The sequence below is a fragment of the Varanus komodoensis genome, unplaced genomic scaffold (assembly GCF_004798865.1).
Source record: "Varanus komodoensis strain SLA01 unplaced genomic scaffold, ASM479886v1 scaffold2, whole genome shotgun sequence".
In the NCBI taxonomy this organism is placed as follows: domain Eukaryota; kingdom Metazoa; phylum Chordata; class Lepidosauria; order Squamata; family Varanidae; genus Varanus; species Varanus komodoensis.
Window position 1 is genome coordinate 6,603,720 of NW_025335568.1, and position 72,089 is coordinate 6,675,808.

A 72,089-nucleotide genomic window follows, 5' to 3' on the forward strand; every position below is an offset into this window, starting at 1 on the left:
AATAGACCCCTCCCAAGGTTCTCCTGGAAGAAGTTCACTACATGAGAAGAGCTCTGCTCATGAGGAGTCCTTATTCCGGATGGGCACTCCTCCTCACAGGAGTTCTCCTCCCCTACTTCTTAAGATGATGACACCCCCATGGGCTAGGTGGGAGCTTTTTCTGAGTCAGAGTCTCCTTCTCTTGTGGGAATGGATTGCCAACCGTGTATCTTCAGGGTCCAAGCTCCTCCTGTTCTTCTTGGCATGCTGTTCCTCTCCAAAGACGATTCCTCCAGTGAGAGCATGGTGCCCTGCCCCAATCCCCATCCTTCCTTCCAGATTAGATATTTTAGGGGAAACTATTCCTGAAGCCCTGCTTTCTTGTGTTGTGGTTAAGAATGTCAGACTAGGAATCCAGGGGACTCACTCCACTATGAAGTTCACTGGTGACTTTGGGCCAGTCACAGACTCTCAGCCCAACTGACCTCACAGGGTTGTTGTTGTGAGGATAAGACGGAGATAAGGAGGGGGTGATGTAAGGCCTTCAGAATTCCTTTAAAAAGGTGGAATATAAAATAAATTAACAAATAAAATAATGTTTCCTAGGTGAAAATTCCTGCCTCATTGCTTCAACTTAAGTAGACACGCTTCCATACAATCTGCATGTCTCCACTTACATTTTATATCTTCATCTTCTTGCAAAAAGTCATTATCTGCCCCGGGCTGGGATGTACATTGAAATAAATAAGGAGATGGAAAGCAGTGAGAACACTAAATCCACCCAGCACATTTTAAAGCAGGAAGAGATAGTAATGATGCTATTAGTTCAATGAAAACTGATAGCCAAAAGGGCACCTACTGAATTGTAATTGAGTCGATAGATCTATATCGCCTTGCCCAGCTGATAATGAAAAAGCAGATAAGCTATTATTTCTTTAACAGCATTTGCAGTCAATATATTTAACAGTGATGCTACTTGGAGGAGATGTCTGGAGTTGGAGGGATTTCAAAGCAGCTCCCAATTCATTTTTCATCTACTTATATAATGTCAATTAGTACAGATTACAGCAGAAGGAGGATATATTGATTACCAAATGCTTCTTCCCTCCCTTGTTGGAGAGGTTACTAAAATTGCAACATATTGCTTTGTATATGTTTTGCCACAAATTAATGCTGCTGCCAACCAAGTTGGTTCGCAGAGCAAGATTTTAAATACTTACTGACTATAATAATTCGGGTTTTTACTTTCCCAGAGAAAGCAGCAGCAACCTCATTGCAGGCACTCTGAAATCAGTTAGGAGCTGGAAGATGTAACAGTAAATTGGTTGCTTTTTATTTGTGTCTAGTTCTCAGTGATAAAATAAGCCCATGTCTCCACAGAATAACTTCAGGTTGGAGATCTGTGTGAATCAGCAAAGGGGAGCTCTTCAAAGTTCTTCATATTCCATCCTGAGTCCATATTAGATTGTGAGCTTTCCTCTCCTCTCCTCTCCTCTCCTCTCCTCTCCTCTCCTCTCGTCTTCGCATGAAAATCCATGTAGCATTCTGCCTGTATTTTTCCAAAAGTACAGATCAGCTGTGTGCATTTTTGAAAGGCTGACACTTTTGAAGTGTCCCCTTTCCGAAATGTATGCATACTACTGAATGCTTTGGTCAACAAGTCACATCACAAACCTAAAAAGTGCACAGAAATTGACTGCAGACTGCAGTGCAACCAGGCCCTTGTGCATCAAGAAGAACCCTGATAAAAACTGAATTGAAAACAGTATCTTATGCACCCTTACCTAAGACAGGTGATGGGGACTCAAATGGCAGTTCTCATGCACAGAAAACAGGGAATCTTAGGCTAGAACCCTTCCTCTGTATTTATGTACAGAGAAAAATGGACTTGTGTGCAGGGACATTTGGAAATAACAGATCCAGAGCTGATATTCAAGGTGACACAACACAGATGCAGTGTTATCATCTCATTGGTGAGAATGAGGCCAGAAATTCCTGTATCATGTTTTGTATTGTGCCCATCAAAGGTGTCAAAGATGGATTTTATGCCCCTGTTTCTTCAACCTGGACACAGGACATATCATAAGGAAAGCTGGATGAGAATCAGAGGAAGAAATGAAAATTGGTGGAAGAGACATCACTAAGTTTAGATATGCTGATGACGCCGTATTGCTGGCAGAAGGCAACAATGATTTGAAATGGTTCCTGATAAAAATGAAAAAAGAAAGCACCAAAGCAGGACTGCAGCTGAATATTAAGAAAACAAAAATCATGTCCACAGAAAAATTATGAACTTTATGGTTAACAATGAAGAAACTGAAATTATGAAAGATTTTACATACCTTAGCTCAGTCATCAATTCACTGCAGCCAAGAAATCTGAAGAGGACTGAGACTTGTAAGGGCAACAATGAAGGAACTAGGAAAGATCATCAAGTGTAAGGATATTTAAGTGGAGACGAGGGTCAAGATCATCCAAATGATTGTATTCCCAGTTACAGCCCATGAGTGTGAAAGATGGACAGTGAAGAAAGCTGATGGGGGGGGGGGGAAATACATTCAAAACATGGCGCTGGGGAAGAACTTTGCAAATACCTTGGCCCAAAAGAAACCCAAACTAGTGGGTCCTAGATCAAATCAAGCCAGAGCTTTCCCTAGCAGCAAAGATGTCAAAATTAAGGTTGACATACTTTGGGGACATCAAGAGAAGGCAACACTCCCTGGACATCATGCAACATAGAAATAGAGTAAGCCAGAAGGGGCCTCCCAGGCCATCTAATCTGACTCCTGGCTCCAGCCAGCTCAGCTCAGGACATGCCTACAATCATGAGAAGACAATCATGCTAGGGAAAGTCAAGGGCAGAAGAGGGGCAAGAGCACATGAGAGATGGATTGACTCCATAACGGAGGCCACCATGTTAAGCTTCCAAGACCTGAGCAGGTATGTCAAGGGCAGGACATTGTGGAGGGCCCTCATTCCTATGGTCCCCATAAGTCAGAGATGACTTGATAACAACAAACAGCATTACTCCCATTTTCTGTGTATGCTTTGGCTGCTACAGGATAGATCAGAATTTGTTCTGTGATGGGCCTGCAATGGATATGCTGGGAAAGCAGAGTTCTGAGACTACAGATGCAAAGCAGCCTTGTTCTAGGCAGGTTTTGATGGGCCCATCCACACCAAAAAAAGATACAAGATGGGAGGATGATACTCAGATGTAAAATCCCAGGCGTTTGTCTCTTTCCTTTTGCATGTCACTTTTACTGTATAATTTAGCTTTTAAATTCATTTTAATGTTTTATTTTTATGAGCTTTGTATTTTATTGTTTTATTTTTATGCATTGCTGTAAACTGTCCAGAACACTTCAGCTATAGGGTGGTTTAGAAATGAATGAATGAATGAATTAGTGAGACTTTGTTCCTTTTTTTTTTTTCTAAAATGCTTTTTACAAAGCACTGTCTCCCAAGGCATTGCTCCAGTCCTATTATAACTAGGGATTAGGGATAGCAGAGGAAGGGATTCCAGGTTAGCTATGGTTCTCTGAACTTCATCTGTAGCTCAGTTCATCTTGCTCCTACCTCAGCTTGAAACTTGTTTTTCTGTTCATTCCACTAGGAAATGTGCATAACTCAGAATTTGCAGGGAACCTCCATTGACTTGGAAGTTTATGGGCATCCCATGAAGAGCAGAGAAAGGGGGAAGATGATTTCCATCTCCCCACACTGCTCTGCAAATCATCTAGGCAGGGTATGTCAGTCATCTAGTTCTGGTGCTTTACAGGGAGAAGGAAGGAGGCTGGAATGATGCTGGCAAAGCTAGTACCCTGCTGGCCCTAATCTCCCCCTCCTTTGTCTCCCCTTGAACTGCCCCATCTTCTCTGAGGTCTTTTTTCCAACCCCAACAAAGCAGTGGGCATGGATTTCCCTGCCCCAGCTGTGAGAGGAATCCAAGTTCAGGTCCCCAGCTCTGAAGTTGGACGTCTGTTTCCAGCCTTGGACCTTTTGATCCAGAAGGTCCTGTGCCTGCACAGCTGCTGCCTAGAGTGTGAAAATGTGTGATTGTAATGCATTTTATTAAAAGGAAGGCCTCAGCAATTATAGGCGGCCCATAAATATATGTAAATAAATAAAATTGTGATGGGGTAGGAGAGGGCAGACAACTTCCAAACAAATATGAGTGTTTCCTTCTTTCTCTTTCCCTTCCTTTTTCTTCCACTTTTTATCTTTAAGACTGGAGTGATTGCGATATTTCTCATTGCTTGGCCAGCTTCAGACCCTGAATTCTGTATAATTGACTGAGGATAATGTTGCAGGTACATATGTATGCAGGGCTGGAAACAGAACCCTGGACTACCTGTAATTTCCTTGCCCTAGAAAACTCCTCCTGGCAGAGTTCATAGCCTCGTAACACAAGACACAATGAGCGCTTATGTACCACTAGACACAATGACGGTTAATTCCGCGTAGCATGTGAATCGTGCCTTTTTGCCCTAGGAAATGTGTCCTTTCCCACCCTTCATGCACAATGGCTGAATGCTTCTAAGATTGCATTATCTGAATAATATTAAGGGGAAAATGTTCTGCATTGTCCATGGCCACATCTTTTTCTAGCAATGAGTTGCTTGGGATTGGGTGAACCATACATCCAAAAATACTCAACATTGATGCAGGAATTAGGCAAATACAGCTCAGCTCAATACCAAACTGAATTTCAGACTCATCCAAACATCCCAGAATGTCACAGGATGGAGAAACCTAATCCTCAATACAGCGAGATGGATTGTAGATGCGCAGGGAAGACAGGAGTGAGCTATGACTCTCTGCCTCTGTTTGCTGCTTTCCTGCCAATCCTCACTCCCTAGTGCTTAGCTGTGAAAAAGAGAATGACACTTTTTATTATTATTTTTATTATTATTTGCCAGCAAACATTATGATCAGCTTAAAATGCAGACGCAAGCACACTTAATTAAATGTTTGCTTGCTTTTAATCCTTTACACTCCCTCTGGGCTCGAAGCATCTCACATGAAAACTTGGTACTTGGTGCAGTAAACAAGGATGTAATCATAAAAATGAGCATCCAAACCGTTTATCCGGGAGACAACAGCACAACAAAGTGCTGGCTATGCGAAGGGATGCTCATGACGTCCCCCAAACCTCCCCCATCGCTATCCCCACCCTCACCCCACCTCATGGCCGTGTGAAACGGAGCAAAAACAGAAAAATAAAGCCATGTTTTGGCAGAAAAAGCAAAACAAAAAGCAAAAGCATCCAAAATATGTCTGTCTCTAAGCAGGGTGGGGGTGCGTGATCTCTTGCTCTCTCCCCCACACTCTAAAAATGTTAATGAAATAAATAAATAGCACCAACCAAAGTTATGCATTCAGCTAAAATGGGAAAGATATACTTCCCAGAGAGGTATGCCTGACACCAAGTTTATCTTCTTTTTGGCACCAGGCTAAAACCTTTTTATTTAAATAATATTTTAAAATTTAACAACTTTTAACCTTCAGTCACTCTGTTTGCTTAGCAATTTATTGTTTGTTCTATTTTATTATTTATTAGAAATTGTTGTTTTAATCATTCTTTTAAATATTGTAAGCCGTCCTGAGATTTCTTATAATAGGATGGCATACAAAAGCTTTTCAGGAAGGAAGGAAGGAAGGAAGGAAGGAAGGAAGGAAGGAAGGAAGGAAGGAAGAAGGGGGATTTGCATATTTTTTTGCATCAAGGTGAAAATTGTGCCAATGCAACCAAACACAAGGTTGGGAAAGGGGAAAAGAGGCTGATTTTCCCTACCTGAGTGGAGGGTGGAATGAAAGGCAGCTAGCAATATGCCGGCGGGGTAGTTTTGCTCAAAGATGTCCATCCTGCAGGGTTGTATTTACCAGGTTCAGCCCTAGGAGAAGCTCTCCTGAGCCACTTTTCCCGGGCGAGATAATGGCAGCATTGCCCCCCACACTGCCTTCCTGACTCCTGCCCCACTGCCTGAGCTTCCCCTGGACCCTGCCGATAGGCGAACCGTGCCCCTGCCAGCTTCTGCGATGAGTTGCTGCTGCACTGTGGCATTAGAGGTGCTCACAGCCCAGAGCCCCGCCATCTGCCTCTCCAAGCCACCCTCCATGCTGTGCCTCCCAAGAAGAGCAGCAGCAGCAGCCTTCTGCCTAGGCACGCCCTGGCCAGCACCCAACTTTGCTGGCGAGGTCGTGGAGCATCAGAGCTGGCCGGGCCGCTGGGCCAGAGACCATAGATTGTCCTCCAAGGAGGCCTTGCAAAATGCCTCTCAGCCTCATGCCAATGTCACGTGAAGCCTCACATGGGGTTTGGGAAGCCTCCTACAACTCTTCTTCTAGCCAGTGTCCACCACCCTTTTTGGCTCCAAAGTCCACATAGGGGTTCTTTTTTTTTTTTGCGGGGGGGTAATTGCTTGCATATCCACAAGGACACGCACATACATTTACACACTGTTCTGTCAACACACATGTGCTCACCTGTTCATAGTGTTGAGGACTCGAGTCAAGCCACTTGCTCCTAAGTCTGACTGAAGTCATGTCAGCATTTCCACTTGAACTCAACTCGGGAGCTACGATGTTTGCACTGCAACACCCAGGAGTCCCAGTCAGTGGCCCTGCTGGATGGGAATTCTGGGAGTTGCAGTCCAAATGCTTCTGAAGGCCACCCGGTTGGGGAAGGCTGACTGAGCCCATTCAGCTGAGGATAATGGTGTATGTTCTTGCTGCATATATAATCCTAACCATTCGGGGATCATGGTAATAGGGAAGTAAATTCAAGGCTTCCAAAATCACTCAAAGGGAGCCCCCTGACGTGTTGATGAACCCTGCTGCCCTTCATCTCAGATCAGCAGTAGCACTTTCTTTTCGCTGTTCTCCCCAGCTTTGACACCCATGTCAAAGAAACTCAGCAGAAGCATGCTAGGTCTGGGTTCCATTTTCTTTTTCACCCTGAAGCTCCCAGGGAGACCTCAAACCAACCAGTGTCTCTTAGACAATCCTAGCACTTTATTCATAAGGCAAGGAGCAAGCCTTAGCAGCCTGACCTACCATCTTTGGAGGAAGAGTATAAAAACAAATAACGACCTGTGCTCGATTTCAGCCACCAGGCAAAATCATTTGTCCTCCAGCATCATGGTTAACAACCATGCTCTTTCCAGCTCTCCTTTCCTGAAATCTGTATGCGTGGGCCAAGGTCATGCATTGTAACCTGGGCTGGGCAGAAAAATCCCTTTCAAGGTATCTTTTCCAAATCTTTTATTCATTGCACTGGGCAAATAATGAGACACTGCTTTTTAGAAGGACCAGCGGTATATTTCACACACCACCACCATCACCACCACCACCCATCCAGGATAAAGATTATAAAATATTGAAATGAAGCAGTGAAATGAAGCACTTCCTTTAATAGGCTGACCACTGCTTTGTTGCTTTAGGAGTCTGTTCCTGAGCTCCTTGTTGAGCTGGCGGAAGTATCCATTATTTTCAGTATCCTTGGATGCTTGCCCAGAATGTCCCATTAAATTGCTCCAGAATGCCATGATTAAGAATCAATGTTTCCCCAGGAAAAAGGATAGAAGAAAGTCACAGAAGCTGTGTCAAGGGGGGGAAGAGGGGGCATCAGACAAAAACTGGGCTACTGCTGAAATGCAATTATACTATACTGCACTGGAATTACTCATGATACTGGGATGGGCTTTATCAAGTAGTTTAGCAGGGAAAAGGAGAACAGCTCTCCAATTATGTGAGCAATCAGAGTGTGCTAGGAGTGGGTGGAGGGAATCAATTTTTGTTGTGGCTGCTCTTGCCATGTGTCATCATGTCAATTCCAACTTATGGCGTTCCTATGGATGAAAGCCCACCAAACTGTTCTACCCAGGACCGCCCTGCTCAGCTCGCATACAATCAAGGCTGGAACTTCCCATATGGTTTCAATCCAGTTCAAATTCAGAATCAGTTCTGGAGAATGTTGGAGACCTGACCCCCTGGACAGTTCCTTTTCCAGATCTGAGTTGCATGTTCAGTAAAGGTTCTTTCCACACGTGTTTCCTTCAGCTTCATTCAGAGACATTTGTAGTGACAGGCACAAGACCAGCCACCTGAAAACAACATAGGCCAAGAATAAAAATAGAACACCTCATTGCACTTTAAATAATATGTACACTTATTGGACTAATAGCATTCCATTTTATCTAAAATGGCCTCCTTTTTAGATATATTTACTCATTTATTTAAAGTTTTTATAAACCATTCTTTAGCAGATAATGTTGGGAAAAGAGGAGAACCAGAGGGGGTCTGTTGGTGACATACAGGTATGTGAGGGGGTGTCACAAGGAGATGGGTAGAGACCTGTTCCCCCCTGCAGAGGAAGGCAGGATGCGCTCCAATGGAGCAAAGCTCAGGGAGCCAAGGTTCCAGTTGGATGCCAGGAAGCACTTCCTGACAGTCAGGACCCCGAGGGTGTGGAGTGGGCTTCCACGAGAGGTGGTTGAGGCCCCATCGGTGTGGGTGTTCAAGGACAGGCTGGACGTGCACATGGTGGGCATGTCATGAGTGGAGCCGGCTGGTGGCCTGGGAGACCCCTTCTGACTCACTCTGTTTCTATGTTTCTGTTATGAAACCAAATCTAATTGGATCTCTGGCATGTTAATATCATCCTATCCATTGTCATTCCTGAGACTGCCCATCTTTTCCTCTCAGCTTCATCTGCCTCCTGGTAGTTCGTGGCGTTGTTGAATCTGAAACACAACATAGCATTGAACCATCTTCTAACTCATTCTAGCTGGGATTGTTCTTATAATGCCAAATACAAACGAAGTGTAAAAACATTCAACTGCCCTTGGAAGGAGCCTCCATGACCCAAGATATGCCACCATGTCATCGGAAGAGCTTTGCCTTGAAAAGCTCTGTACCTTTTGGATTAGCACCAACATCAAAAGGTTAAATGAGACTTTTGCTGTTATTTGACCTCCATTTTTTCCCACAGGCCTCCTAAGTACATCGCTGGCATTTTCTCATATAATGCATTGAACTTGATTCTTCGACCAACCCATTCTGCACAAAGTTCTTTCCTTCACAGACATTGTTAATCCTGAGAAAAGCTTCCTTTCAGCTTCTTTTCTCCTAACTTATTTTAGCTGATAAATTATCTTGACCCCAAAGCCCCCATTTGCTGGGTGTACATCTCCCATCGTGCATCCCCAGTTCAGTTTAGAGGTCATGGACCGCAGAAGTCATGACAGATTCTGTGGCAATGGCAAACATGTCAAGTCTCTGCCTGCCTGTCTCTTTCCATTTTAATTTAAAAGTTTTTGGGAGATTAATAGGTAAGGATGAGGTTAGTTCTTTGCAAAAGGTTTATATCCTCCTTACTTTGGGAGGCAAAATGTCACACTGGGTACACAGCTGCAAGGGGGGCAGAGCCTCTTCCCTCCCTTGTATTGACTGGCAAGACTCCGAGAAAAGGGAACCCCCAGGGGGCAACGGAACTATCTCCCCAGGAATTCTGGGTTCAACTTTCTTTATAGGTGGTGTGGTGTGATGGTAATGGACTGAGTTGTGACTCCAGGAGCCTGTGGTTCGCCTCTCACAAGCACATCCACAAGCGTGGAAGATTTGTGTTCCTCTCAGGGTTGATTGGTTGCATGTGTACCTCTTTAAGGATATCCCCAAGACTGCTTCATCTAGGGACCCCAAAGGACTAGTGTTGAGACTTCTCATGCACCCAAGGGAATTTTTTCCCTACAATTCAGAAAAGTCAGTGATACTGTATATTCCCAACCCACCCAGAAATCTTTGAGAAACAAACAAACCCAGCTTTGCAAACATCTCTGCAGTCGATACAAGCCCTGTTCTGCTTCCTCGGTGCTAAGGCTGGCACTGAAAGTTTGCAGAGAGTGACCTGCCCTGCATGGATTTGCTCCTGCCTTCCCTCCCCTGCCAATTCCTTTCTTCTGTGTATTAAAGAGGAAAGCAAGAATATGGCATCGTTGTATTGGCAGTGCAAATGTAATCTTTCCTAAGTGGCAGGATAATGAGTAATAAAGAAAATGCAGTGGCTATTATAAACTCTAGTTCAAGTACGCACTAGAGGTTTCTGGCGCCCTCTCCGTTGCAACTAAGGTTGCTGTCACAAATGGCTGAAATACCCCATATAGTCTGGGGATCTGGGAGCTTTTCCCAAGACGCAGGGTCTCTGTCTTGCTTGCTCAGATACCCTTTTTTTGCTCTGGGCAAGTCGTTAGACTTTGGAGCGACTGAACTCCAGATGCCTTGGTAGTTCACACTGCAACCACAGTTTAGCCTTACAACCAGAAGGACCAGTGATCAGAAAGTGTGTTTTTGTGGAACAAAAGGACATATTTGATTTCCTGACTGCATCCACCCAGCCAAGTTCAAACTCTGCAGGTATCTATTCCATCCTTGGGACATATTTAGAGAGTTCACTGGTGCCAAAGGAAAGGTTTTCATTTAAATGAGTTTTTTGACAGGGCTAAGCAAGTTTTATTTGGCAGGATTGATGCAGATGTCCATGCCCCTGTCAACAAATCCCTGGGTTGCCCTGTCAAAAACCCCCTTTTAAAAGCCTGAATTTTGATAGCTAGCTGCAAAGCGCCCTGCTTCCATAAGCGGGATGGCTTGTACTTTTCCAGCTTCCTAAATATGTTTAGGCTCAGGAAAGGATGGGAAAGGTGCAGAACACTGAGAAATGTCCAGTCTACTTATGAAACAACATCACTGCAATATCTGCACTTCCCCCTATCATGAACAAAGTTTCATTCAGGGCATTGCTTTCACTTGATGATTCACCTTTCATCAGTTCCTGAGGAAAGCAAAGCTACAAATGAACCCATCTGTAGCCTTGTACAGTGGTACCTTGGCTCACGGACTTCATCCGTTCCAGGACTCTGGTCGTGACCCAACTTGGTCATGAGCCAAGCTAAATTTCCCCATAAGGTTCAATGTAAATAAGGTTAACCCATTCTGGAACTATTTTTTTTTTTTTTAATCAGAAAAATGTGAAGCAAAGTGACAAAGAACAACAAAGATCACAGCCATCTCCCCCTGCACCCCGAGCAGGAACGTGGCCCTCTCCCTGCTTCCCCCAGCATGACCGCAATTGCACCCATCATCCCCGCATTTTATTTATTTATTTATTTATTTATTTATTTATAAAATTTGTATGCCTTCCATTTACTAATGTCTCTGGACGACTAACAGCATAAATAAATTGGCGACCCACTCTGGCTGCAAGTTAATAAAATACAATAATAAAATTCAATATTAAAACATATTAAAATATTGATGGGCATGTGCTCATCATCCCCGTGGGCTGCAGGGGGAGAGATGGGCATGAACACGGGCACGCTCGGGCTCGGGGAGACGGGCATGATCGTGGTTGCATCGTGCAGGAAAGCCGGGCTTGATCTTGGCCATCTCCCCACCGCCCCTGACATGATCGTGCCATCTCCCCACCTGGGGGCAGCGGGGGGGATAGCCACAATCTTGGTCACCACCCAATGCGGAGTTCGCGGCCCGAGTCAAAATTTGTATGAAATTTTTGTTTGCGACCCAATTTGGTCATGAACTGAGGCGTTCGTGAGCCGAGGTACGAGTACCACTGCATTGGGAATGATCCTGGACCATGTATCCTGCAGTTTAATTTAATGATTATAATTATTTTAATTAATTGTTGTAAGCCGCCCTGAGGCTTCGGCGAATGGGGCGGCATAAAAGTATTTTAATAAATAAATAAATAAATAAATAAATAAATAAATAAATAAATAAGGGAGTCACTTCCCAGGACATTGACAAGGGAAGACGTTTCATTTCATTTTATTGTAAGTAAGGAGATTCAGAAGACTTCTTTCAGTCCATGTTTCCAAAAGACTGGAAAGAGTCACCAATTCAGTTTGCACAAATCCCCAGTTTGGATTTTAAAATAAAGTATAGACGTGACCAGCATTTAAAAAAATGAAAACCCACCCACTTATTCAACTCAGTATAAACTGGGAGAAAAGAAGTGGGGCTGAGGGCAAACGGTCCAAAAACCGTTTGGACTTTCATCCCTCAAATGCAATGGCTACACACCTCGGCTTTCTGCTTACTGCTTTTGATCCCATCTTTTCTGTCAGACCTCCTGTTCAACAGCCCTGGACTCTTTCTTTCCTCCAGCCCTCTTGCCTTCTTTTTCCTTCTCTACCTCTCTTCATCTCTCTTTTTGTCCCTTCTGCTCTGCATTTATCTTCCAAAATTGCATTTTCCCCTTGGCTCAAACAGATAGTAGTTCCTAATGTAGCCATGTTTGGTTTCTTGAGTTACACCTCCCTCCTTCATTTGACCTCCTGAACTTGATAAAATATTGCTTCCTGCACTAAACTTTCTGACCTCAAAATCTAAAAGAAACCTTTGATCTCAACAGTATTAATCTTCCAGATGCAATTGGCTACCATGATAAAGGAAGATTTAGTCATTTTACAATGAAGAACCCTCTTACTAAATACCAAATTGGTGGGGGCTTCCCAACCAGAGCAAAAATAAAATGGCAGAGCAGTTGCTGATAAAGGGAAGAATGACACTGAAAACCTAATATACATTTGGGTTTTTTAAAATTGAAATGCATTGCAATTGATTGCAACATTTAAACAGGTGAATATTCCATTCAATCCCATTATTTGTATATGCCCTTTCACTTCACACTTATCTGATTGCAGCTCAGGACAGAACTGGGCCCAAGATGCTGAGAAATATATTATGGGAGTCTTGAATACCAACAGTTTTGTAGCATTTTAGAATCAAACATTCCCTACTTCTCACCCTGCTGTGCCAAAGACTGTTTCTCATTTTAACAAAATTAAAGCCACGACCTTTCACTTGAAATGGCTTGCTCAGGCTGAGGTTGCCACTGCTCTAATCTGCGGAGAGGTTGTCTCCAAAATGTGTCCCTGTACTTGGGCAAGCCAAGACTGCATGAAAGTAAAAGATTCACAAGCTATTTGTTTCCTTCCTGAAATGCAAGTGTGGCAGATCTGTGCAGAAGAGTAGGCAAGTGTTGATAAGAAAAAAACCCACATTTTTCCTAGTCTGCATTCCAAGGAGGGGCCAGAAAACAATGAAGAGCTGTTTGTTTTCACTGAACTGGAGCAAGTGTCAGCCAAGGGATTCTAGAGAGACTGTGAAATACTGATGGATGCTGGAGAAACTGGAGAAACGGGTGTACTCTCAATTGCACTAACATAGAAAGTTCAACAACTAACTTATCACAGATGTTAAAAACTACAGGCAATTCCTGAGTTACGAATGCCTGAGGTATGAATGATCTGTGCTACAAATGAATTGCCATAAAGCCTGTGGACAATCACTATCACCTTAGAGAGAGAGGAAGCAAAAGGGTAGAGAGGGAATCCAACAAAACAAACCTTCCTACCCTGCCCACTTAGACAGGGAAATCTCTCCAGGAATGCTTTGCTACAGAGAGGAAGCAGTGGTGAATTTGGCAGGGGTCGGGGGGAGATATTTGTGGTTTTTCCACTTCATGGATATCCTGTGCCCATAACCTGCACAAAAGCGGAGAGCCAACTGTATGTGATCCAAGTTACACACAAATTCAACTCAGGTAGAAATTCAACTTCAAGGCAAAATTCAGTTTTCTTAGAGATAGAACTCATTTGTAACCCACAGAATGTCTGTATTTAAACACAGACAGACATATGCACACACACACCTTTTGTATCGTGCTTGGTATACTTTATATCTTATATCTTAGTTGGGAATCATTAGCATGAGCATCAAAAGTAAAGAGGCCACGGTTCAGTGGAAGATCATGAGTGAGGTGTGGTGATTTGACTGCTGGACTGCTTCCGGTCCCCAGGTAGCCCTGAGGTGCACCGAGTGACTTTGAGCTAGTCGTTGACTCTCAGGTCAGCCCTACCCCACAGGAGAAGGTGGAAGAGGAAAGGAAGATCAAGTGAGCAGCCAACGGTTCTTTGCAAGAGCAACAGTAAAAGCTGGGAGTGCATGCACTGTGGTCATTTATTAGAGAGCTTCAGATGTTGGGTGGAAGAGAAATTATACAAATTGGGACGGACGGACGGACGGACGGAAGGAAGGAAGGAAGGAAGGAAGGATTGCTTTTCATGTCCAAGCTGGGAAAGTTCCCCCTCCGGTTAGTCCTGATCTTTACTGAACAGTATGAGGCAGCTTCTTATGAATAGAGAGTCCCTGGGACCTGCCCTGGTCCATATAGCTCAGCATTGTTGCCAATGGCTGGCAGACCCTGCTCTTCAGATTTCAGGCAGGATCCCTCCCGAGTGCCACCTGGAGACATCAAAGCTTTCGCAAAGCCCTTCTGCATGCACGTGGGGTGCTCTTGAGCTGCAGCCCCTTGCATGGTCTCCACCTTGGACGCTTTGTGTTAGGCCTGATGTGTACAGAGTAACCCAGGTACAGTTCTGAAAAGAAAAGAAAAAGGAAATATGATGGGGGGGGGAGGAAGGAGGAGGAGGAGGAGAAGACCATGACCACCACCACCAAAAACAACAACCCTAAATGGCCCAAAATGGTAAGGTTACTCATAGCAGCCTTTCCTTGTGTTAGCCCTCAATGACTGATGCATTTCCTAAAGAGATTTGATCTTTCTTCATAAGCATAAGCAATACTTTTTTTCACATTCAGACATGTACAAACTTCCAGGGAGGGATGCCAGCAGTAGAAACACCTGTGTTTTGTGTTTTTGTTTTTTACATGATATTTAATAACTTTGCTTTTTATATAAATGTATGCTGTTGAACATTGGATAGCTTCCCTTGAAAATAGATCTGTGAAATGGAGATGCAATTATAACAAACGAATTGTCCCTATAAACCTTAAATCTGTCTATTTGGTTGTATTGCATACCAAGGAATGCAGAGCATTGTTGTTGAATTCAAGATAAAAATGGGTCAAAGCATATAATCCACATTAGGAGAGGAGAGGAGAGGAGAGGAGAGGAGAGGAGACTTTAGCAAGTGTGATGCAGGTTGTTTGGTGTATAGGAGTTAACTGCAGGGATCAGAGAATGAACAAGGAGTTCTAACAGCTCATCATATGGCATTCTGTAGGGCATGAATGTAGTAAGCGTGATCCAGTTACGGTGGAAATTAGCTAATCCCAGCTGCAACTACATTACCATTTTTGGACAATGCCATTGCACTGTGTGTGGGGTCAGTAACATAGAAACATAGAAACAAAGCGAGTCAGAAGGGGTCTCCTGGGCCATCTAGCCTGACCCCTGGCTCCATCCGGCTCCGCTCACGACATGCCCACCATGTGCATATCTAGCCTATCCTTGAAAACCCTCTCCAATGGAGCTTCAACCACCTCCCATGGAAGCCCATTCCATACCCTCGGGGTCCTGACTGTCAGGAAATAGTAACTGTCACGAGTACAATGGCAGAGAAATCCACTATGGTTTCGAGTGAGTGTAGGACTCTGGTAACCCACTCTGTGGACTCTGCAGCAGCCTCGCTTTCCGCAAGCTGCATGTATTCCGTCGATTTGTGGACCTTTTCCCCCCCATTCAAATTGAGCAGTTCCCCCTGCATAGGTTAAAGTATAAAAATACGCATGGAGGGATTTGCTTAGTTTTGCAATTGAACATGAATGCGAGTTCAGGTCATTGAAGCCAAAGTCTAATTGCTTTAATGAGGGGATGAGGGGGTGAAAGGTGGCAGACGATCCATGCAATGCTGGTGGAATGGATTTAGCAAATTGCACACATCTCTATGCTGGGTAAGGATGTCCCTTCTGGCCCTGCTGTACATGGGGAGTCCTGGGAAAACTTCATGTGGTCTAGAATGCTTCAGCCAGACTGTTGACTAAAGCTGGTTACAGGGAACTTATGACTCCCCATTAGAACCGCTTCCCTGGCTCCAGGCCTGTTTCCATGGAGGCTCAGGCTTATGAAGCTCTGTACAGTTTGGGGCCAGGCAACCTGAACTGCTTTCTCACTTATGGTCCCATCTGGATTGTAAGATCTTTGCAGGAACCCCATCTGTTGGTCCCACTGCCATAAGAGGTGCAATAGGTGAGGACAGGAGAGAGGACTTCTCAATGGCAAGGACACTTTGATGAGGGAGCCGAGCCTTCTCCGTTGTCCTTCTGGTGGAAAACATGTTGATTCAGGCAAGTTTCTGCATGCACACTGCTATGTTGAAGAGAAAAATAATAATTGGGTGCTGCTATTTCTTTCATGCATTGCTTTTTTTTTTACTTTTTTCTTTTGCTTTCTTTTCTTTGTACAATGCAATGTTTTAGTTCAAATTTCTTTTCTATCCTGGATTTTATGAAGTGGCTTTTTTTGGCTCAAATGTGGGATATAAAGTAATAAGATATATGGTTAAGAATACACATGCCCCCGCCCCATCCCATCTATGTCCGCACGTTGAAGCAGACAGCTACATGAGAAGGGTCCACACAAAGACACCTGTGTGGTTTGGAACGCTACCTGTACCGAGTTCCCAACCGAAACGAAGCCTTTGCCCATATCGTGGTACCCAGGAAGTGTTCCACCGAGCAGATGCCATCTTCACCCTGGATTCTAGCAGATACCAGGAGCAGGTCCAAAAAGAACATCCATGCTTCCCACTCTGGTGCTTAGTTTAATATAATATGGAGCTCCTGCACTCCTGTTTGCTTAGTCCTGGTGATGTGGGGCCAAAGAGATGTTTGGACAAGGAGATATTTGCACCCTCTCCCATTTTCTCCCTCAGCTTGGTCCCTGTGCGCCATTCTCTCCACCCTAATGTCTCCATGTAACTTGCAACAGTGGGCAAATGCATCTTTCTGGGTACAGGGACTTGCCCAAGGATGTAGTTTGAATAAAAAACAGCCATTGGGCATGGTTTTGTCACATGTGTGTGTTCTGTAAAAGCTCAGGTGTGTGTTCACAAAGTTCCCCCTTTGCATTGCTTTAAGAACACAAGTTAAGAACTTGTGGGTGTTTTCGAGACGGTTCAGCACCAAGCGCAACTTCAAAGACCTGGGAACAGCCAGGAGTGTTTTATAGGAGCTATTGACTCAAGGCCAGCTGGAGAACAGAGTCAGGTGTCTCTGAGAAAAGCAGCAAATTGCCACTTCAAAGGCAGGAGGTTGACATGAGGGAAGTCCAGGATGCTGAAGAACCTGGCCATGGTGATGCCAAGCTGGAAGGCCATTGAGAAGTGTGACAAGATGAATGGAGGCCCGTCAAGTTCAGGACCAAAGAAGGACACATAAGTCTCGGGTTAAGTAAACAGGGTTCAACATTTTACTTGGTGTACGCTCATAAGCTTGAATCACAATAAACAGAATTAGAAGAGGAAACGTTGGAGTGACTGTTGCTGTTGGAGGGAGACAAACGGCTCATGAGAGATTTCAGCATACTTCCTTTGACTGATGGTTTTGCCCCTCTTTTCAGCACATACCTTTAAACTGATGCTGAATTCTGTGTGGTGTTTAACTCTGCCCTTGTACACCTGAGGAAAACACTGCCCAGAAAAAGGAGGAGCTGCACAATTCCTGGAACAACAACATTTTATTTTTGTGTCATCTTGTCCATGTGTGTATCACATGGCTGGAGATGCAGAAGGGATAGGAGCAAATGTTGTTGTTGTTATTAACATTTCCGTACTGCCTGTAGCTAAAGCTCTCTCGGTGGTTTACAACAATAATCACAGAACCATACACTCAAGTCACCCATCCAGATTCTAACCAAGACAGACCCTGCTTAGCTTCCAAAATTAGGCGGGATCAGGCACAGAAGCTGCAGGCCACTTTTTAGATAGGCCATCATTTTAATTTATTTATTTATTATTATTTATTAAAACATTTTTATGCCGCCCCATTCGCCGAAGCCTCGGGGAGGCTTACAACGTTAATTCTCATAGCTGAACCAGAATGTAGGGATAGAGCACCGCAGGAGAGAGCAAACACCACCCCACAGAAGCACGGTGCAAACCAGGTGATTTACCTGAGGTTTCCTCAGTGCACCTGACCTATGTGTCACTCCAGTGCAACATGGGAAATTCAAATGGCCGTTGCACATCCCTGCTGCCACTGGGGTCCCAAGACATCAAGGAGTTTTGTGGGAGCTCTTGCGTCTTTGGGTGTGCAACAGGGAGAGTTTAGATGAGGTCATTCTAATGGTGCATGAGGCCAAAAGCAAAAGGGGAAGGATGAACATTCTAGAAATACAAAAAAGCTGAGGGCATATTTTAGCTTAAGGCCTTTACTGGCAGCAATCAAAACATAGGTTAAATTCAAGGTGAAGTCCAAAGTGACTTCATACTTTGAAGAGAATGAATGGAGGGTTGTCATCACCACCGGCAGTTGAAATATGGCGGAGAGGGTATTCCCATGTTTCTTTCGTGGCATCCCTGCTGAACAGAACTGTATATGCTCTGCCACTCAGACAGCAGAGCATCACTCATCCTCCTCCTAGAGGAAGGGCGCAATCATATGTGGATGCCCAAAGTCCATAACTCAGAGGCTTCCAAGGATGCGGTAAAGAATGGGAGAGGCAGTGGAAACAATCTTCTCCTTCCCATCTTCCCACTCTGCATTTTCTCTAGATGGCCTGCTTGGCTCATCTCAGAGCGGAAAGAAAAGAGGCTGGACCAGCTCCAAGACAGTGTCATGAGCTAGGCGTCTCCTCCCAAATGAGACGAGCACTTCAGCAATTATTAGAAGAGTCTTTATTTCATACAGAAACAACACATTCACAAGCCCCAAAACATGCACACCAGGTGGGATGTCGACCCCTTGCTCTGCCCCTCTTCACCCAAAGCTTTGCTTGTGAACCCTTCGGGGCCGGCCTCTGGAGGGGGGCGCACTATGGAAGTGAGCATGCTGATGCTCTTCCCAGTGAGCCCCTAATTGGTCCAGCCAGCGGGCGCATTGATGGGGCCTTGCGTCCATGTCTCCAGGGGTGTCAAGTTCTTCTCCCAAGAACCCCTCGCCAGCCTGTTCCCACTGGCTTCTTTCCCACAATCAGGGGTGGGAGGGGGCTCAGTGGTTGTCCTTGAAGTGCTTGGATCCAGAGCTGGCTCAGGCAGGCTCTCCGGGAAGGTTTGGGCAGCCGGGTCTCACTAGACTCCACAACTCCAATATCAGAGTGAGAACTCTGAGCCACGGCTGGGTCAGCTGTCCACTGCCCCTCCTCCGAGCCTGAGCTGCCATTCCCACAAAGCCCAGGAATCTTGTCCAAGTGCACAACAGAGAGCTGATGTTCTGGCTGCTGCCACCACCTCCCCTCCACAGCCCCCAAATGCCCCCTTTTGCCACTCTTCAAGGTCACTTTCCAACCCTGGGGAGCAGCTGGTGTGATTCCTTCCATGAAGGGGCATGGAAATGGGGCTGGAGCTCTGGAATCAAAGTGCGGCCTCCAGTCTGGGAATTCCAGAAGTCCTAACCCGTTCAGACAATGTCGAAGGGCCCTTGAATGGCTACCTTAATATAGCCATTAAATCTGAAGTTGGTTTAGCATGCACTCTTGCCATGCCAGCAACAAAATTCTGTCTCACTAGGGGAAATCTAAGAAGGGTTTGTTGTTTTTTGGTTAATCTTTTTGAGAGCAACTTACACCTGTTCATCTTTTATGCATTGCGGTTGTTGTTTTTCCCCTCATGCTTGCAATGCCATTCCAAAGACCAACAGCTCCCTCATCCTTTTAGGATAATTAGAAGATTTTGGACTGCTGTTACCGTAGGGATTGTGACTAAGGGAAATGGAAATGCAGATAACCTGCAGAGACAGGCTTGCCAAATGCATATCTTTTCCTCTCTCCTCTTTTGGACACCTGGGTAACTAGAAACTGGCATCTCACATCTCTTGCCTTAAATGTGTCCTAGGAGAAAAGCCCTCCAGGGTTTTCCCTCTGTGTAACTCACATTTTGTGGGATGTCAACCCAAATAAAGGAGCTGAACAAGGGCAAGCTGACACACAGTCCTTATTTTCCAGCATGAGGGTCGAGATCTTAAACTTTCCCCCCGTCACCATCACCACCAGGAAGGAAAATGAGAGACTTGCTTTGGGTCAAATAGAGAATGTTTTATTCAATTGCAGGATCTGGAACATGATTGAAACCCTGTGTGAATGTGAGCCCCTGTACCTCCTGGGGGATTTGGGCAGCCCAGCTTTGAGCTATCAAATTGTAAAGGACTGTTCTATCCTGGCCTGGCTGAGAGCTTGTCTTTACAGAAAAGGTCCTGAGGTGGTCCTGGCATTCCCATGGGCAGGAGACAACAGGGTGGCGTTCAATGTGGATAAGTGTAAGGTCTTGCACTTGGGGCATAGGAATAGCTGTCATAAGTACAGGTTAGGGGACAAGTGGCTGGAGAGCAGCACTTGTGAAAGAGACCTCGGGGTGCTGGTTGACTGCAGGCTAAGCATGAGCCAGCAGTGTGATGCAGTGGTCAAGAGGGCAAGCGCCACCCTTGGTTGCATAGCCAGAAGTGTGGCTTCTAGATCAAGAGATGTATTACTGCCACTCTACACGACTCTGGTGCGCCCGAAACTGGAGTATTGTGCTCACTTTTGGGCCCCTCATTACAGAAAGGATATAGCCAGGTTGGAGTCAGTGCAGCGTAGGGCCACAAGGTTGGTGGCCGGTTTGCAGGGGATGCCGTATGAGGCAAGACTGAGGGAACTGGGTCTCTTCAGCCTGGAGAAGAGGAGACTCAGAGGGGATATGTTGGCGACATGCAGGTATGTGAGGGGTGTCACACGGAGGTGGGTAGAGACCTGTTCTCCCCTGCAGAGGAAGGCAGAATGCGCTCCAACAGAGCAAAGCTCAGGGACCCAAGGTTCCATTTAGATGCCAGGAAGCACTTCCTGACAGTCAGGACCCCGAGGGTGTGGAATGGGCTTCCACGAGAAATGGTTGAGGCCCCATTGGTGAGGGTGTTCAAGGACAAGCTGGACATGCACATGGTGGGCATGTCGTGAGTGGAGCCGGCTGGTGCCAGAGGTCAGACTAGATGGCCCGGGAGGCCACTTCTGACTCGCTCTGTTTCTTTGTTTCCCATGTCTATATTATCCCTTGGTGAGATGGGACTCCCACAGCTCAAACGTGGTCCTAGCACTGTGCCCCCTCTCATTTACCTGATGACAGGGGTCCATTGGGTGAATTCCCCACTTAATCATCTAGACCTTCCAGTGTGGCCACTGGGGTAGCCTTACAAGCACCACAGGCAGCAAGCCTATCAACATCAGATGCTGAGGAACATGGGCAGGATGGTGTTGCTCTTGTCCCCCGCTTGTGGGCAACTGGGTGGCCTCTGTGTGAACAAAATGCTGGACTACATAACCTATCGGTCTGATCCAGCAGTGCTCTTCTTACGTTCTTATGAACCCTGAAATCTTCTGAGGAGGTCTTTTGGGCCATCCCACAGTGAAGAGTCTTTCATCATGGACTTTCTCAGGAGAGGCACTCACCTCTGGAAGATTCTGCAAAAGGTCCAGGAACTGGAGCATCTTGCAAGCTTTAATTATTTCCTGGAGATTAGACCTGTTACTCAGCGTTTCCATGGCATCTAATTTCATCCCTCTGTTATACTGTTTCTGTATTTTTGATGGATAGATATAGAAGAGATATAGATACAGGTGATATATAGATGTTTGTTGGCCTTTAGGTATTTTTCATATAAAGCAGGTGAAGAGTTTATGATACAAATTGGTATATAAATAGAATGAATGAATAAATAAGAACCTTTGCACATGAATTTGTGCTTTTTGCAGGGGATGGCAAAAGTTCGTTTCTTGGCAAAAAAGTTCAATTTTGGAAGCTCTGGTGCACGTTCCTGAGAATCTTAAGATCTTTTCTCAAAGGAAAAGTGGAGGGTGAGGGTGATGATGGTGATGATGATGATGATGATGAAACAAACAGTATCGAGCTGAACACTTTCTGGTTCAGCTCAGTACTGAGACTGCAGAAGAGCAAACACTTCAATCCACCCCTCTCAGAAAGTCTCCTCTTTTGCTGATGTTTTGATCAGGATGGTATGGTGCATCCTGTTAGAAAGAGTGTGGCTCTCAAAATGCTGTGCATGAGAACCATGGAGGAGGAACAGGAAAGAAAGCCAATTCATCCTCCTACTCACTTCAGTGGAAGAAACTTTAGTGGTGATGGGGAGTGGCGAGAGAGAGCTTCCATCACTGAGCCAAACTGAGTTCCATTTCTTTCTCAATCAGTCTCAGGGGATACTACTTGTATTCTTGAGCAAGTTGTGGCAGTGGTGGCAGCGGCAGCTGCTGCTTCTGCTTCTTATATATCATCATCATCTCTAGACCGCCCAAGGGCAATGCTCGGGGAGGTTCACATATCTGGGATACCTCTGTGCAGAAATGGCTATGCAGGATTCATACTGGAATCTGCAACCTGCATGGACATTCATAGTGCCTCTACTCTCTCTGTTCCCTGTTGTCAACGTTCAGAGTACTGAGCTTACGTTGGGGCAAAAGATTATGTCAGTCCTTCTTTGGGTCTCTTCCAGGAGTGCGATTGTCTGAGATGCAGCTCTTCATGCCAGTGGTGTTAACCGGGAGAGTTCAATAGCCTAATGCTAAGTCAACATCAATAAAAATCAACACAGCCAAAATATGTATCTTGAGTTAAGCAAACAAATGAGCAAGGATGTCTGGACGGTCAGCTGCACTCAACTCTATCCAGGCATGGCTTGCATTCGAAGTCTTGGATGTTGCAGAAGAAACACAACAGGGCCATGTTGGCCTTTAACCTCTTCCTAACAGGGGAGTCAAGCCTGCTTATCAGGGAGGTTGTCCGTGGTATTCACACAAAATGTATATACCACCATTTGGGCATATGCTCATGAATAGAACAGTGTATCTATTGTGTTGAAAGTGCAATCTTGTATCACACACTAATGCTATTACTGGAGAAGTAGCAAGAGTAGGAAAGAACACACGTACTGGAAAATGGTCCTATAAAAAGTTTTTAAAAATACTAGTAAGCATAATTAATAACTATTAATAACTGGGATAGTTTTCTCACCCAGCAATTGAAGCACTGTGAGTCGTTTGTGCTATTTGCAGATTCACAGTTCTGCATGTGTGTGTTAGGAAATGCTGGCGGGGGGTTAAGCCCAATAAACACCCCCCAGCCCAACACCCCACTGAAGCCATTCCTCCCCACCCTAAAGTAGTACCACCAGTTTGGCCCATACTGGAATACATACAGCCGGGAAAAAACCCTCAGCATAAAATGTTGGTGCTGTGAATGGTCTGGAGAAATCCAGGAGGTGGCAGAAAGAGCCGCAAGAGGCCGTTTTGGGCTGTGTACCATGTGACATGCCAGCCAGTCAAACCGGGAGAAATCCCTAGTATAGACTTCCTCACATTTCCTGGTTTGAAAGAAAATTCTCAACAAGCTGTAATGCTTGCAGAAGAGGCGAGCACTGTAGTCCTGGAAGTTCTTCTCCACTTTTGAAGAGCAAATTTCTGCCCATTTTCAAAGAATGCTTTTCAGCTTCTGCCCTTGGAACATTTAATTTCATTATTTGAGATACACCTCTCTCTCTCACTCACTCACTCTCTCTGACACATGGGAAGAGGAAGGGGAAGGGGAAGGGAATGGAACCACCAAATGCCATTTTAAGTAGCTTACATTTCAGAATTTCTTGATGGTTGCATCAATTTCTGAAACAATTGCCCTGAAGATGATTCAGTTTACACAAGTGAGGGAGCCCTGACATCTCTCAAGCTTCAGGTGACTGGCATTGATGTACCAAGCCCAGCCTTACTGTACCAATCCACCTCCACCTCCATCTCAGATCACTCAGGATCATCCTCCCATATCTCCTCCAGCTTTGGTGGCCAATTCTAGAACTAATTAATGCTCACAAGAAAAGCACCACCACCTCCCCAAAGGAGAATCTCAAGACCCAGTCACACTGCCAAGTTTTCAGGGGGTGGGGTGAGAGTTCGTGAAGCACCAGTGTTTCCATGGCTGGGATCTTGGAAGCCACTTGACACAAGTAGTCGGTGGAATATTAAGAACTAAAGAAGAGCCACAGTCCATCAGAGCAAAGGGCCCATCTGGTTGTCCACAGTGGCCCACCAGCTGTCCCCAGGATCCACAAGCAGGACAAGAATGCAACAGCTACTTCCCCTGGCAGTGTACCTACCGACTCTGCTACCTGACCCAGGATGTGGCCATGGGGTGCAGGAGTCAGCAACAGCCTTCTCCTCCCTCCAGGTCTGCAAGCCATTGAGTGACTTCTCCTCCTTGAATGTGTCGTATCCCTTTCTGAGGCCATCCAAATTGGTGGCCATCACCACATCTCATGAAACTGAATCCCGCTGTTCAATTGTGTGCTGTATGCAGGGGTTCTTCCTCTTATCTGTCCCCAGTCTCCCAACCAATCATTTTCTTTGGCTGACCCCAGATTCAAATATCATGAGAGAGGGAGAACATTTTCTCTGGATCATACAGTATTCTGTATACCTCAGCCATATCTCCCCTTATTTATAGCCTGAGCTAAACAATCTTAGTAGCTGTCAAGAGGAAGTTGTTCCAACCCCTTCGACATTTGACTTGCCCTTTCCTCACTGTTTTCCAGTTTACTATATTCTTGCTTGGGTGCAGCCACCAGATTGGGACATGGCATTGTACAAATGGGGCTGCAACCATCAGTCTGTATAAGGGCAGTGTGACACTGACAGCATTATTTTTAATCCTTTCCTAATTCTGCCTATAATTGAGTTTACCTTTTTTCATAGCAGCCATATGCTGGGCTGACACTCGTATTAATCTGTCTGCAGCAACCCCAAGATCCCCTTTTTGGCCAGGTCAGCTTATACTCAGACATCAAAAATGTTTGCCCCAACATGCATAATATTACATTTGCTTATGTTGAAGCATAGCTTCCACCGGGATGCTGATTCTGCTTCGGAGAGATCCTTTCAGAGTGTCCCTCAATCCCTTTTGGTTTTAAACATTCTAAATTTTATTTATTTTATTTATTTATTTTTCAATTTATATCCTGCCTTTTTCCTACAAAGGGCTCAAGGCAGCTTATAGCATTCTCCTCCTCCATCTTATCCCCAGAACTACAACCCTGTGAGGTAGGTTGGGCTGAGAGCCTGTGACTGGCCCAAAGTCACCCCGTTGGCTTCATGGCGGAGCGGGGACTAGAACCCAGATCATCTGAGTCCCAGTCCCACGCTCTTAACCACTACACCACACTGGCTCTCAAACAGACATTGTTTGAGGCCATCAACAAATTTGCTTTATTGTAGAAATTCCCAGCCTGAAAACACATTTCAGGGCCACAAACCAATACACCATGCTATCAACCCCTTTATGTATTTATTTAGGGAATCTGTACTTCCTTTTACCGAAGGTTTCAGATAAGAGTGCGGGAGAAATCCATTCTGCCTGCATTTGAATACAAATTTACCTAATTCCACACTTGCAAATCAATATGCCAGATGAATCTCAGTTTTCCTCTAAAATTCTTGCAGTTTGAAATGGAATTATCCAATCAAGGAAAACATATACTAGGGGAAGGTACAAACTGAATTGTGTGTATACATGGAAATTACATTCAAAATGCCAGTAAGGGGTATGTGAGGAATCTAACTGGAGGATGAAAATCTGATGAGCACAAGTTAGAAAAAGGTATGAAGGAAATTTGCAAATATTTCTCCTGTTTCCATGATCTTCAGTGTGTCTGTATAAATGAATTCAAATGAGTTTGGAATCCACAATCGGGGTGTTTTCTGAGTTGCTTGGATTATGTGAACTTGCAGACTATTTTTTTCAATTGATGGGGGGTTATTTGAATTCATTGCTACAAACAGACTAATGCTAATGTGCATTACTGGTAAAATGGATTAGCTTCAATACCCCCCAAACCTCTATTGGGGAACATCCTGTAAAGTGCAAATTGTCACAACTAAAATGAAATTGCGAATTTAAAAAAATAAATCTGATACCATTAATAAGCATGTAGCTGAATGAAAGTTATCTGCCAGTGGATTTAACAATATCCATATGTACCATATGGATGGATGGACTGTTAGGTAAATAGATGTAGATGGCTCTTCTCATTTATGGGAATTTGAGGGGCAAATGTATGGATTTCTGTGAAGAGGGCAGAAAGAAATGATTGAAAATCACACATGTGGAAAAAAATATCTGATTTGCTTGGGTGTACTGATGTAAATAGATGACTCTAAGGAAGGGAGAGTAATAGAAATGCTGGAAGCAATCAGCAGCTATTGTGAAGGACACTTTTATGGTTCTCCATAAATATAATATGCAGCATAATTTGACTGGAAATTGCATTGTTTCCTTTGCTTTTTTCTGTCCAGGAAAATATCAGTGGGTTGTTGAACCAAGAACAGAATATATAGAGGAAATAAGAAGAACATGGATTCAGCTCAGATGTACACATGTGGACTTAATCATTGTCTTAAAGGATGTTCAGAACTTCTTCATCCGTGGTTATTATTTTGAAACATACCAGCCTTTTTCATGAGTTCTCTCAACACTTTTCCTGAATGTGGGGCAAGGGACGGGGATGGGATGGACCTTTTCGTCAGGGAGGTGTGAATCAGCAAACTGGAGCTTGCTGAAATTTTCCAGAGGGTATCTTGAAGCTCATTTTGACTCATGTTCATACTAGCTTCATACCAGATAGCAGGTTGGGTTGTGGGTTTTTTGTATTAAAATGTATGCATTTTTTAAATATTTTCCCATTGTTTCTGCATGATTTAGAGCATTTTTGTGTGTATTTTACAAATGTACACATTTCTTTTGGGGACTTTTAAAGTGAGTGTAGGGTGTCCAATAGGAGTGGGACAAAGCTCACTGAAATCTATCCCTCTTCCATGCACGGAGTTCCTTTCCTGGTTTTGCAAAGTGAGCCAAGATGAGAAGAAATCCACGAACACTCAGAGCATGAAGGTTGCACAATCAGAAACCTTCTTCTGCAGCAGAAGCTAAGTGAGCAGCCTTGAATGGGTTCCTGGCCATGTTCTCCAGGAACCCAGATGGCATAGCCGACTGGAATCTGGGAGCCAAGTCCAGGGAATGTCGATTCCTAGCCCCTAGAATGGGTCCCCCCACATTCCTAGGATCAAATGACATTTCTGGGGCCACAAATCATATTGTAAGCTTGGAAATGTACGACTTTGTCAACAGATTGCATCTGATTGTGTCTTTGCCCTGGAAGGTGTAGGATGGGTAAATCCTGGTTAAAAATGAATGAGAATTAATGTCTCGTACATTTCTCCTCCCAAGTCCAGTGGATGAAGCCCATTCCCTACCACACATAATACATTTAATTCATAAATGTATTGTGTGTGGCAGCATTCATCAAATGATCATGATAATAGACCATGAAATCAAAGCTGTGTTTGTTCAATGAACACCTTTACAGAGTAATTCCCTTCACTCTGCATTAGTTTGCTTTGTCATCCCCGATATCCTCAGGTGGATGTTTCCTGTTGCTTACATGATGACTTAATGTTTCTTGGGAACTGTGCATGCTAGCTTGCTTGAATGGAGGCAAAGAACCAACTGTGGGAACCAGACTCTGGCAAAGAAGAGTCAGAACCCCTGCCCAGGCCTTCTGCACCTGGACAGAATCAGTACATGTGGAGGGACATCCTCCTGCCCCCCCCCCACACACACATTTCTATCTACCTGGGGAGAGCCTCTTCTCTCCATAGACACTCCCCTTGTGATTCAGAACACTGGAGACGTAAGAAAATTTCCCAGAGGTCCTGACACGGTGCCACAGAGCTGGCAGAGGATGGAATGAGATTCAGTTGGCATCAACCCAGATTTTGCATCTGGAAAGCCAGTGTGGGGCGGTGGTGAAGAGCATGGGACTGGGACTCAGATGACCTGGGTTCGAGTCCCCGCTCAGCCATGGAGCCACCTGGATGACTTTGGGCCAGTCACAGACTCTCAACAGGGTTGTTGTGGGATAAGATGGAGGAGAATGATGTAAGCTGCCTTGAGTCCTTTGAGGAAAAAGGCAGGATGGATGGATGGATGGATGGATGGATGGATGGACGGACGGACAGACCGACAGACAGATAGATTTATTAATTAGAGGACCCAGAAAGGGTACAATGGAAGCCAAGGAGTCTCCCAAAGTGCTGCAGCTAAGACAACAAGGAAACGTTGGCAAACTTTGTTTTTCCTCTATGCTGGAAAAAGATGGAGGTACCAAAATAATCAGTCAATACTGAAAAAAATAACATTATGCATAGTTCAGTTCAGTGAATTGCAAATGTCTTTAATACATATTGAGTTTTGTAAAAGGGTGAAGGTTTTGTTGTTGCCTTATTTTTTTGACTATTGTCTGCTTTAGCTTTTGAATTTTTAAAAATATATTGCCGATTTTATGTTATTTTCACTGTATTTCATTGTATTGTTGATTCTTGCAAGCTGCCCAGAGGTCTTTGACTGTGGGGAGGTACAGAAATGAAATTGAGGGCGGTGATGCTGATGCTGATGCTGCAGTGGGATTGGGAAGACCCATGCTGACATCCTTCTGGCCATGAACCCCACCAGGTGAGTATGGGCCAGTCGGTGGCTCTCAGCCTAGCCTACCTCCCAGTGTTGTTGTGAGGATAAAGAGAGCCAGTGTGGTGCAGTGGTTAAGAGCACGGGACTGGGACTCAGGCAATCTGGGTTCGAGTCCCCGCTCGGCCATGGAGCCAACTGGGTGACTTTGGGCCAGTCACAGACTCTCAGCCCAGCCTACATCACAGGGTTGTTGTTGTGGGGATAAGATGGAGGAGGAGATGTAAGCTGCCTTGAGCCCTTTGTAGGAAAAAGGCAGGATATAAATTGAAAAATAGATAGATAGATAGATAGATAGATAGATAGATAGATAGATAGATAGAATGAATGAATGAATGAATGAATGAATAAAGGAGAAGAATTCTGTAAGTCAGCCTGAGATCCCTGGAGGAAAGGCAGGCTAAATGTGATAAATGCAAAAGTCTGAGTGAAACAATTCATCTGTTATCTCAGAGTTCATATGGCTGACCCTGAACAGAAGCACATCTCCAAGCTTTCGATCGCAAATCTTTCCATCCCTATCTGATTTTTCCAGCATTCCAGATTATAAAGACCCCCATGGATACAAAAGCTTCCTAGCAAGATCCCCTTCCCAGAACAGAAGGAAAGCAAGAGTAGGACTGAAGCATGACTTTCCAAGGCTTAGCGTTAACCTTTCCATCCCCTTGCGAGTCCCTCTCAAGTGCTGGTTGAAAGGTGAGGCAGGAGACTCACAGGGGCCCATTTGTTCATGCAACGCACCCCCTGCCCATCCCGGCTGTGGCAGAGCTTCAGAGTTCCAGACTGTAATGACCCCAAGGATAAATGCACCATGACAACAGATAGCATTCTCCTTCTGATATCTCTATTTGGAATTAGGTGTCTTGCATACACACACGCCTCACACATGGATAACAGTAAAGTTTTATGCGTTCAGTAATTCCCATCTGAATGGGCTTTTGAACGTTATAGCAGAATTTATCACCCCACTGACAGCCAGCAAAAGATTGCAGTTGCCAAGGGGAAGGTGGACGTGGGTGCACTGGCATTATACACTGCTATTTATTCTTGCATTTGCCTACTGTCTCCAGTGCAGAGGAGATAAAGAGGCCGAAATTACTGATTCTCGAGTCACCTCCCAACAGTTCTTACAAATCTATTACTAGACTGATGGGTTCAGTGGAAGAGGGAAAGATAGAGAGGAGCTGGGAAAAAGAACAGAAAAGAAAAAGAAATGAGGAAGCAGACTGTATTCCCATCTGTATGTATTCCCTTTGGTGTACGGGCAACACCTGCCACTGTTTATAAGGTGTCTATTTGGGCATGTATCTCTCTCTCTCTTAAACACTCCACTCTGAACATGTGCAGTCCCAGTGTGTGTAAATATCCTTCAGGAATCAGGCACTTCTGGAAATTCAAATTGAAAGGACAAGAGTGGAATCAAAGCAAACACCCGTGAGCCTTCCTGTAACGTATGGCAAAAGTGGATACAGGCTTGATATGTGTCCACTTCGTAAAGCATTTATTTATTTATTTATTTACTTACTTATTTATTTAGTCCTCCTTCTTGCTCCGGTGCTACAGCTAGTGCTGTGCGGTTCCACTTTCAGCTCCAGTCCCAGGCATGCATGCCTGAACGTTCCTCCACATCAGAGCTGCAGAACTTCAGGGCTGGAAGATCAATGTGCAGAGGTGCTAGGGAGGTTCGGTAGCACTGGGTTGGTGGGAGGATTTTTTTTCCTATCCCATCCAGACTTCTGCTCTGCAATTCTCTGTATTATATGCTGCATTGTATGTTTTTAATTCGCTGTGAAGCATCCAGCAAGCTTCAGCCATTGGGCAGTATACTAATGAAATCAATCAATCAATCAATCAATGCCACCTTCCCTCCTTGGTCCATCTTTGGTCCCTTCAGGTTCTGGCTGTCACAAAGAGGAAGAGCAAGATCTCTTCTCATTCACTCCAGAGTGCAGGACACAGAAGAATGGACTTCAGTTAAAAGAAGGCAGTTTTGGACTAGATACCAGGAAGAATTTCCTCACTGTCAGAGCAGTGCGACAATGGAACCTACTCCCTGGGGAAGTTCTGGCCTTCTCCTCACCAAAGACATTGAAAAGCCTCTGCAAAGTCGTCTGTGTGTAATTTAGCATTGTGCAACAGCAGGAGGTTGGATCCAATGGCCTTCTGGCCCCTTCCAGCTCTAGTATTCCCTGACTCCATGATTCTCCATCTCCTATGACTTTCCTGCATTGTCCTAATGTTGTCATTGTCATTGTGTCTCACTCTTCCCTTTGTTTGTTCCTCCAGTACCTTTCTGTGCTTTCCAGGAGACCATTCCTCTGAATCTTCTCCTCTCCCCACAAGAACAGCTGCTTGGTGGTGGTCCTTTCCTTTCCTTTCCTTTCCTTTCCTTTCCTTTCCTTTCCTTTCCTTCCTTCCTTCCTTCCTACCTTCCTACCTTCCTACCTTCCTACCTTCCTACCTTCCTTTTGGCTTTTAAAAGGTTGGAATTCCCTTAATGTTGAAATACTGACAGTAAGTGGTTTACTCAGTAAGCCAAAATATGCTGACTTTTTTGAGTCCTTCTTCTTTTTCCTTTGACCCAACCCACCACTCCTTAAGAACAGGAGAAAAACCATGCTGGATCATTTATTTTATTTATTTATCGATTTATATCCTGCCTTTTTCCTACGAAGGGCTCAAGGCAGCTTACATCATTCTCCTCCTCCATCTTATCCCCACAACAACAACCCTGTGAGGCTGGGCTGGGAGTCTGTGACTGGCCCAGAGTCGCCCAGTTGGCTCCATGGCCGAGCGGGGGCTAGAACCCCGATCCTCTGAGCCCCAGTCCCGTGCTCTTAACCACTACACCACACTGGCTCATTCCAAAGGTCCATCTAATCCAGGACTCTGTACACACAGTGGCAGGCCAGCTGAGCACAGGATCCATCCCTCAGGACGGGTGCAAGACCTCCTCCTGCCCAGCTCCTCAGGAACTGCTGTATGCAGGCAGGCCGACTCTGCTAAAGGAGGTAGTCCATACCCAGTGAGGCTAGTAGCCACTGGTAGCCTCCTCCTGCCTAATCTTTTAAAGCCATCCAGATGGGTGGCCATCACCGCTTCCCATGATGCTTCTGCCTGTGTAGAATGGAGCAATTCTGTTGCAGCTCTGAGTCCTAAGGGGGTCAGTGACTGGATGGGGTGCTGGAACCCACAGCTTCACCCTGGTGTGACGGTTCTGTGACCGCTGCTTGCCTAGATTATTGCCCATGGTCTCAGAAGTGTCCAATCCATGCAGCTTGGGAAGGAACCCAAACGAGAGGGCCTGACCATTTGCATATCCGAACAATATACACTGATGTTCATGGCAAGCGTTATGCCTGCACAACGGTGCTGACAAGAATAGATTTCGTTTGCATCCAGCTTCCTTGCAAGTGATGTGAATGGCCTTTCTCTGCAAGCAACGTGGCAATGACCAATTTCCACACAATCCATTTTAAATAGACTGCAAGGCTAGGGAGTTTGCAAAATTGTTCCTTAAAGGACATCCTTTACTGTTGGCAGTTGAAGATCCAGCTTTCTAAAGAATGAGATGGAAAAGCAAACACGAATCGTTATCAACCCCAAAATATTTCAACAAGCAGAGATAAATGTTCCCACAGCATCATTTATTAGAGCTGTTGACACATCTATATTTATGTACATCAGTGGCACTGGTGGGGAAGGGTCCCATAAAAATAAATATTGGAAAAGTAATCACCTGAGGTTTGACACTTTGAAACTGGTGCTTAAAATTAGTATTCTGTGGCCATAATGTGTGTGATTGAATAGCTGTTGTTATTGGAACAAACCGATTTATCACCTTCTGCAAGGTGTAAAAGTAAAATCAAAGCCAGTGTAATAAAATCTTATATGGCCAAAATATAATTTTATTGGGTTCCTTGTGTAGTGTAACATTTCTCAACCAGAAAAGGAATGTGAAAATTAGGTTGATGAATTAGATTTTGCATTGGCTCATGCTGGTCAATGATAACAATAGGAAAAGATTGTGGTCTAGAGGGCAAAGAGATGAGAGGAAGCAGGTTTTGGGGTGTGGGTGTGCTTCGTGTAGCACTTATCAGAGCTTATGGTTGATTCGTGTAGATGCCCCTTTGCAAACCCATCCCAGTGTTTCTCATTTGGAGGGATGGGAGTAACAACGGACAATGGAGAGGAAATGCACATTGCCCACAAGTTGCCAAGTTGTCCACTATCACATGGCCTGTGTTTTTTGTTCCCATGAATGCCGGCTTGATTTGGATAGAGCATTTGAATGCCTGACTGTTCCAGCCCAGATCAGTGATACACATGACACAGAAAATCACCCAATGAGACACAAATGCTAGCAGAACTCACTCATGCATTTCTTTCTCTATCACTGCATGCACATCTGACCCTTTCCCCCCTCTTACAAGGAGCGCAAGCATCTTCCACAGCCTTCCTCCTCTCCATCCTAACAACCCTATGAGGCAGGTTAGGCTGGGAGGCAGTGACTCACCCAAAGACTCCCTGTGAGCCTTATGCAGAAACTTACTGGAGCGCATCGAACTCTCCCCTCTGCTTCAGACTTGATGCTGAAAAGTGGTCCAAGACATCCTTTTGCAAGACGGAGAAGATTTGTGGAACCTGCACAAACCGATGCCTGGAAAGCAAGTGGCTTTAATTGAATTTGCTCACCCATTCCTACTAGAACCTGGATCCCAATCCGGTGCTGCCCCTTAATGGCTCACACATGGCCCTCAAGTGTAATGCCAATAGTTAGCTGCCTGCTTGAGATGCCCCAAGGCGTTCGCTCCCTTATACCACTACAATCTTATTCCTGCTAGAGCTTGCGTCGCACTGTGTGGTGCTCACTGCAGGACGTTCTCCCCCCCCGCCCCCTGTCCTGTCTTTCAAAGCCAGCATGGCATAGCTGTTAGGAACACCGGACTGGGACTCAGGAGATCCCTGGGTGACTTTGGGCCACTCACTGACTCTCAGCTGAAGCCACTTCATGCGGTCTTGTGAGGATAAAATGGAGAGGAGGAAAAATTGGGGCTCATTGCAAGAGGAAGAAAGATGTGCAATAATAATGTTCTTGTTGTTGTGTGTCATCAAGTCACCTCCACTTATAGTGACCCAACAAATGGAAGCCTTCCAAAATATCCTGTCTGTGAAAACTCCATTCAGCTCTTCCATGTTCAAGGCTGTGGCTTCCTTTATGGAGTTAGCCCATCTCCTATTTGGCCTTCCCTTTCATCCTGGACTTCTCTGACATGGTTGTCTTCTGCAGGGAGTCATACCTTCCCCTGGTGTGCCCAGTTCTGCCATTTTTTGCTTCTGGGAAAAGCTCTGTCTTGATTTGATCTAGGACCCACTGGTTTGTCTTTCTGTTAGTCCAATGTAGTAATAAAACAACAACCACAAGAATCAAACATAATTCAATGATGTCCATGCAGCAATAGCAATAATTCAGTGGATCAATCCACATGGTGTCCAGAAGAGGTCTTGAACTTCACGGACTCTGTACCCAACAATTTCAGCTGTGGCCACAATTTTTGCCTCTCCCTTTTCCCTCTGCTGCACAGTCTCCTGTGCATGAGGAGTGATGAGAATGACAGTGCTGGAAAGGACACATCAGCTGTGCTCATCTTTGCCCCACTTCATCACGATGCCTAAGCAGGGCTCAGAACATTCAGCCATCCCTAATGTGACCTGGGCCTGAAAGCTGAACTTCCTCCAGTCGATAAAATCAGCCTCTGCAAAGAACGGGGGCTTTCTGGACTCCACTTTGCCTCCCTCCCTCCTTTCCTTTTCTGCATTGATCTAGGCCAATTTCATATACTTCAGCCCAAGCTATACGTGATGCCTCATGCACAGAATGCAGCTTCACCTTCTGATTTTTTTCTAAGCGCAAACACCGGGAGCAGATGCTTTTCAGAGTTTTCCAGCACACATGGAATGGCACTTTATGCCTTCCCTCCACAGCCCTCCAATTAAAAATTCTCAAATTTGTCCAGGTGTTCCCATAGTCTAAAGCATGAAATAACACATTTTTAAAGTGGGTGACTGCAAACTATTTTGCTTTTTGTTTATTTTCACTCATCGATCCTGCCAGTTTCTCAAAAACAAGCCGATGTATGAGATTTGCAAATTTATTCAAAGAATGTATTCTCTTGCTTGTTTTCAGTTTGGGGGTGCAAAGATGGCCTTTCTGCATGTTTCGTAAGCAGGAATTATATTATCATATATTTCTATTTCTCTTTTTCCTCAGGAGGCTTGCAACCCATTCCTGTGACATGTAAAATTGTCGTGCCAGCCCAAAGCATCATGTTGGGATGGCTCAGAACATCACCTTTTGCCCTGGAGTGTCCCTTTGTTGACCTTGCCTTAAAAGCTTCCTTCCATCCTTCCTTCCTCCAAGCATTTTGCCGGCATTTGCACTCTCTCCCACATTTCTTCCCTGATCCATGCCCTTCCCAGGCTGCTAAAGCCTCCATGTCCCCTTTTATAACCTTTCAGCCTGAGTCAGGCAATCTGGGAAGCATTTAGCGGACTCAGATGAAGACTGAGTGACCTTTCCGCCAGGGAAAATGGGGAAATGGCTCATCCCAGGATAATACGCTTTTTTATCTGACCCATCAGCTATGCCACACTTTCTCTGCGTGAACAATCACGAGCAACACATTAGCCTCTTAATGAATAGTGTCTCCTGTTAAAGGCTCTGCTCTGACTAATTCTGTGTCATTGATGATTTGATTTATTGATGAATGCCATGGAACAATTGCCCAGAAGAATATGTGCTCTGCCCGCCCCCTGCACCACCCTGGAGTCCCTCTGCTGTGGCTTAATAGGCCATGGTGTGGAATTGCAGGCTGAGATGCTGGACGGTGGAGGATGGAGCAAGGGAGAGACGCAAGCCCTCTAAGAATCAAGGGAAGGAGAACACACACACTTATGCTGGGTCTCTTCACAGGCCTGGTGCTGTGGAAAGAGTGGCTGGTGGAGCATCCGTTCAGCCACAATGCTTGGCTGGTTCACAGGGGATGCCCCTGAGCATCTGCTGACAGGGGAACCATAACATGGGGGGATTCCTATCCTCTCATCTGGCCAGTGGGCTTCACAGAGGCATCTGGTGGCCATCTTTTTGTTACCAGGTGAAGACACCGCTCTTTGAGAAGGCCTTCAAAGACCTCCCCAGTCATTCAGAGGCCTTTTCCTTGGAACTTGGTTGGAACTTTTAAATTACCTTCTCGTGTTCTTTCAAATTAATTTTTAATTTTACTGCATTTATCTATTGTGTTTTATTGTTTTCATATTTTGTTGTAGAGATCCCAGACAACTTCTGCTACAGGCAGTACAGAAATGAATTAAATAAAGAATAATAATAACTTTAAGGATGTATGAACATCTCTGTTTCTCAGGTTGCTTCCATCTTTGTTTCTCAGATTGTCAGGAAGCCTGCCTTACATTGTCCATTCATCTACAGGAGTGAATTTTGTGCAAATCCATCCTTCCATCCAAATCCAAATTTTGTGCAAATCCATCCAAAGCAAATTCACAAATTCCTGAAAATAACAAAATCCTCCATAATTCTTTAGCTTAGGAGGGGACGACACCCATTTATGGTCCTTGCTTTTCCCTCTAGTTTTTCTAAATATCCATACCACTGTGGAAAATTATGATGGTCTGCAAGTCTGCAGAATCTGTGCAAAAAAGCCAGTCCAGCCTGATTCTTGGAAACGTTCATTCGTTTGAGCCTCTTCTGGTTTCTCCAGCAATCTGACTTTTTTTTAATTGCCCCTTGTGCATCTTTGATTTACATACATAAGAAAAATACAATAAAAACAGGGAAAGATCCTCTGGTCAATTCTACCTCATCTGCCACTGGAATCGTGCGGCACTTTGCTTTCCAGGATTCTACACTATCAAACATTCAATCACAGAAAACAGGCTATTTGCATTTTATTAGTGCACCGTACCATACGTTGTTACTTTATGATGCTTTGAAAATTGAAATATTGAAAGCTGCACTCCAGGAAGGGGTGGGAGAAGAGTGCCATTTAATTATATTTGCAAATGAGGCGGCTTGAAAGAGGTGGGCAGGGAACGAACAAAGTTGTACAGCTTGATAAGCGGAGTGCAAGACAGAACACGAGGCTCAAGTCCTTGCAGATGGGAAAAGGAAGACATCTGAATGAAGGCGTGCATCAAGTTGTGAAGGCCACCCCTCACAAGGAGACGAAGACAGTTACATGAGAAATGATGCACAGGCAGCATGGGTGTGAGACGGTCTTGTGGACTTTCTTGCATTCACTTTATTTATTTATTTATGGCGTTTTCATGCCATCCCCATCGCAGGAAGCCTCGGGGCGGCTTACAAAGAAGGACTTTCCACTGGATGCCCACACAAATGCTCATCCTGAGGCAGCCTCAGGACACGGAGAAGGACAGCCAGAATGGGGAGCTGCGCTGAGGAAAACCAATGGTTTCCCTCCCGCAACTGCATTTGTCACACATCACAAGTGAGGAAAGAGGTGACGCTCTGGTGAGATCCTTCTGAAAGATTAAAGGTGGAATCTTCTGCATATTTTGACTCTCCATGCTTGGAGATGTGGCCCTTGAACCTATCAGGAGAAGTCTATACAAAGTTCTTTTTGTACATTTGATGTGTAAAGCCTGGGATCTTGTAAATGTGTGTACATTTGGCATTTTGAAAGGATGTAAATAACGGATGGGGTACTTTCTATTTTTGTAATGTTGCAATTTTGGGGCCTTTTTGTACCGTTGTAGTATGTTTTTATTTAAATAAAAAATTTCAACCTATTTAAACAGGCATGGCATCACACCCAAAGAGAATAAACTCATATTCAGGGTGATTTACATTGAAAAAACTTAAGTTCTCCCTTCCACATACCCGCACAGCCAAATTTGTATTGGCCTGGTATCATGGCGTAACTTGTCCAATGCATGCCAGATCTGTGAAGACTTCAGACTTGCAGAGAATGAATGTCCAGATTCAAAAGGGAGTATACAGTCAACTGCATCCAACAGTTTATTAGCAGCAAGTAGATATTCCTAAATTACAATAGTGCTGAGGAAAAGACAGTTTAAGACTGACTACGAGGAAACACAACACACACAGGGTGTCTTATGGAATTGGTATCAGGGACTCATGGCAGGGAGAGGAATGAGACTTTGAATGGGTGATATGTGTGAGCCGTCCCGAGGATATATAGCAAGGGGACGGCATGCAAAAGCTTTAAATAAATAAATATGCAAGAACAGTAAAGAAGCACACAAGGCAATACAGAAAAATGAAGAAATCATCAGGGAAAAATTGAAAAAAAATCATGATGCATAAAGATCTTGAAAGACAGATGAAAAGAATAAAACAAACAAAATTCAACCGGTTTCTATGTTTGCTTTTTACCAGAAGGACAATGGCGAGATGGCCCAGTATGTGAATATTCGGACATTGTAGAATCCCCCTGCCACCTCTGCCCTGCATTCGAGAGTGATTTGCCAGCAGGTGAATCATCCACATATCCGGAGACTTGCCTATTTTTCCCTGTAGAAGGAACCTGAATGGAAAACACCCTGCAGATGCGGGGGTGGGGGGTGAAGGAAGGGAGGCAAGGATTTCTATATACCAAAATATAAAACTGTAACTTTTAAAGGGACAACGTCAACAAATCTCACCTAGAAATATTGTCGTTAGTGCAGCTTTGCACTTGTGGACCATCAAGAGAAACATTATCTACTGGCAATATAGTTTGGCTGGGAAACCAGGTCCCCTCCACATTTCTTTCAGTCCCAGAGTACAATCCCACAGGATTGAGGCTCAGGAGATGAAGGGATTTGACCTTTACTGGGGATTGCCCCCTCCAAGCATGTATTTATGTCCATAGCATAAGGTGAGACAGAAATGCCTGTCTCTTGCAGTTCCTAAGCCAGTGGTGCCGAGCCTGTGGCAAGCCTGACAGACCAGGCACACAGAGCCCTCAGTGTCGGCATGTGAGCTGATTTTCCCCAAAATTGACCCAGAAGCCAAAAATCGGGAAACAGCGCACATAGTGGCCAAGAGAATGCTGGGAAATGAGTAGCGCCACCAGGTGATGACGTTCCAAGCTGCCACTCATTAACGGTGTCTTGTCCGAGCTTTCGCATGGCCAGTCTCTGCGCTGCGAAAGATGAATATATACATATAAATATACATACATATATGCTTGGACTGGGTGCGAGGTGTTTTATCTAAACTAACACCTCAGTTTTCAGTCTATATGGTGTTTAAAATGGGCAGACATGATGAGCTGCGCAGAAAAAGCTACTCAAGGAAGGCCTTTTGAAAAAATCGCCCTATTTTCTAACTTATTATAGCCCTGTATTAGGGTTAGGGGAGTGCAACAGATTAGGGTTAGGGTTAGAAAAAAGAGGTGTCCTGGAATGAATTTGATGGTTGGAATGTGTTAAGAATGGGCAGAAATGATGAGGAGTCCAGAAAAAGCTACTCAATAAGGCTTTTTCAAAATCGGATAATATTCAATGGTATTTTAGCTGTGTAGTAGGATTAGGGTTAGAAAAATGAGGTGTCCTGGCATGTTTTTGATGGTTGGAATGTGATTAGAATGGGCAGTAATGATGAGCAGTACAGGAAAAGCTACTCAAGGACGGCTTTTTCAAAATTGCCTTCTTTTCAATGGCATTTTAGCCGTGTAGTAGGGTTAGCGATGTGCACCAGGATATGGTTAGAGTTAGAAAAGCGAGGTGTCCTGGTATGATTTGGATGGTTGGAATGTGTTTAGAATGGGGAGAAAAGATACACTGTGCAGAAAGATGTACTAAAGGAAGGCCTTTTCAAAATCGCCCACTTTTCTATGTTATTATAGCCCTGCATTAGGGTAAGGGTGTGCATCAGGGTAAGGCTAGGGTTAAAAAACCAGGTGACCCGGCATGATTTTGATGCTTGGAATGTGTTTAGAATGGGCAGGAATGATTAGCAGTGCAGAAAAAGTTACTCAAGGAAGGCTTTCTCATAATCACATTATTTTCAAAGGAACTTTAGCCCTGTATTAGGATTAGGGGTGTGTACCAGGGTAGGGTTAGCGTTAGAAAAGCGAGGCATCCTGGCATGATTTTGATGGCTGGAATGTGTTTGGAATGTGCAGAAATGATGAGGAGTCCAGAAAAAGCTTCTCAACAACAGCTTTTTCAAAATCACAGTATATTCAATGGCACTTTAGCCCTGTATTAGGGTTGGGGTTGTGCACCAGGGTAGGGTTAGGGTTAGAAAAGCGAGGTGTCCTGCCATGGTTTTGATGGTGGAAATGTGTTTGGAATGGGAAGAAATGATGAGGAGTCCAGAAAAAGCTACTCAAGGACGGCTTTTTCAAAATTGCCCTTTTTTCAATGGTATTTTAGCCCTATAGTAGGGTTAAAGTTGTGCACCAGTGTAGGGTTAGTCTTAGAAAAATGAGGTGTCCTGGCATGAATTTAATGCTTGGAATGTGTTTTAAATGGCCAGAAATGAGGAGCTGTTCAGGAAAAGCTACTCCAGGATGACTTTTTCAATACCACCCTCTGTGCCAGTGCATGAGCACAGTCCCCCCAGCCTCCCCCCAGCAGCTAAGCATCGGGTATCTTTGCACATAGGGGCCCTGTGCGTGCTTGGAACGAGTAGTGGCTCCAGGCGATGGCATCACAAGTCATGACTCATGAGCTGTGACTCGTCCGAGCTTTTGCATGGCCGGTCACTGCGCTGCCAAGGATGTACATGTAACTGCTCTGACTTGCTGTGGGGTTTTTTTCCTAAACTAAAACCTCAGTGTCCAGGTTTTATTGCAGTGTTGTCACTGTGTAATAAATAAGTGGGTTTTGGCTTGCAGTTTGGGCACTCGGTCTCTCAAAGGCTTACCATCACTTTCCTAAGCCAACCTCTGGGAGCCACAGAATCTGTCTTCTTCCATGGGATTTCATGTGCCTCTAGCTGCATGTAGAACCAGTGTGGTGTAGTGGCCAGTGTGCTGGACTGGGTAGCTGGAAGATCTCATTGCTAGTTCTCCACTGGTGATGAATCTTACTGCGTGACTTGAGGCTGGCCAGCCTTTCAGTCTCAGCCCAACCTTTCTCTTAGGGTTGATTTTGTGAGATTAATATGGAGTGGAGGGGGACTATGGAAGCCTCACTGGGAAGGATATAAATGCAATGTAAGTTTGGATCTCAAATGACCACAGTGATAATGACTTAGAACAGTGGACACTTCAGCATTCCCAGGCACTGCTTTAGGTGGCTCCTCACAACACAGGGGGACCCCAATATTCCTGATTACCTGATGTGCTCACAAGTGCAGGACGTCTGCAGATGAGCTTAAGGTCCAGGCAGGTACATATGGAAGGAAACAAGCTCTCGATACATCCCTGCTTCCTTTCTCCACTGCTCTGGAGAAATGTAACTAAAAGGTACTATTTGCAAGAGAAATAATATTGCTGTATTTCCCACATCACCAAAGCCAGAGTTAATATCAGAGCCTTGTTCTGCTTCCTCTTTGATTCCAGAGGCTTAAGCAAGTAGACTATTTATTTATTTATCTATTTATTTATTTATTTAAGAGACTTCTATGTCGCCCCATTCACCGAAACCTCGGGGCAGCTCACAACCATAAATAAACTTCAAAATAGCATAATATAAATTAACAATATAAATTAAGTCGCCCTGGCCAAAGAATAAAATGAATAAATCGTATTAACAATTAAAATAACCTTTGAATAAAAAGGTCTTCGCCTGGCGCCGAAAAACAAGTAACGACGGCGCCAGGCGGACCTTTCTGGGGAGCACATTCCATAGACTACATTGTGTCAAGAAGCTCAAGAACCAGATTGAGGCGCCAAGCTTCACCTAAATCTGACACACACCCTATTGCCAATGCCTCCTCACAAATGTCCTTTCTTTCACCTGTAAGATGAAAGGCATTTGATTAATCAAAAGAGCTGCACTCTCTGAAAGCCGCATTAAAATTGGTATTCAGTGAATTTGACAGAAGGTATAATACATCTCAAAATGAATTGCTAACAAAGACCCGCACAGTTAAATATTGCCACGCACTTATGTAATGAGCAAAACTGTCACATGATATGTCATGTAACTGTGGAATTAATTCCTCCATCTTTCCAAAAAAGAACAAGAATTTGAATTAGCATTCTGAAGTTCTTTCTTGCTGACATACAACTGCTTCAATAGAAGGAGGAATTAACTTTAATGGGCATCCTGTCTCTACATGTCACAGCAAGTCATTTATATCTTTCCCAACTTTGTTCAAAAGGAAATTAGATTGCTCGGGCCGAAGGATTCCTGAGGCTACAAGAATAGCCATGCCAAAAGGTTATCTAGTCCACGTTTATGTTCTTATGGAAGCCAAGCAAGTGGTTAGGAGAATTCCATAAGCCAGACATGAATGTGATAGCATCGTCCTGCTTATTTTCCTGAGGAACTGGTATGAAGAGACAGGTTGCACCTGATAATATTGGAGGAATGATATGGCCATCATGACTAGCAGTCATCCATGCTGCCGTTGCCCATGAATTTTCCCGCTCCAGTTAAATTTGTCAAATTGATGAACCCTAATGCCATATTTTATCTATGAATTCCTCCCTGCCCCCAAAAGGAAGCTTTTCTTTGCTATCGAAATGGGATGCAAGGGCCCGTCAACGCACTTGTCGGCTGGACCAATTAGGAGTTCATTGGGAAGGGCATTGGTGTGCCCATTTTCATGGCATGCCTCCCTCCAGAGACAGCCCCAAAGTGTTCCTAAACAAAGCTTTAGGTAAATAGGGGCAGAGCAAGGGGTCTTCTTTCCACCTGGAGTGCGTGTTTTGAGACTTGTGAATACATTGCTTTCTGTATGGAATAAAGACTTTTTAAATAATTGCGGAAGTGCTTGTTTCGCATGGGAGCAGAGGTTTCATGACAGAGATTTCCTTAGTATTAAAAAGGAAAAAGAAAATCCCACAGGCCTCGCCCCATCTAAGGGGCAGAAGTCTGCAGCAAATCATTCCACTTGGCCTGCTTCCTATCATCAAATAGAGAAGAGAAGGAAAATCTATCGAGCTCAAAGGAGAGGGAGGCTGCAGGGAAGTTCCAGAAATGCATCGTGATGGGACCAAAACCTACAACAGAGGGTGGGCATGAACATGCACAAGGACATGCATGTTCTCATCCACTATGAGCAGAGCCCACAAGCATAATGACCTGAGCACTTTACTTACTTTTTATTAATTAATTTATTAAATTTGTATAAAAGCCGCCCCATTGACATTATGCTCTCTGGGTGACCATTACAATAAAAAACAATAATAACATTAATGAAATCATACAGCTAAAGAGTTGCACAATGAGACACAATATATACACCCAGCAAAGTGTAAAACCCTAAATCAATCACTCAAATACATAAAATGAACAATTAAAATTAAAACCAGTGCTATCAAATAAATAGTTTACGTAGTGCCATAGGTGTCTCAAAGAAGAAACATTTTTGTCCAGTGCCTAAAACTCAACAAAGTAGCCCCCCGACAAATCTCCAGTGACAGGGAGCTCCAGAAGTGGGGGCCACTGTGAATAAGGCCCTTCTCCCTGCAACCTGCTCCATAACCTCCCCAGGGAGGGGAACCTGTTGGAGGGCTTCCATTGTCGATCTCACATGATGGGCAGATGTATGGAGTAAGGTTCTCCCCAAGATAGTGCGGCCCCAAGCCACTTAGGGCTTTATGTGCCATAGTCAGAACCCTGAATTCCGACCGGACTGGAACAGGCAGCCAGTGCAGGCAATGGAGGACTGGGGTAACGTGTTCATAAGCATGGGTCCTCGTCAGCAACCACGCTGCCCTGTTTTGGATCAGGACTGTCTTCAGGGGAAGCCCCACATAAAATACATCACAGTAGCTCACTCTGGAGGTTACCGGTACATGAATGGCCATGACAGCACCACCCTCATCCAAGTAGGAGCCTAGCTGGAGATTCAGCTGAAGCTGATCAAAGTGCAACCAAGTCTACCTAGGCAACCAGGAAGAGGTCAGGGTCCAGAAACACCGCTAGACGATGAACCTTGTCCTTCGTGTGTGGGCAACCCCGTCCAGGACAGGTTTGGAATGGATGCTTAATCACCAACAGCTTCACTTTATTGGTCCTCATCCAGTCCATGACCAAGCTCAGTCACTGATTGAGACTAGGGTTTCCCATACCTTGGTCAGAGGAAAAAGAGAGGTAGAGCTGAGTGTCATCGGCATATTGATGATTCTTCAGCCAAAACCTCCTGGAGACCATTCCCAGCTGTATCATGTAGATCTTAAAATCATGGGGGATAAAATGGAACCCTGCAGAATGCCATGGCACAAGAGCCATGGCACAGAGAGATAATCCCCCAGCGCCACCAGAATGGATGAGCTATTAACAACTTTTTTCCTCTGTGTTGAGCAAACCACGGAGACCGATCCCTCAAAAGTACAGACAGCTGCAGGTTGTGCAGCCACAGAACACAGTGGAGTAACATCACATCTTTTTTTCTTTGTAGTGGGTTTTAGAAAGACACAGCACAAGTGTGCATGCATTCTTTCCCTTTCAATACAGACAAAACTCATGCAGGAATCAGAGGAGGAAATCCGGAATGAACTGATAAATAGCAGGTTGGAAAGTCATTTGAACAGGATAATACATTACATATCCAGGAGTCTAAGAGGAATTTAAGAGACTTTTATTAATTTCCTGCCTGTCCTAGAATGATGGGGTAGCAGGGAACATGACCACCTTTCCGTTCTCCTCTTTCTTCAAGATGCTGAGAAGTAAAATAGGTTCAGAGGAAGGTTGAAAATATAATCAAGAGATATAGAGATGGATGTGATAGCAAAAGGACAAGCCACTGCGGCTCCGTAAAAGGCAGAGTAGTGTATTCCTAAAAGGAATAATTCCGGCTGGGTCCTGGCTGAGCTCTCCCCCATGACTTCTGATGCAATCATTTTTATTCATTTATTTTAAGTCTGTACTGTCTGAAGCTACCAGTTCATAAAAGAGATGGCCAATGCGGTGGAAGAGTGACATGGAGGGGAGAGGGATGGACTGGAACCCAGCAGGTCAAAATCCAGCTCTCCACCTGACCATGAAACTCACCTGGCGACTTTGGGCCAGTCGCTGACTCTGCACCTGACCAACCTCAGAAGTCGCAAGGATGAAAATGGTGTGGAGAGAGCCCACAAGAAGCACCAAAAGGGCAGGATGCAAATACAGTGCAATGACAATTAATGGCTTTTCAGTACAGCTCCCTTTCAGTGCAGTTTCTTAGACTGATACATTCTGTTACTTCTAAATATAGGCAGCACCAGAATGCAAATAGAAAATACGCAGAGTATGAAGGCAAGTGGATTGTTGGATGTTTTGGCTTTGGTCGTTGCAGGTTCTCTGTTACATGCAGGGGAATGTGGCTATTTAAATTGTGAAAGAGTGTGTGCATGAAAGAAAAGGTGTGCTTTGCACTATCTTCCTTACTCTGCAGCAAACCCTCTCCTGCAACTCCACCACAGGTCCTTCAGGGGAAAGAACCTAGCACTAACACCTGCAGTTCCTTGACTGTTTCCTTATCTTGCTTCTGGTAAAATTCATCTATCTTCAGTGACGCCCACCTCCACCTCTGCCTCTCTCTCATGTGAAAAGTGTGCACCTAAGACACTAATCCTAAACCTGAACTAACTCTCTCTCTCTCTGTGTGTGTGTGTGTCTGTTCAGCAGAGGTGTTGCTCTTTTACTTCTAAATTTTACTTCTAGACCTATGTTAATTTTAAACCTCTTAAAATGCAGTCTTCTGCATGTTTAGAAAAAAGCTGTGCATCTCTCAGCCAGCCCTTGTGGTTGGGGGAGCTGGGTAGTATACGTAGTATACTTATTTCTGTCTCAAAGGGCATGGCTTGCAGTCTTCACTGTTTACCTGAGCAGTGGTTTATTCCTGCAAGCACCAAATGTCACTAAATCCAAAGATGCTCAGCACGTGATGCATGTGATATCTCAGATTGTCTCTAATTTCAATTTGGAAAGTTGTAGATTGGTGGTTTGGGAGGGTGGGAGAGGAAAGGCCGACCAGGTGTTGTGGTTGGGATGCTTCACAGTCAATGCTTGCAGGTGATGTGCAAGACATGAGTTTGGGCTTTGCAGGGCTCCTGAGCTGATTGGGAAGAAGAAAGGGGCAGACGAGTGTTGATCCGAAATTGGAAGGGGTTCTTGATGCACACGGACGTGTCACTGTTATCATACCTTCCCCCTCACCCATATTCAGAGGACTGCTGCATACACAGTGCTGATTTTAGCCATCCTATTACTCAGAATGTACCTATGAGTTGGTTAGAATGAAAAAAGAGATGAAAACCAACGTTAAAAAAGCAACTAATGTAAGCACATAACCTTTAGGAAAAATGAATAAGATGCTGAAGACAATGATGATAATGAAGAAGAACAGGAAAAAGTCATACCATCAAAACACTGAGAGATGTATAATGAAGTGTAAAGAATATTCAAGAAATGTATCTGGAGAAAAAATGTAAATTGAAGAGAGAAGGAAAGAAAAGTCAGCTCTTTAGCTACAAGAATGCCTCCAAAGGGGGAAGAATGCTTGACATCTTCCACAGCCCCATTCATTTATTGATGTGAGGCTTCGGCGAATGGGGCGGCATAAAAATGTTTTAATAAATAATAAATAAATAAATTTGTTTCCTTGAGTATAGCTGTCGGAAGAAGCAATGCTTGATATGATAAATGTCTCTCCACTTCAATCTTCCTTCGAAAAACTTTCAAGTCATTTTCAATTAAGTCTCAAATAAAAAGGAGAAGAAACAATGTGAAAACACTGAGGTTCAGAGGAAGGGAGTCTGTCTGTCTGTTTGTTTGTTTGTTTGTTTGTGCTTTTGCTTTTTCCTGTGAAGCTATGAGTGCATCTCTTCTGTTCTGCTTGATGGACCAGTCCATCAAAGCTGAGTCACAGGCAGCTGTCCCAGAGAATCTGAATGGGAGCATCCAGCCAGGAATCACAGCTGAGAACCACATGGAAGCACCCCAGAGAAAGAATTATCTTGTTGTAGATTATCTGCAAGGTAGATTACTAAAAAGCAGAGACATCAGCCTGTTGACAAACATGTGTATAGTCAAGGCAATGGTTTTCCCAGTTGCAAGGTATGGCTGTGAGAGCTGGACCATAAGGAAGGCTGAGCACCAAAGGATTGAGGCCTTTGAATTGTGGTGCTGGAGGAGACTCCTGCAAGTCCCTTGGACCGCAAGGCGATCAAACCAGTCAGTCCTAGAGGAGATCAACCCTGACTGCTCTTTAGAAGGCCAGATCCTGAAGATGAAGCTCAAATACTTTGGCCACCTAATGAGAAGGAAGGACTCCCTGGAGAAGAGCCTGATGCTGGGAACAATAGATGGCAAAAGAAGAAGGGGGCAGCAGAGGATGAGGTGGCTGGATGGAGTCACTGAAGCAGTTGGTGTGAGCTTGGGTGGACTCCGGGGGATGGTGGAGGGCAGGAAGGCCTGGAGGAATGTTGTCCATGGGGTCGTGATGGGTCAGGCACATCCAACTAAACAACAGCAACAGATTATGCCAAGATAGGATCTTGCCCAACTAGACACTTCACAGGGAAGGGCAGGGGATTTTGAACTAGCAATTCCCTTCTGTTTAAAACAATGCAAACAAAATCCATATACCCAATGAGGACTGATTAGAATGAAGCAGTTTGCTCAGCAGGGAAATGCCAATGCTAAATTTAGCTGTGTGTTTATTTAAGAGCCAGGAATGGCATATCCTTGCCCTCATTTAGATGGGTCTATAGGAACCTTGTCCTAAGTGAGAAGACCCTGGTTTGTGGCTTCCTACTCACTTCCTTTAACTGAACGACACTGTCACTGTATAAATGAAAACGCAACCACATTCATTGAAAAGACACCAAATCAAAAATGAATGGTGCATCTTACAGTACTTTGAAATAGGAGCAAAAAATGGGACATAGATTCACAATTACAGCTTTCTGCTCGCAGAGGTTAACCTTAACGATTGCTGTTGTTGTTGTTACATTACATTTATACCTTGCCTTTCTTTCTCCTGCAAGGAACCCATGGTAGCTTTCAACATTCTTCTCCTATCCATTTAATTCTCACAACAACAACTTGACAGGCTGAGAGTGTGTAACTGGCCAAGGTTACATACTGAGCTCCATGGTTGAGTGGGGACTAGAACCTGAATCTTCCAAGTTCCAGAGGAACACTTTAACTGACAGGACAATGAGCTTCAATCTTAAATGTCCTTGATCTCTCCCTCCTCCCTTATATACCCCACTCTCCATTTTATACATTATGTCCTCATAATGCTCATTTATTTATGTTAGGACTTTGAATGCTAACATCTGATCTATTTTTCGCAAAGCTATTGCATAGAATCAGAGAACAGTAGACTTTGGAAGGGACCAGTAAGGTCATTGGGTCCAACCCACTGCACCATGCAGGACTCCAAGTTAAAGTTTTCTAACTGATGGCTGTCCGGCTGCCTCTGGAATGCCTCCAGTGTGGGAGAGCTCCCAGTTTTTCTAAACAATGGGTTCCCTTCTCACATTGCTGTAACACACAGAGAGATCAGGAATACCATGTTGTGGATGACCTTGACCTTCCAAGATGCCTTCACACTTGGTGATCTTTTCTGATTCTTCCCTTCGAAGCCTCAGCCTTCTTCTGATTTCTTGACTGCAAACTCTACCTGAATCGATGACTGAGCCAAGGTACGTAAAATCTTTCACAAGTTCATTTTTTTCATTGTTGAATTTAAAGTAGTACAATTCCTCTGTAGTCAATCTTCCCTTTCATGTCCAGCTGTAGTCCTGCTTTTGCACTTTCTTCTTTCACAAACTCATACTCATCTTTGACATCTGTTCTCGTTAGAGCCACTTGTAAGAGAAATCTTTATCACTGCTCTGAGTTAGTTAAAATCGGCTTTCCTAAAATCCAGGATACATGCTTGGCTGCACTTGCCTTTTGTTTCCTTCAGAATCAAGAATTCGGGTATAATATGTTCATCTTCCCTTGTAACTTGTTTGTTCACCCCTATTTCACACTTACCTTAATTTCTTCTGCAATGACCCACACAGCATTTAGGAACAAAAAAAATTCATCTATTGTCACAAGAACGAAAATTATGATCATTATCACTTCTAATGTTTGTGTGCTGAGAAAGCCTACAGTTCCTTTTAACCAGTAAGTCCTACTTACTTTCATTATCATTTGCATTTTCAGTGTGAAATATGGATAATAGTTCCTGATCTTCCTAAAATCAACTCCAATTTATTCATCTCTCTATGTGTATATGCAACAAAACTGACTGATCAGTGCAGATACCCTCTCCTTTGCTAATAATGATAATTCCAAGTAATCCTTTTTAGCCTTGCAATGCTTTTTATTTTTATCTACAAGTACAATTTAATAGCTAAAACATTCCAACATTTAATTCTAATTTTAAAATCAGTAAATTATACAGAACTAAAATCAATTAATGGGCCATCTAGTCTGACCCCCGGCTCCCCTCAAGACATGCCTACCATGTGCATGTCCAGCCTATTCATGATGAAAGCTTACTGCGCAAACTAATTTGAAAAAATAACTAGGGGGTATCTTGATCTTCTACATAACTCCCCCCTCCACCATCACTATAGGGGAATCAGGAAAATAGATGGTATCTGTCGCCAAACAGATTAGCTAAGGTGTTTCCAAATATGTCAAATGGATGTTGGAAATGCAAGCATAAATTGGGTACTTTTTATCATATGTGGTGGACTTGCGATAACCTGAAAAAGTATTGGATTAAAATACATAAATGGCTTGAGGAAATGTTACAAAAATCCTTAGCTTTTAAACCTGAAGATTTTTTATTAGGCATTATACTGGAGGATATTAATAAAAAAGAAATGTATTTGATTTTACATGTAATCACTGCAGCAAGGATTGCATTTGCTCAAAACTGGAAAAGTGAGGAACCACCCACCGATGAACTGATTCTAAAAAAGATTCTGGACTGTGCAGAAATGGATAGATTGACTTTATCACTGAAGGTGAAAGAAGATACTGACTTCTATCAAACTTGGGACCCTTTTTATTATTGGCTAGAGGAACGGGACTTGGCTTAGATTTAAATATGTTTTTAAGTTATCATAAATGGAAAAAGAAGGGTGTGGGCGCTGACCCAGTGGGCCCGATGGTTTTGATGATGGATGTTGTTTGTAGTTTTCTTTTTTTTTCTTTTAGGATTATAATTTTAAATGAAACTTATTTTAAAAAAAGAGGAAATAATGCAGAATGTTTTTTGAAGTTCTATTGTTTTATCACGTCATAGTGATTTTTATGTTAACCAGGCATTAGAGTTCCACATGGAAACCCACATCCCTTGCCTGATAAAGAGTGTTCCTCTATTTGAAGGGCTATCAAAACATACTTCTCTGTTTTAGGGTGTCCTGTGCTGGAAGGGTTATCCAGCCTAAGCTTAGCTCAATGAAAGAAAGAAAGAAAGAAAGAAAGAAAGAAAGAAAGAAAGAAAGAAAGAAAGAAAGAGTAAGGAGGATGTTTTGGCATTGCTTATCAACTGTTAGCTCACTTCTATTTTTAATAATTTTTTAATTAAAATTTTAAACTAACATTAAAAACATCAAACATCACATACATCGGATTTACTGGGTCAGCCTCCTACTACATATTTTTTAACATCCTAAAGTCAAATTCAAATCAATTTATAATAATTTAAAAACATCTCTAAGTTTATGCCAAGTCCCATTTCTCCAGTCAATTATAGAAAGAATCCCAAGTTGGATAGAAGTCAGTATCCTCTTTCTCCTTCAATGATAAAGTCAATCTATCCATTTCTGAGCAGTCCAAGATCTTTCTTACAATCAATCCATCGGTGGGTAGCTCCTCACTTTTCCAATATTGAGCAAATGCAACCCTCGCCGCTGTGATTAAATGCAGTATCAGATACATTTCCTGTCTGTTAACATCTATGGGTATGATGCCTAACAAGAAAACTTCGGGTTTAAAAGCAAAGGGTTTTTGAGCTCACTTCTTTTAGGAAAGAACTCCACAGCTGGGGTGCTCTCCCAGAAAGGACCCCCATTCCATCTTGTTCCCTGCAACTGAGCCTCTTTTGGTACTGGGACAAGGAAAGTACCTCTGAAGATAATTTCAGTTAATGAGTGGGTTCATATGGAAGGAAGCAGCTTTCAGATATCCAAGACTTATTTATTTATTTATTTATTAAAACATTTTTATGCCGCCCCATTCGCCGAAGCCTCGGGGCGGCTTACAACATAAATCAATCTAATCTATTTTTATAGGTAAGCACCAGCACCATGAATTGGTCTTGTAAACAATTCAAGAGACAGAAGGTAACAGAAGATCCTGTTTAAGGTTGGAAAAATAAGAAACTGAAACCAACAAATGCATTCCACCATACAACAACTACGGAATGGGTATGGGTCTTGCTCTCCCTCTCTCTCTCTCTCTCTCTCTCTCTCTCTCTCTCTCTCTCTCTCTCTCTCTCACACACACACACACACACACACACGCACACAAGTGTTGCTCACTTATCTTCATTCTCCATGGTATCCAAATCTGGATGGGGCTTATGATGTCTTGTGAATTGGAAACGTGGGGAGGAAGGAGTGGTAATAATCCCAGGGAAGCAGAAGGACCAGGAGGTCATAGTTGTGAGTGTCTCTCGACCACAGGAAGATGATATGGAAGGGAACCCTCCAAGAAGTGTTGTTACATTCAAAACATTCTGAAGACGAGAGAGAGAGAGAGAGAGAGAGGAGGGGGGGGAGGGAGGGAGAGAGGGAGAATCAAATGCAGAGCTCCAGCTGGGCCAAGCCTGTTCCAGCTTGTAGAAATTTCTCTTCCTAGCAGTTGGAAGTAGGAGGGTAACTTGTGTTTCTTTGTGTTTGCTTCTTTTTATGCCACCGCAAGATGAGTTTCGCTTCTGTTTCCAGCTGTTGCTAATGAGTCGACTCTAAAAAAAATCAGCTTAAAATACTTGAAAATGCCGGGGGCTCTTGGGAAAAAAATGGGGGGGGGCAAAAAAGAAATATAATGACAGGCAGTTATTGAAGCCCGTTCACTCATTAATCCAACATAATTCTGCTCGGTTTAGTGCATTCGGCTTAGCTAGTGTTTAAGACCTAAGCGTATGTCACACAATGTCCCAGAATAAAGAGAAATGACACCAGGTAGAATGTCAAGACTTCTTTCTGCAAAGTTCTTTGAAATCTGAACATAATAGAAGCAGAAAATGGGAGAAGGCTGATTGTCTTGGGGGTGGGGTTCGGGTGGCGGGGGGGGAGGACCAGGTCGTGGGTGGTATTCAGCATGCAAAACGGCTTTCGCTTTTCAGTTACTTGAAAGCTCTTCCTGATATATGTGCAACATATGGAAGCTTCACAGAAAGGAAAACGAAAACTAAAAACCAGGGAAAGTTTAATTTTGTGATGATATTGTGAGGGGAATGTTTGCCTTTTTTTTAACACAAAAAGGAAAAAGAACCAAAGCTACAGGATGAAAAGGACTGGGTGGTGAAACGCTGCCTGGGCTGTATCACATTTACAGGAATGTTTTGCTACTTTTTGGCAGGTCTCATATGCATAGGAAAATGTTCTTAAGCAAATGGAATGCTTAAGAAAGAGGTAGGAGGACCCATTGCTCATGGACACAGGCATGAAGACACAAGCCTGCATTTTCTATTAAAGCAAACTTTATTGAAGTTAAATAAGCCACAACGTCATTGATACTGAAGGATCTCCAATGATCTGGACCTAAATATCTGATAATGCTGTTTGAGGAGTGAGAACTTGATAAGTTCTTCTGAATTCACCCTGAAGCATTTACCTCTACTGAATAATTTTCAATTTACCTCCATTTACCACCACTGGTGAGAACTGGGTACGGAACAGTGAGAACTGGGTATGGAACCACTGATTGGTTCAAAATTGAGATAGGAGTTTGGCAAGACTGTATACTGTCGCCCTGCCTATTTTACTTATATGCAGAGCACATCATGAGAAAGGTGGGGCTAGATGAATCTCCAGTTGGAATTAAGATTGCTGGGAGAAATATCAACAACCTCAGATATGCAGATGATACCACTCTCATGGCAGAAAGTGAAGAGGAACTAAAGAGCCTCTTGATGCGGGTGAAGGAGAGTGCAAAAGTTGGCTTGAAACTCAACATTAAGAAAACTAAGATCATGGTATCCAGTCCTCTCACTTCCTGGCAAATAGATGGGGAAGAAATGGAGGTAGTGACAGATTATATTTTCCTGGGCTCCAAGATCACCGCAGACGGGGACTGCAGCCAAGAAATTAAGACGGTTACTCCTGGGGAGGAAAGCTATGGCAAATCTAGACAGCATACTAAAAAGCAGAGACATCACCCTGCCAACAAAACTGTGTATAGTCAAGGCTATGGTTTTCCCAGTTGCAATGTATGACTGTGAAAGCTGGACCATAAGGAAGGCTGAGCGCCGAAGAATTGAGGCCTTTGAATTGTGGTGCTGGAGGAGACTCCTGCGAGTCCCTTGGACCACAAGGCGATCAAACTGGTCAGTCCTAGAGGAGATCAACCCTGACTGCTCTTTAGAAGGCCAGATCCTGAAGATGAAACTCAAATACTTTGGCCACCGAATGAGAAGGAAGGACTCCCTGGAGAAGAGCCTAATGCTGGGAACAATAGCTGGCAAAAGAGGAAGGGGATGGCAGAGTATGAGGTGGCTGGATGGAGTCACTGGGGCAGTTGGCATGAGCTTAGGTGGACTCCGGGGGTTGGTGGAGGACAGGAACGCCTGGGGGAATGTTGTCGATGGGGTTGCAATGGGTCGGACATGACTTCATGACTAACAACAACAACAACCACGACCTGTGTAGATTCAATGCATAGTGAATTGATTGACTAAAAGATTCTGATTTTGGGGGAAGGAGAGTGTTGATTGTTGCTGTAATGTGCCATGAAGTCACCTCTGACTTATGGTGATCACCTGAATGAAAGTTCTCCAAACTGTCCTCTCCACCACAGCCCCACTCAGCTCTTCTAAACTGAGGGCTGTGGCTTCCTTGGTGGACTCAAGCCATGTCATATTTGCTTTAATTGTGGGAACTTCAGTTTGGAAGTGCCGGCAAACTCTGCAAAAATGGGGCCATATTGATATTTGCAAGTGTGCAAGAGCACAGATTTATCCACTTTTGTCAACCTCCCTGGATATTTTAGTTAATAATGGAAGTAGTGAAATTAGCTACTTTGTGCATAATTGTCAAAGACCGGGGCAAAATAAGAGTATGGCAAAGGAGAAACCATTTTCTGAAGTTCAGAAGCACTAGGTGATGATGATGATGATGATGATGATGATGATGATGATGATGATGATGATGGTGTGAAGAAAGTAAGTGCAGCCAGGAGACAGTCTCTCCCACTAGGCAGTGTAGTTCTCTTCATACTGAATCAGTGCTTTTTAGTCTCCCTCCTTCCAATACTTCCTCAAGTCTCCGGGAAGTCCAAAAAGGGGAATTATTGCTTCCCCTTTTTGCAGCTCCTTCTTGCAGCAATTACTTCAATAGCACAAATGTCTCTGGACACGTTTAGAGCCTGGGAAGTAGACAGAGGGAAATGTCCTTCACATTTCGGGGCTGAGAAACAAATGCAGGGGAAAGCCATGCACATTTGAAGGCTGAGCAAATTACCATTTGCATAAATTTCAGGAACCTCCCTCTACCCGAAATAAGCAGAGTGATTCCAGAATCTGGGGGCTGGTGAGGATTCACTCCACTCCATCGCAGATTGCCCTAACAGAAACTGAGTGGCATCCTGTTGGACACAAAAGGAATGGGATTCTCAAGCATGGGATGGCATTAACAAAACTGTTGCTAAGACTGCAATTGAATGTATATTTAAGTTCCAAAGTAGTGGTGGTAAGTAAAAGTGCGGGGATGAGAAGAAAAGGAAGGAAAGGCTTGAGTTTTGCTCAGAGGCAAGGTGCTTGCCCTTGTATAAGATGCGGGAAGGTGCCAGTGAGAAGGCGGGGGGGGGGGTGCCCTGAGCTCACACGACAACGCATGGCCATGAACGCCCATCCCCAGAAGTTCAGCCTGGGTTTCTTCTTGGGGGGAAAAGTGGGAAGTAAAGAAAGTTATGCAGAATCGATAAATTGTATGTAACCCTACTGAACCCTGCTGAATTTGCTAGATATGAACTGGCTTTGTGTATGGATCTTGGTTGGATTTCTCTCCAATCCGAGCATTTCAGCATGTTAGAATGAATGTATTTCAGGACTTAAACTGTATTTAACGTGCGGCTGCCATGTGAAAGAAGGGATCTCATGCCATGCAGAACACTAAAAGCTTTCTTTGTGAAGTTCTTTGCAATGTGAAAATAATAGATGGAGAACACCAGGGGGTGGGCACAATCTCACCAGAGGCACATTTTGTATGCAAAACTGCTCTGGCTTTTTAACCTCTTGGAGATGCCTACTGTGTGATTTAATTTTGTTCTCTTCTTTTAATAAATGAATGGGGGAGGGGGCCATCACAGTGGCAGAACACAGGCCTTGCTTCCCGAACACCCTGACTCCATCCCCAGGCCTCCTCAGCTAAAAAGACCCCATCTAGCAAAACTGACCAGATGGAGAACTATTCCCCATTGCTGTAAGCCCTCGCAGGCTAAATGGGTCACCATTTCCACATAGGTATAGAAATGACCTCCCCTGAATTTCTCCCTGGATTTTGGCCATCTAGTTAACTTCTCTTGTTTCCCCAGCTAATCCAGCCTTCCTCAGCCTCCAGTAGTTTTAGACTTCAAATGACATTAGCCCCAGCCAGTGCTGTGAATGCTCAGGAGCCTAAGAGTTGTACTCTAAAATATTTGGAGGGCATCATGTCAGGGAAAACTGCATTCTGAGAATGACATTTCCATCTGGTTCAGAAGATTTACCAAAATGTGCAAAGCTTCCCATACTTAGGAGCAAACATACTTTAAGTTTAAAGAATGAAATGGGCATTTCAAATGTGCATGCTTGCTTCATCCATGCAGAAGTGTGTGAATGAGTAAAAGACCATATAGGAGGAATCTTGGTGCAATCCTATGGGAAAAAAATCACATCGCATTTGTTTGCTTTGTCTTTGTTTGAACAGCTTCATTTTCTGCAGAACTTTCTCAAGGAGTTCATCAGAACTGAATGCTATAGCAAACATGGGCATCTCAAGGCATTTTTCCTCCTGGGCCAAAGGGCAAAAGTCTACCTATTTCACCTTCTTAAGTTACCTGACCTGGCATGTGAGTCTTACTGCAATAGCAGTGGGAGAACACGCACTCCCTTTCACCTGAAGGACTTAAGCCTTATTACTACCACTCTATACAACTCTGGTGTGCCTGCAACTGGAGTATTGTGCTCAGTTTTGGGCCCCTCATTACAGAAAGGATGTAGCCAGGTTGGAGTCAGTGCAGCGTAGGGCCACAAGGTTGGTGGCCGGTTTGCAGGGAATGGGGTATGAGGCGAGACTGAGGGAACTGGGTCTCTTCAGCCTGGAGAAGAGGAGACTCCGAGGGGATATGTTGGCGACATACAGGTATGTGAGGGGGTGTCACATGGAGGTGGGTAGAGACCTGTTCTCCCTTGCAGAGGAAGGCAGAACGTGCTCCAATGGAGCAAAGCTCAGGGAGCCAAGGTTCCATTTGGATTCCAGGAAGCACTTCCTGCCAGTCAGGACCCCGAGGGTGTGGAATGGGCTTCCACGGGTGGTGGCTGAGGCCCCATCAGTGGGGGTGTTCAAAGAGAGACTGGACATGCGCATGGTGGGCATGTCGTGAGTGGAGCCAGCTGGTGCCAGAGGTCAGACTAGATGGCCCAGGAGATCCCTTCTGACTCGCACTGTTTCTATGTTAAGCCAAGCAAAGGTGGAAGGGACAGTACACAGGTGTGTCCTCCAAGAGAGGGGAGCAGACACCCAACATGTGCCACCTGAGGTCACTGCCTCACCTTCCCTCATGGTGCAGTTGGCCTGGGTGGCAAAGGATGCACAAATTTTAACAGCATCCCAGGTAAAGTGGAATCTAGGAGTGGAACTCAGAGCAGAAAGAGCTGTGGAGCAAAAGGGTCTCAAACAGAGGAAATCTCTGCCGTCTGCTCCTATTTCCACTTGTCTTGGCATCTTCTGTGGATGAAAGATGCCGTTGTTCATGGCGTGCATTGCAATCCCAGGGAGTCTCAGACTCTTCAGGTGGGGAGGATGGGCCTGGGAAAATGGAGCTTCCAGATATCATAATGGAGGCATCAGCAAGAAGAGATCTTGATCTTCCTCTTTGGGACAGCCTTTGAGGGACTCGTAGAGGGATATCATGTCCCCCCTCAGCCTTCTCTTCTCAAGGCTGACCATGCCCAGTTCTCTCAGTCTCTCCTCACAGGGCAGTGTTTCCAAACCCTGCATCATTTTAGTTTCCCTCCTCTGGACTCTTTCTGATTTTCCTGCATCTTTCTTAAGTCTTCTTCATCAGATTGTGAACTCCCCCTCCCAGCCAAAATCTCTGGATATTTGTGTGCATTTTTTTTCAATTATGGCTTTATTCTTTTAATTTTATTGTTGTTTGTGTGTCATTTTAAATTTGTTTAATTTTAGCTTTTGTTAACTGCCCAGAGAGCCTCAGTTATTGGGCAGTATATAAATGCATAAAACAAACAAATAATCAAAGTATGCATCAGTTGTGTTCAGTGGATGCATCAAACACTTTCTTGAAAGACTGCATCTAACTCCACATTTGATCCTGAAGGTGCAAATTTCCTATAAACATAAACAGAAACTAAGATAAAAATCCTGTATGTACCTTTTCCTCTGGGGTGCTTGGAGCTCTGGATGGTGTGTGACAGCTGATAGAAAACACGGGATGTGTTGATGTGATAGAGATGAGCAGAGGTCTTGCGGCTGGGCTAAATGAACTTCCATTTTCAGTAGTCTTTCAATCTGAACCAAACATGATCACTCTGAAAGCTGTTATACATAAAGACAATGAATAACATGTGCTATATGAAGAGATGAGGGATTTTTTTAATCCCCATAGCAAGGCAGTGAATAATACTTGTTCCTGTCTTATGATACACAGAGCTTTATATTGTGTGTGTGTGAGTCACTTGTAACTTTGGCAGGCGTCTGTCCCGACACCATAGCTGTGTTCATAGGCATTTTATGAGCTATGCAGTGGTGATCTTGCAGCTGCCCTTTAGGCCTAAGCGATGGTCTTGCAGCTGCTTTGCCTAATATTTTCTCAAAGCTCACACAAATCCAAGTTTTTCATTAAAACTGGAGATGTGAGACTTAGAGAGGGGTGGGAGCCGTGGAGGCTTCAGCTGAATTCTCCATCCTAAATGGAAAGACTGGATAATGGCGGTTTGGCTAGCGATAGCTCAGTATTCGAAACAGAACTGGGTTTTGCAAAGGCAGGAATGGTATCATGAAATATGGAACATGGTAGTTAATGATAAACTGACGACAGACATAAAAATTTAAAAAGGGTTAATGAAAGCAAATAAATATAATGAAATGTGGGAAGATTTTGTAAAAGCAGTACTGATAAAAGCAGGCTGTAAACCCTGTCAAGATTATATGAACTTCTGGAGGGGATATGGAAATAATTGAAGTATATTATTTATTATTAATGGTTATGGTATTATAATGGTGGCTGCATTGGTCTTCGGGGTGGTGGGGGCACTGTATTATTTACTTTTTTATTATTGTGTTTTTGTTATGTTATTATTGTTGTGATGTATTCTTTTTTTTTTTTTTTTTAAAAAATAAAAAATAAAAATGGCTGGTGGGGGGGGGGAACTAAATAGAAAGACTGGGGTGGCAGAAGTCCAGTTCAGAATCGTAAGGGCACAGGCATGGTGCTTCCGAATCAGGTGAAGTTTTCCAGGAATCCGTATTTGGGGATCCTTTGATTCCCAATCTGGAACTGCCTGTTGATTCTGCCATTTCAGAACAGTTTTACAGGATCAATCAAAAGCAAAAAAGCAAACCTTTCTCCAAACCACAGATCAATACTGGGTTTCGTTGTTGTTGTTCATTTGTTTGGGTTTTAAGCAATGTTTTACTGCCCTACCCCTAATTTGCGGTCAATGTTCTAATTGCATTATCTATACACAACCTCCAGTGCTTTAAACTAGGCTTCAGCCCAGACTTTAAACCAAGTCTTCAAGCCAGGAGTCTGACTTCAGCTTAGGGGACCAAATTCCATACCAAATAACCGCACAGAGATCAGACTTGAAAACGTTCCACCTCTGATGGGGGGAACTCTTTCCCTTTTGGCTGCAACATGCCCCTCTTCCGCCATTGCTCTACCCATATCCCTCTATTAGTGCTAGGGATGTGTGAACAATCCATTCCGAGGATGGGCATCTCTCAGATTCCCTGAGCTCAGCTCCCCAGATTTTGGCCCTCTTTCCCACAACTGTGAGTCCAAGTTCCTGGTTTCATGCGGCGTTTGGCAGGAATTAAGCCCGCACAACCTTTCTTCTAGCGGCATCCCTCATCTGTGTCACAGACAGCCACCCTTGAGTGAAGGAATCTTGGCCCCCACCTATGAAACAGCCTTTCAAACACTTGAAGGATTTCCTCTCACTCTTCTCAGGATGAAACACACTCAGTTCTTTCAATCTCTCCTCCTAGGACTTCGTTTCCTCTGAACAAGCTCCAGTTCCCTGCACCTCTCTTAAACTGTGCTACCCAGATACACTACAATCCTCATGATGAGCTTATTCAGCACTGAGAAGAGCAAAACTAGTCCTTCTCATGATTTGGAAGTGATCCTTGTATTAACACAGACCAAAATAGCATTTCCCTTTTTTGTTATCCCTGGAATACTGTAGGGATGCCACACAGAGGACTTCAAAGACCCCTGGTGGGGCAGTAAAGCTAACAGCCCAGCTTGATACAAAGACAGGACATGGTCTGTAATCATCACTGCTAAAAATATATGCATCTGGAAAAGGCAATCATTATTTTTTTCCGGAAAGCATCTTCAAGAAATGCCATCTGTTATGATTCTCCTGTCTTTCCCTCCAAATAAGCCTAAAAATGTATCTATGGTGCATTCATAATTTAATGAAATAAGTCCAAGTGCCCTATTTTTGAAATTTCAAGTCATCAGGTAGCTGGCAGGTGAATGACAACACTGTAGATCTGTCACTGTGTCTCAAAAGTGCAGCAAATACGCACACCTCAGAACGTCATGTGCTTTCCCAGCCAACATGCTCTTTCTGTGGGATGTCAGAAGTCTGGCTCATCTTCAAATTGACAGGAATGGTGGAGAGGTGGCTCATTCAGTCCATCCAGATTGACAGCCCGATCTACATACCCCTGCAACTGGAGTAGATGAAGTTCTGTGGCTAACACTGCATCACTGGTACTTGTTCTTGTAGCTCCGAGAGGAAACAGACATGCTTTTCTATGTGGCAGCACATAAAAGTGTTCTGCGCAGGGATGGGGTGATGCACCCCAACTTCACACAGCAATGTTCTGCACCTGCCCTGCCATCCACTTTTCCTCTCTTAGATAGGTCAAGGGACACACAACTGAACCTATTTAATGTGACACATGTCATTTCTGCCAGTATTCACTCATCAGTCTGGTTCCATCTTATTTCCCAGTTAATCTTCTCTCTGCTTTTCTTTCCTTCAAAATCCGCATGAAGATGTATATTTAAGCATTTAATCTAAATGGGATCTTTTTCTCAAAAGGCACATTTGAAAAAGTGTTTGGATATGCTTTCTGAGCAAAGGAATATTTCAGTCAGAACATTTCTGATGAAGCTGGTGAACAACTGACTTCCAATCTGCACATTAGTCTGGGAAGATTAGATCAGTTCACAGAGAAATTAAGAAAGATCAAGTTATTCAAGCATCTTTAGGTAGGTCACATTTTATTATGCTGAGCCATACCTCTTATTCTTATTTGTATTATTTAAGTTCCAGCTTTGATGACTGCAGTACACTGTATTCTGGGCTTCCCTTGAAGACAGTACAAAAGTTTTAAAGCAAAAGCTCAACTTCTTCAGCATCTCCCCATAAAAGACCCCTCATTAATTGAGTTGTGGTCATCAAGTTTTGTTCACTCTTCCATCCTTATCAACATTCTCAGCTCAAGCTGCAAAAGTGGAATCCTTTCCTGCAAAAGTTCCAGGAATGTACCTTGTTGCTGAATATTCAGAAAGACCATCTTTAAGATCTTTAGCTTGACTTTTGAGTCAGACTGGATACTTCTGTGATTTACACTTACGTGTTCTGTCTAAATCAATTCAAAATTATTTCTAAGCTACCTAGTTAAGCCCTGTTTTGAGTGTCTTCTCCTCAGCAGAAATGACACATAGAACAGCAGTTTTCTACAAAACTGAACATACCATTATTACAAATGAACATAAGGAAAGCTGTTAACCCTGTAAATGTCTAGACAAGGACTGAGAATCATAGAATAATAGAGGTGGAAGGGGCCTGGAAGGCCATCAAGTCCAACCCCCTGCTGTTGCAAGACACCAAGTCACACCACCCCACTCAGGTGGCTGTCCAGTTTCACCTTGGATGTCTCCAATGTGGGACAGCCCCCCACCCCTCCGGGCAGCTGGTTCCACTGTCCAATTGCTCTGACAGTGAGGAAGCTTTTCCTGATGTCCAGCCTGAATCTGGGTTGTTGCAACTTGAGCTGATTATTCTGTGTCCTATACTCTGGTATGAGAAAGAAGAGATCTTGACCTTCCTCTTTGTGACAGTTTTTGAGGTACTTATAGAGGGATACCATGTCCCCCCTCAGTCTTCTCTTCTCAAGGCTGAACATGCCCAGTTCTCTCAAGCTCTCCTCATAGGGCAGTGTTTCCAAACCCTGGATCGTTTTTGTTGCCCTCTGCTGGACCCTTTCTTATTTACCTCCATCTTTCTTAAATCTTGGTTCACATATTGGTTATCCCTGATTCACCAGGTGCAGCTGAGTTAGCTTCATCAGGGGCTAAAGCTGGGTTTGCCTCCTCATGGGGAGACCCTTGCTCCCTACTCAATAATCACTTAAAGAAACATAGAAACATACAGCAAGTCAGAAGGATCCTCCCGAGCCATCTAGTCTGACCCCCAGCTCCAGCCAGCTATGCTCACAACATGCCCACCATGTGTATGTCTAGCCTATCCTTGGACACCCTCACCGATGGGGCCGCAACCACCTCCCATGAAAGCCCATTCCATACTTACAAGTAAACCATGGATGAAAAGGTCTTCTAGCTGCTAAGTAGCTGTACCACATCTGAGCATCCCATCTGGTGCATCTCTGCCAGTGCTCCAGTGAGCTGTGGTTCCTAAGTAGCTGTACCACAGCTGAGGCATCTCTGAGACAAGAGTGGTCAGGTTGCCCTGGGTCAGGTTGCCCTGAGCAATTCCAGTTGTCTTGCAGCAGAGAATTCTCCCCAGGGCTTCAGCTGGTTGGGTCCTTGACACCACTGGAAATTCTTGCAAGTACAGCCCCGGTCCTTCCAGGAGAAAGAAACACCTTGCTGGGGAATCACAATCTCCATTGCTCTCCCACCTGGCTCCACAGGAGGTGTTTGATGGTAGCTGGGGCAGGGTGACAAAGGAGAGGTTAACTACAAGAGTGCTTTTATGGCTTGACAGGAAAGCTAAAAAAGTTTGAACCACTTGCAGGGCCAGTGAATGGGGGGAAATAACTGCCCATCACTAATAAAAAAGAGTGAACAATCTGGGAAGAACTGCATCAGAGCGAGATATGGTTTCATCTTTGCAAATCATGGGAACATGTTTTGGCTGCATGCGTGCTTAAATTTGAAAATGGGGGAAGTGTACAGCAGGGGCTGCTTATGTATTTATTTTTTCCTGAACCTTTCCTATTTGTACAAGTTGAAAACAGAGCACAACTGAACACAGGAATCCAAATGGTGTTCAGAGAAATTTGGCAGTCTTGAAATCATTGGTTTTCTCACCCCTGCAAGTTATGGGGCCAACCTGTTGTGTAGTAAAATTCAAACTGTTTGTCCAAAATGATCATCACTGTATTCCTCCCCTGCCCCCATCTAAAACCTAGTATTTAGCTTGAAAGTGGGGAAATGATGCTTTCTTTTCTACCATTCCAAAGTACTTTGCTTGACCCTTAGAAATATACCAGGCAAATTACTTTTCCTTATTAAATGTTCTGGGCATTTTTCATTTCTGATATCATTCTGCCTGTAGTGTGAAAATACAGCTATTTACAGAATTTGACTGGTTGTCCCTTCTTTTTAAAGCTGAAGTCCTCATTGTCTGCACAGCTGTTGTCACAAAACAGAAATCACAGTAAAATTGTTAATCAGATTAATAACCATATGAATGCTAGCATCCCCATGAATGATTCTAATCAGAGAGACCCTGTTCCGCATTACCAGACCCTCTCTTTGCTTGACCCAAGTTGGCAGTGGTCCCATTAAGTCAAGAGTCGTTAATCAGAAGGGCTGATTGTGATCAATGGGGACTGATGACTGCAAAGGATATCACACAGTTCAAACAGGGTATGAGAACGATGCCTAAAATTTACAATGGCACTACCTTAAGCCAACGCAGGGGTTCTCTGTTGCTGTAAAACCAAGACTTTTTAGAACAACGGTTCATGCAGGGAGGTAACAGGCACGGTTGGGTTTGAGCTCTCTTTGGCCTTTCTGTGACTCAGAAGTGGGCCTTGAGTCTGGGAAATGGCAGCATTGCCCGCGCGGTTCTTTGCACGTGAGCATGCTCTGGGCTGGAGCCCCAAGTGATCACCGTGGCTCGGAGTGCCTTTAATTGACTGCCAGATTCAGGCTTTCCTGGGTAGGGACAGCTTGGCCACGTGGCACAGGTATTTGTAACCTCAGGACATGATGGAGGCCAGGTGTGGTGGTTAGCGTGCTGGACTGGGGACCATCCCAGACCCACCAGGTCACCCTCCAGGATGCCAGTCTCAATACCAGAAGTGCAGCATACCTCTGGCAGTAGATCAAATATTCCTGAGGCTTACTTAGGAGGAGGAAACAAGAGACCCAATGATGAGTCAAGAAGGGATAGAGCAGGGGTATAATAAAAAGTTCAGCCATTTCTGGAAGTATTCTCTCCTTCTGTGTTTAATGCTGGACAACCCAGCATCAGGAACAGAAAGAGCTAACAACAGGACTACTTTGGAGGGGTTATGGATTGTAAGGCAGAACTGCAGGGTACTGCAGATGGAATTCTAGCCAGCAGGCTTGCTGCCCTCACCAAGCCTCCAACCAGGCTACCTTGCCTCCAAGCCAACTATCAATCTATGACTGGAATATGAGAACCCCCTTTGTACCCTGCTTCAGCATGTATAAATTACCCATATCCCTGTCTCCTATCTCAGGTATCATATTGACTGAAAGTACTGGAATCTGTTGCCAGCACACATGTCCCAGCCCTGTAAGAAGCAATACAAATTTCATTAAAGTTGCCTGTAATTAGGGGATGCAATTCCAGCACTGTAAATGTCACACTGCATCCCTTTTCCCTTTTTAACAACTTTCCGAAGCATCCCCACTATGCCATGTTGATAAGGCTGGTGCAGGAGACATCATCATGTCAAATAGATTTCATTCTCTCCCATAATGCAGATATTACAGCATGGTTTATGCCTCCCATAAAGTTTCTGGGACCGACAAGAGCAAAAGATGCTCTGTAAACATGAGATACAATTCTGCAACTTTTCGAACGTGTTTGATCATTTCCCCTTCCACTCCCCTCCCCCATTGATATAATATTCCCCCATAAATGCTTCCTTTTCCCACTTGGCAAGAGGGAGTTAAACCATCACAAAGGTTTGTCAAGGTAGACGTGACAACCCCATCCATCAAAAGGAGCCACAAAGGCAGCAAGGCCGAAGGAGCCAACATGCCAATCTGCAATGCTTTTTATTCCTCCTGCTAAGTTTCTAAATCGATCTTTTATGGACTTTTTAAATGAAATCCCACAAAACGATCACCCCCAAAATTGCGATGCACTATATGACTTACGACGTCAATAAAACACCTATGAGATTTACATTCCGATGTGTGGAAGGCCATTTACATGTTAGAATCTCGTTTATGAAGCCAATAAAAGTCCGGGGGGATTTACTTTACAATTTGTGGGAGGCCATTTATGATGTTAAGCATCAATTTACAATGTCAACAATTGCATTAGCAGTAAAATTGCCAAGACTATCTATATTGTTGACTTTTCTCCCCCTCCGCCCTCTTTTCCTGCACTGCACAGTCCCCAAATGCTTATTCTACTCTGCAACATTCAGACGCGGTTTCCACGAGGCAGATGCATTGCAAATGTCTCCTCCTTAAGCATACCTTAACTGCTTTTTCACCCAGAATCCTTAACTTTCCTATCACAGCCTCGCTAGAAAAGGATATGAGTCAATAGGTATTGATGATATAGCGTACAAGATAGTATCCCAAGTTGTAATGGTGGCCAGCTACTTAGAAACATAGAAAGCAGAGCGAGTCAGAAGGGGTCTCCCGGGCCATCTAGTCTGACCTCCGGCACCAGCCGGCTCCGCTCACGACATGCCCACCATGTGGACGTCCAGCCTATCCTTGAACACCCGCACCAATGTGGCCTCAACCATCTCCCGGGGAAGCCCATTCCACACCCTCGGGGTCCTGACTGGCAGGAAGTGCTTCCTGGCATCTAAATGGAACCTTGGCTCCCTGAGCTTTGCTCCATTGGAGCGCATCCTGCCTTCCTCTGCAGGGGAGAACAGGTCTCTACCCATCTCCATGTGACATCCCCTCACATACCTGTATGTCGCCAACATATCCCCTCTGAGTCTCCTCTTCACCAGGCTGAAGAGACCCAGTTCCCTCAGTCTCGCCTCATACCCCATCCCCTGCAAACCGGCCACCAACCTTGCGGCCCTACGCTGCACTGACTCTAACCTGGCTATATCCTTTCTGTAATGAGGGGCCTAAAACTGAACACAATACTCCAGTTGTGGGCACACCAGAGTCATGTAGAGTGGTAGTAATACCTCTCTTGATCTAGAAGCCACACTTCTGGCTATGAAACCAAGGATGGCATTCGCCCTCTTGACCACCGCACCACATGGCTGGCTCATGTTTAGCCTGCAGTCAACCAGCACCCCGAGGTCCCTTTCACAAGTGCTGCTCTCCAGCCACTTGTCACTTAACCTGTACTTATGACAGCTATTCCTATGCCCCAAGTGCAAGACCTTGCATTTATCCACATTGAATGCCATCCTGTTGTCTCCTGCCCACTTCCATAGTCTGTCCAGATCCTTTTGGATCTGGAGTACCTGCTCCTCAGTTGTGGCCACTGCTCCAGTTTTAGTGACGTCTGCATATTTAATCAGCAGACTGTTCACCCCCTCTTCCATGTCGTTAATGAAAAGGTTAAACAGGATCAGCCCCAGGACAGAGCCCTGGAGGACCCCGCTTGTCACTGGCTGCCATCCCGATGATTCCCCGTTAATGGTTACCTTCTGCTTTCGGTCAGTCAACCATGCCCTAATCCACTGGACAGTGCTTTGGTGTATCCCAAAACTCCTCAGTTTCTCCACCAGGATATCATGGGGCACCTTGTCAAAGGCCTTGCTGAAATCCAGGTATACCACATCCACTGCATCCCCTCCATCTAGCCATCGCAAAACCTTGTCATAGAATTCCACAAGGTTTGTCTGGCAGGACCTGTTATTGCGGAAGCCGTGTTGTGTGGCTGTCAGCCTCCCTTCCCTATGTAGCATCACTAGATCTCTCTCTATTATGAGCCTTTCCATTGTTTTTCCTACAATGGATGTAAGGCTAACCGGTCTATAATTCCCCATGTCCTTTCTACTACCCTTTTTGAAAACTGGGACCACTGATGCCCCTCCAGTCCTCTGGAACTTCACCTGTTCTCCACGAGCTCTCAAAAATGGAGGCCAGCAGGCGTGAGAGAACCCCTGCCAACTCTCTAAGTACTCTCGGGTGTAACCCATCAGGGCCTGGTGCCTTTGTAATGTCCAATGCCCTGAGGAGCCCCTCGACTTCAAGGGGGGTGACTCTAATCTGTGCCCCTAAGTCCCCAGCCTCATCTAATCTCCTATGCGGATCTTCCCCGTCCTGCTTTGGGGAGAACACAGAGGCAAAATAATCATTTAGCATCTGTGCCTGTTCCCTCATATCAGTCACTGGATCTCCTTCCTCCTTATTTAGTGGTCCCACCACTTGTCTCCCCTTCCTCTTCCTATTTACATGCTGAAAGAAGCCCTTTTTATTGCTCCTGATATTCTTGGCAAGCCTCAGCTCGTAATCAGCCTTAGCCTTGCGAAGAATCCTTCTGCAACGGGCCTCCTCCTCCCAGTATACCCTTTTGTCTATTTCCCCCAGTACCCATTTCCTACGGAGGTTCCTCTTTCGTCTAATCCCTCTAACCACCTCCTTTTGCATCCATGGCGGCACTCTCCTCCACCTCCCCACCTTACTGACTAGAGGTATCGTCAAGGCTTGCGCCTCCAAAACCTCCCTTTTGAGTGCTATCCACCCCTCCTCAACTCGCTCACCTTCCCATAACCTATCCCAGGAGACTTTCCCCATGGCTTCAAAGAGGGACTGAAGAAGTTCATGGAGGAGAAGGCTCTCAGGGGCTCCATGCACCAGAAGCAGTATGCTGGTATACACTGGTGGCTGGGGAACATGAGTTATGGGGCTCCTGCATCCATTCCTTCTTGTAAATTCCCCATGGGCATCCAGCTGACCACCAGGTAAAGAGAATGGGGCATTAGATGGACCTCGCTCTGATCCAAAGTGGCCCCTCCTCCCACCACTAGGTTTTATCTGGCGAACCTGGAGCACTGCATCCCCAGTCTCCGTCCCAGTGGCTCCAACAACTCATAGAACATTTGCAAACATCAATATTCAAGTGCAATAGTTCCATGGCCACTTCCATTCCAACACGGAGCAACAGCTCTCTTTTGCCGAACTCTAATTTGGAGCACAACCCAAAAGTCTTGGGTGAACATCTTCAGCTTGAACCTGCAGACTAGGATGGGATCCCACAGACCCCTCGTGAAGTTGTTGGTCGTTTTCTCAGCTGCCTCTAGGGATGAACAATTACAAACATGAAGGTGCGTTTTTGTGCATCTTTCTCTTAATATGGAGAAAGGTGAGATGCAGCCCTTTGCTTTTTTTTTTTTTTTTTTTCCAGCTTTGCACTGTATTTGCAAATTTCCTCAAAGCTGGTCCCGAAGGAATAGCCCTCACATCACTCTGGTGTGGTGCAGTGGTTTGGAGCGCCAGACTGGGACTCAGATAACCCAGGTCCTAGTCCCCACTCAGCCATGGAGCCAACTGGGAGACTCTGGGCCAGTTGTTGACTCTCAGTCCAGCCTATCCCACAGTGTTATTGTGGGGATAAGATTGGGAACAGGAGGAGGGGAATGATGCATGATGCTGTGGGATCTTAAGAAAGAAAAAGGCAGGGTATAAATTTAATAACAAACACTCTGATAGTATTTAATCTGCTTTTGATATAACGATGTCATTCCCCACCTTTTAAAATGCTGGTGAGTTGCACTGTCTCTCACTCACCTCCAAAGTCCTTCGCTGCAACCTGCCACTCACGTGCTCCTGTATCCCTGCTCTTGTGACCCCCTCAAGTCCACAGTGCATGACGCTATGAGAAGTTGTCAGTGAACCTGAAAACACCTGCTCTTGAGGACTCAGACGCTGCCCTTCATGAATGCAAACTTTGCAACTGAGCCAAATTCAGGGACATCAGTTCAGTGATATTTTAAGCTGAGGAAGCAAGAAGAGTTTAGAAATTTAACATTTCTGAATGGGCACCATGAGCAGAACTGGGGTTTGGTTTTAGGAATTGTCTGTACTCATTGACTCGCAAAATGCTCTTCGTTATGAAGTGGAGAATGTGTGAGCAAGGGCAGCTGAGAAATTGCGGGCAGCATGGATGGAATACATGTGCTTTGCTCTTCTGAATGACTCGATCTTTTCCCCAAGATGGAAATGATCCATTAGGAATCCTCCATTATTCACATGTTTGTCTGAGTGGCCTCCTACAGAGCCAGGCATTGCCTGGGGAGATGTCCCAGGGTTGCTGGTCAAGGCTGCAGTTTTCAGTTCTATGTGAGTCCTGCTCCAGGCAGGCAGAGGTAGTCCTGTTGCAGACAATCATCCATGACAAAGCCCTTCAGCTGTCCTCGTGAGTTGATATGTGCTGTCAAGTTGTCCCTGGCTTATGGAAACTGTATGAATGAAGCTCTCCAAAATGTCCTTTCCATGGCATTCCTTGATTGAGTTACAGAATCATAGAAGAGTTGGAAGGGGCCATGAAGGCCATCAAGTCCACCCCCCTGCTGTTGCTGGACGCCAAGTTACACCACCCCACTCAGAGGGCTGTCCAGTCTCGCCTTGAATGCCTCCACTGTGAGAGAGCCCCCCACCTCTCCAGGCAGTTGGTCCCACTGTCGTATTGCTCTGACAGTGAGAAAGCTCTTCCTGATGTCCAGCCTGAATCTGGGTTGTCACAACCTGAGCTGATTACTCCATTTACTCCTCTCTAGTAGCAGGGACAAGAGATCTTGACCTTCCTCTTTGTGACAGCCTTTGAGGTACTTATAGAGGGATATCATGTTCTTCCTGAATCTTCTCTTCTCAAGGCTGAACATGCCCAGTTCTCTCAGTCTCTCCTCACAGGGCAGTGTTTCCAAACCCGGGATCATTTCTGCTGCCCTCCTCCAGACACTTTCTAATTTTAATTCATCTTTCTTTAATCTTGATGCCCAGAACTGGACACAAGATTCCAAATGAGGTCTGACTAGTGAGGAGTATAGGGGAACTACTACTGCTTGTGATTTGGAAGTAATTCTTCTATTAATACTTCCCAAAAGAGCATTTGCCCTTTTTGTGGCTGCATCGCATTGCTGGCTCATGTTTAGCCTGTTGTCCACAACAACTCCCTTTTCACTTCTGTTGAGCCACATAGAAGGGACATTCACCCTGCGGATGGGAAGTCCTTCCCTGGTTAGTAAAAACACTGCACAAAAAAGTCCCTGCTGAACTCCAGTCTATGATTGCACCAGTATGGCTTCTCTGAGGTTACCAATGCTTAGATGCACCTTGGTTACACAGAGGAGAACTTATGCTGAGCCCAAAGCCCCCATCCCATTTCATCACCCAGTTCACAAGTTGCATAAGAACAAGGTTGCTTTGGTGGGGGCTAGAATGGGGACTTCAATGTTACTTCTGCACAAAGCGATTGAGGCAGGACCTTTACATCACTCCAGCAGAACCAGGCCAACAAGTTATGTATCTCTGCCATGGGGTGCCATGGAATCAAAAGCTGTAAAAGCTGAAATTGGAACTTCAGCCTCAAAGCTGAGATGAAATTCAAGGGTACCCTGCACCCCACACAAGTTGGGATGGTGCTGTAGCCAACAGTTAGATTAGAAACTGGAATGACGAGTCAGAAGGAATCTGGGAGTCCATCCAGTTAATATATGATCTCAAACCTTCCTTCCAAATCTATGATTCTGTTCTGGCTATTAAATATTGCCACTGTGTGATTCATGCAGTAAGAATGAAACAGAAACTGGGTTGGGATTACCTTTTGGCTTATCCTAAATATAAGACACTCTTTATATACATATTACCTTGCAAATATACAAATGCACTTAACATGCAAACAAACAAACAAAAACAAACCTAGCCCTTTCATTGGGAAGGAAAGAATGCATCTCAAAGCATTTGAATGGCCCCCTTTTTAAAATGCTGCAAATGTTATTTGCAGGATCACCTGTTTGGAGCTGCCTACCGGTTTCTGAATTCTTACCTAAGCACCATTTAACATTTGATAGTTATTGAGCTAATCCAAGGTAGTGTCTGTTTGGGGCAATCTGGGGTAGGCCCCAGATCAGGAAGGCTTAGAGTTGACTTAGTTTAATGGCAGCTTATGGTTGACTGAGCTTAATGGCTGCCTAAGCAGAGTGCATTGGTCTGTCTCCAACACACACCTGCCTGCTACCTAGGTGAGTGCTAATTTTTTTGGAGATGCAAAACCTCTTTTAGCCTGAAGACCAATGTCAAGTTTAGAGGAGCTTTCAGAGGAAGCATTCCAGTGGTGTATGTGGCCAAACTCAAAATGGGGCTAGACCAAAGCCGAGGAATGGGCCCAAAATATCAAAATGCCAGCATATTTTAAACATATAGCTCTTACACCAACAACCATAAGCTTTTCAAGCTTGGACATCGGAGGGAAAACTGCACAAAAGTGGGGAGCTCACAAAAGGATCAGGGACTGGAGGGAAGAGATGGGGATGAAGGAAGGGGCAAGGCCTTCTCGGGATCCCCAGAGAGCCCAAAGTGGAATCTCAGAGGGCCACATTTTGCCAGTGGGCTTGCAGTTCTGATTGGCTGGTGTGTGTTACAGACTTATTATGGGTAACAGCGAAAGTATTAGAACCTGACGGGGGTATCCACCTCCCAGGGATGTCATTATTGGTGTGCATCCCACACCATTACCCTCTGTGAAAGATATTAGGAGACAAAGCACCTGGAGGAGGGCTTTCTCTGCGGTGGCACCCCATCTATGGAATGTGCTCCCCAGAGAGGTCCACCTGGCGCCGTCGTTATTTGTTTTTCGGCGCCAGGCTAAGACCTTTTTATTTCAACAATATTTTAATAACTTTTAATATCAGTTTATAGGTGTTAATATTCAGCCAGGGTGGATCTGGATTTTATGTGTACTTTTTGTACTATGTTTATTTATTGTATGTAACCCATCCCGAGGCTCATGCAAATGGGACGGCATACAAAAATTCTAAATAAATACATTAGTTGTTCAGACCTCCCCCATTCAAGAACTCTTTTGGTATGTACTCTTCCTCATTGCTGGACTCTTCTTCTAAATTTGCATCCTGTTCAGTGTGGAACCTGAGAACTTCCCCACCACCAGCATTCTCTACAAGACCATGTCTTGAGAAGTTTCCCTTTTTCCATGGCTGGCTGAGGTTTAGGTCATTGGCCTCCCATCTCAAGTGTCCACTTCTGGCTGACTCACATTCTGATTAACATGGATTAGGCAAGATAAGGATAAGGCATGGCAGCTTTATCATATTTATCAGCAGGTTCAACTTCTGCTGAGGTCACTGTGGGGTCCTGTAAACCCAGGTGATGCTAAAAATATCCTGGAATTGCTCCCATTAGATGCCAAGAATGGATTACTTCTAGCTTCCCTTGCATTCTCTCTCTCTCTCTCTCCTTTCTCTTCTCTCAGCCAGCATTTGAACAACCAGTTTTACAAATAGATGGCCCCTAAGAGGGTACGCAGATGGCTGACAGAGTGTCACAGTTTGTCTCCAAGGAAAGCTTTCTATACCGCAAAGTATGATGAAGGCCATTAAGAGGATTAGAGTTACTAGCATCTAA